Source organism: Euleptes europaea, chromosome 5 (assembly GCF_029931775.1).
Source record: "Euleptes europaea isolate rEulEur1 chromosome 5, rEulEur1.hap1, whole genome shotgun sequence".
Classification (NCBI taxonomy): domain Eukaryota; kingdom Metazoa; phylum Chordata; class Lepidosauria; order Squamata; family Sphaerodactylidae; genus Euleptes; species Euleptes europaea.
This window is the reverse complement of record NC_079316.1, coordinates 115,021,375-115,078,189: the sequence shown is the minus strand read 5'-3', so window position 1 is coordinate 115,078,189 and position 56,815 is coordinate 115,021,375. Positions and strand designations below refer to the sequence as shown.

At 51.3% G+C, this 56,815-nt stretch overlaps 1 protein-coding gene across 1 annotated transcript; it reads left to right on the top strand.

Annotated features, from left to right (window-relative positions):
- The first annotated feature begins 1,094 nt into the window (after window positions 1-1,094).
- Window positions 1,095-53,091, top strand: LOC130477510 (transmembrane protein 150A-like). The gene is made up of 7 exons (XM_056849503.1): window positions 1,095-1,149; window positions 23,213-23,260; window positions 31,955-32,026; window positions 45,795-45,862; window positions 47,179-47,306; window positions 50,189-50,366; window positions 52,847-53,091. The coding sequence occupies exons 1-7, from the start codon at window positions 1,139-1,141 to the stop codon at window positions 53,089-53,091; spliced, it is 750 nt and encodes a 249-aa protein (XP_056705481.1). The 5' UTR covers window positions 1,095-1,138.
- Window positions 53,092-56,815: the final 3,724 nt, after the last annotated feature.

Here is a 56,815-nt window from a genome sequence, read left to right as displayed (position 1 = left end):
GGGCGGGAGCCAGCGCAGTCCTTTCAGCACGGGAGTCAGGCACTCTCCCCCAGCACAAGCGCCACCGCAGCATTCTGCACCAGCTGGAGGCTCCTGAGCAGTGCCGAGGGCAGCCCCGCATACAGGGAGTTCCAGTAGTCTAGCCTACAGGTGACCGTGGATCACCTTGGCTAGATCGGGGCGGGAGAGCTGAGGAGCCGGGAACGGGCCGCCTTGACCACGGCTGCGTCCGGCGCCTCCGCAGCCCGCGTCACGCAGCCGCCTCTGGCGGGCAGGGCTCTCGCGGGGCGGCGCGGGGCGGGGCGGGGCGGGGCGGGGGGCTCTTTTTGCCTTGTCTTTTTTACCGCTACCCTCTTTTGCGCCTGCAGCCCGCCCGCCCGCCCGCCGCTGGCCGCATCGCTTGTTCTTGGGGCTGGCCCGTGTGCGGGTGTGCGTGTGAGTGCGCGCGCGCGCGCCGCGGAGGGGCGAAACGCGGAACCAGGCGTGTTTCGTGTTTTTGTTTGAAGGCCGGCTTGCCGACTCCCCTGGGGACGGAAGGGCAGCATGGAGATGGCCTGAATACATTCAAAATACTTGCAGGAAGCTGATTGTCGTCCCCCCCCCCCATACACCCACCCACCCACCCCGCCGCCCGCCCGCCCGCCCGCCCCTCTGGCAGGAGGCGGCGGGCGGCGCGATGCGTCTGGGCAGCAGCGGTCCTGTCCTGCGGGCTTCGGGGGCCGAGCGGCGGAGGGCCCAAGCGGCCGCCTGCCGGGCTTCCCGCCGGGGGGCCGGAGGCAGCGGGGCTGCAGGCCGGTGCCCAAAGGCCCGAGCAGGCGGAGGCGCTGCGAGGCCGGGCCGGCCCGGGGCCCGGGCGCTTCCCTCCGCCCGCATTCCCCAGGCCCTCGGGGGCGGGCAGAGGGGCGGCCTGGGGGCGGGGCGGGGCGGGGTGGCCAGGCGGGCGGGCGGGCAGCCGGCGGGCTCCTCCCGGGCTCCGGCAGGAGGGCCGCCGCCGCTGCCGCCGCCGCCAACACCGCGACCGCCCCGTCTGGCGGGGAGGGGGCCCGAGGGGGTCCGGGGCGGGCGGGCGCGCCGCGGGCCCAAGATGCCCGCCTGGGGGGTGCTGCCCGCCGCCTTGCCCGCCTTCAGCATCACCGGCATGTGGATCGTGTGAGTAGCGGCGGGGCCCGGCGGGCGAAGGGCCGGGGCTGCTCGCGCCCGCCCGCCCGGCCGGCCGCCCTTTCCCGGCTCCCCCCGCCAGCCCCTCTCGCCAGGCTTCCGGCTGCCCCGAAGGCGGGGGGTGGGTGGGAGGCGAAGCGCGCTGGCAAGGGGCCGGCTGCTGCCCACGGGTGCTGCCAGCCCCCCCGTGCCGGTCCGGGCGCGCGGCGGGATCGAGGCCGCCTCTGGCTGGGCGGGGGGCGGCGGCGGCTGCCGGCAGAGGAGCTGGAGGGGAGTGGCCCGCTTGGCCCTGGCCCAAGAGCCGCCCGGCCATCGCCTGGCAGCCCTGGCGGGAACCATCGGGAAACGGGGGGGGGGGTGAAGTGGGATGTCGAAAAAGCGTGGGTTTGGAGACCCCCATTCTCTCTGCCTTCAGGAGTCTCCGAGCGGCTTCCAGTCCCCTTCCCTTCCCCTCCCCTCCCCACAACAGACACCCTGTCAGGTAGGTGAGGCTGAGAGAACTCTCAGGGAGCTGTGACTGGCCCAGGTCACCCAGCGGGCTTCCTGTGGCGGAGGGGGGAAACCAACCCGGCCCACCAGAGTCGCCTCCGCCGCTCATGTGGACGAGCGGGGAACCGAACCTGGGGCTGCAGATTCGCATCCACCGCTCTTCACCAGCCACTGCACCGCGCGGGATGGGTGCTTAGGAACGCACCAGAGGGGCGGCCGGGTCTCCCGCTTGGGACCGGACTTGCCCAAAGAGGTTTGCTGAGGCAGAGGAGGCCTGCTGGGGATGGATCAGCCCCCCCCCCCCATGCCTCTGTGCCCGATGCCTGCCTTGTGCAGCACCCCCTTGACGTGCCCTTCTTCCTGCAATGGTGTTCTCCAAAGGGAACCTGTGGTCCCTCTCTCCCCCCACCTTTGTGTTTGCTTAAGACAAGCCTTCTCTCCCCCCCCCCCCCACACCCTTCTGTTGATCATTAGCTGTTGTTTATTGTCCACCGGGCCACGTGACAGCATTTGTCTCCAAGCCAGTTTGCATTAATTTGGAGGGCGCCTTTCATGAGCTGCCTGCCTGGGCAAGTTTCGGTGGAGCCCGAACACCACTCTCTGCTCCGCTTTCCCTGCCATTAGAATCATAGAGTTGGAAGGGGCCGTAGAGGCCATCTAGTCCAGCCCCCTGCTCAGTGCAGGATGAGCCAGAGCATCCCTGATAAGTCCTCATCCAGCTGCCGTTTGAAGACTGCCAGTGAGGGGGAGCTCACCACCTCCCTAGGGAGCCCATCCCACAGATGAACTACCAGCCGGTACCTTTCTGCCTGCAGCTGATACCCATTATTGCAAGTCCTATGATCCTCTGCTGCCAATAGGAGCAGATCCCTGCCCTCCTAGTGACAGCCTTTCAAATACTTCGAGAGAGCAATCATGTTCCCCCTCAACCTCCCCAGGTTTCTGCCAAACACATTCTTCCCCGATCTTGATAGGTGAAGTTAACTGCGTGCTAGTAGGCCGTCTTCCAGGAGACCCATGGTCCCAGTATCCACATCTAGACAGGAACCCTCTTGGTCTGTATTGATGGGATTTATTGTTTAAAACACCCTCCACACACCTTTCCATGTAATCCAGTCCTCCAAGGTAGCTTCTGTCTAAGACTAGAAGCAACAATTCATAAAGCTATTACTCCCCAATTATTATTATTATTTAATTTAATTTAATACACCACTCTCCCCGGCCAAAACCAAGAACCCTTCTTAGCTGGTAGAAAGAATCCTACAACAAGAAGTGGATGTTGCCGAAGGCCTGGATGTATACAAATGATTTTTAGTAAGTGCCAATTGGCCCCTGACAGTGACGAGGTGAACCTCATTTATAAGACAGGATGGAGAGTTGTCTACCATCGTTTGGAATGTCGGTGGCTTCTGGGGAAGAGCCTGGCCTCAGCAACGGTATTTGGAGGGCCGCTCTGGACTCCAGTGGGGGATCCTGCAGTGGGGACTTCATTGTTTTGTTTGTTGACCAAACAACATTTCCAAAGGAGAAACAGGACTTGGGGGTTAGTAGAAAGGCAGCGCCAGAGCAATGGCTACATCTGGCTGATGGAACACAGTGAAGATGGTTCTCTGCAATTTTATTTGCTAGCTCACTTTACAGTTCTTCTCTGATGTGGTAGGCTAAGCCACAAGTTCCTCCCTCCATAGAAGTGTCGATGGATCATTTAAGAAAAAAAGGAAGTTCACTTTGCAGGAGAAATTCGTTTCATTGCTTGCTTGTAAATTAAGATGTACATGTGGGATGAAACATATGTGATGCAGTAGCTAAAAAGGCAAATGTGATTTTGGGCTGTATCAACAGAGGCATGGTGTCCAGATCACGTGAAATGATGGTACTGCTTTATTCTGCTCTGGTTAGACCTCACCTTGAGTATTGTGTTCAGTTTTGGGCACCACAATTCAAGAAGGGTGTAGACAAGCTGGAACGTGGCCAGAGGAGGGCAACAAAGATGGTGAGGGGTCTGGAGACCAAGTCCTATGAGGAAAGGTTGCAGAAGCTGGGTATGTTTAGCCTGCAGAGGAGAAGACTGAGAGGTGATATGATAACCATCTACAAGTACTTGAAGGGCTGTCATACAGAGGATGGTGCCGAGTTGTTTTCTGTTGTCCCAGAAGGTCGGACCAGAACCAACGGGTTGAAATTAAATCAGAGGTTTTTGGCCAAACATTAGGAAGAACTTTCTGACGCAGTGGTTCCTCAGTGGAACAGGCTTCCTCGAGAGGTGGTGGGCTCTCCTTCTCTGGAGGTTTTGAAGCAGAGGCTAGATGGCCATCTGTCAGCAATGCTGATTCTGTGAACTGAGGCAGATCATGAGAAGGGAGGGCAGGAAGGATTGTGTCAGTGCTTGGCTCTCGTGGCCCCTTTCTTAAATGCCCAGGGTAATGCCAATCACCACTTTGGAGTCAGGAAGCAATTTTCCTCTAGGCCACATTGGCCAGGGATCCTGGAGGGGAATGCGGGTGGGGGGGGGGAGGTAGTTGTGAATTTCCTGCATTGTGTTGGGGGATGGACTAGATAACCCTTGAGGTACCTTCCAACGCTGTGATTCCATGATATATGGCCGTCTTTTCCAATAGGCCTCACTTTCATAGTTAACAGTACATTTTCCAGGAACTTTTACCACCGATTCCTCCCCCCCCCCCCGCACATAAGAGTTGAGTTGGAATTCCTCATACTTAAAAAAAAAAAAAAACAAGCCATAAATAGTCATCCAATCTCTGGCGCTCAGAGATGCAGCTGAAAGGATCCAGATCTGGCCCTGTTGGCGCTGGGCTCTGCCCCCTCTCCTCAGGGCTGCGGTGCCTGATCCGTCTCCTGTTTTGACTTTGCGGGAGGGCCAGGAGAATGGCCGGAGAGGCGTGAGAGCTATTCACAACCCTTGCTGGGGGTTTCAGGGGCAGGACTACTCACCCCCGGAGCTGGCCAGTGCTTTGTCCCAAAAATCTTTCAGCCCGGCCTAAACATGCGGAGGCTTCCCACAGAGCCCCAGCAGCCTTTCTCTGAGAAAAGCGCGGCCTTGTTACACAGTGCTGATCTGAAACCCTGACTCTTGGGTCCCCTCAGCGTTTGTGGGGTGGCCCCGGCGTGGCACACGAGCAAGCAGCCAGTCCTTTGAAAGTCATGCAAGCCACGCGGTAGCCATGGCTGTTGCTGGCCCCGGCCCCAACGAGCCCTCCCCCAAAGGCCAGGAGAGCCCTAGGAGGGTCCCTGCCCCCTCCCCCGCCTTCTACTGACATGGCTGGAGGGCTGGCAGGACTGTGGCCCCTTGCCTGCTAATGGCCACAGAGGGCATTCATTTCTTCCAGCTACAGGTGCTGCTGCTCCAGCTGGCCTCCTCCCCCTAGCTGGAGCTGGTTGCTCTTAGCTGCATTTTTCGGCAGCCTTTGACGGTGGGCCACGCTGCCTTGTTGAGGTAGAAGTCAGGATTAAGGGACTGGTTTGCATTGTTCCCTGTGGGATGTTGTTGAAGGCCAGCTTTCATCCGTGTGTGGGGCCTGCCTTCTGGGGTTCCCAAAGGCTCAGTCCTGTCCCCAGTGCTGTTCAGTCTCTTGGTAAAGCTGTTAGGTGAACTCATTCATGGTTCTGGGGTTAGGCTGTCATCATTCCCAGCTGACGGTACCCTGCTCTCCATCCATGTCACCTGGTGACACCGCAGAGGTCCTAAAGCGGGACCTGACTTCTGTGTTGAAATGGCTTTGGGTGAATGATCTAAAGCTGAATTCTGTCAAAGTGGACATTATGTTGGTCAGGAAGGCTGATGTCCTGACGGTGATTGTGCTTCCCATTTTTGATAGGGTCCTGCTAACGCTCGGTGACGCAGGTTAGAACCTCTGGGTTATACCGGATCCAGTTTTATTGCTGGAGAAACGAGCTAATGCAGCTGCAAATCTGGCATTCTTTCAGCACTGCTTAGCTCGTGAAATGGCTGTTCTGGCTGTGTGGATACATGCTGTGGTTACCCTGACGCTAGATTGTTGTAATGCCCTCTGTGTGGATCTGCCCTTAAAGACACCTCTGAAATTCCAAAGGGTGCAGGATGCTGCAGCCTGGCTACTGCTGGGCACAAAGTGTGTGTGGACACTCCAGTGGCTTCTGATGTGTTCCCAGGTTCAGTTTCAGGGCTCTGGTTATCACCTGCAGAGCCCTTCATGACCCTGAGGCCACCTCTCCTGTTGTGTCCCTCCGAGACAGCGTTGCTGGTCTGAGCAAGGCCTTCTTCCAAAGGTGCCACTTGCAAATGGCTGAAATTGGCCACTGCTTGTGGTGACGGTGGCCAACTTGGAAGGCTTGAAGAGGGGAGTGGACGTGTTCATGGAGGAGAGTTCTCTCCATGGCTACTAGTCGAAATGGATACAAGTCATGATGCATCCCTATTCTCTCCAGGATCAGAGGAGAATGCCTATTACATTGGGTGCCGTGGGAGGCAGGCAGGAGAATGCTGCTGCAGTTGTCTTGTCTGTGGGCTTCCTGGAGGCACCTGGTTGACCCCTGTGGGAACAGACTGCTGGACTTGATGGGCCTGGGACTGATCCAGCAGGGCTTTCCTTACGTTCTTTTTTTTTAACAAAATAAAATGTATTTAATAATTAAAAAATACATTTTAAGCAGTGAAAGAAGACAACTGAAGACCATCCTTCTCTGGTGACATAAAACAGATAAATGGAAAACTCATGAAAAAAAATAAGCAAATGCTATTGTCACATACATGTTAAAAAGAAAATCCAGTATTTGGAATTCATGGAGTACAAATAACATTTGTTCAAAGTTAAAATGTGACATGATATTTGATCTTGGAGGGACGACGACTAAGGTTGATAATACCCTAATATATAACAACCTAAACTAGAAATCGCCATAAGTCAGCTGCGACTTGAAGGCACTTTACACACACACACACAAACTAGAAATCAGTGATTTGAACAAGTCCCACCCCATTGAAACAGTAGGTCAGAATTCAGGTTAAATTTAAGTATGCCGGCTCGGCTGGTTTATTGATTGGTTTAAGTTGCTTCTGAAAAGGGGAAGATCAATTACCTTAAAAATCATGACATGGCTGCTATATAAAACAATTTAAAATATGGCAGATGGTGTACTATACCCACAGCCTGGTTTTCTGAAAGGCAGAGCAACTTAAAAGTAAAGGCCACAAATATAGCAGTTTCATTGCAGCTCCAGTGCTTCTTCCCTTGTACAAAAGGTTCTTGTTCTGGGCTCTACAGGCATCTTGCAGACTGTAGGTTTTACCATCACATGCCCAGGGAGGCAGGACTAAAACTTCATTTCCTGTTTTCCTGGGCGGGAAAACCTCCCAATCCCAGTTTCCATCCTGCCTTTGTAAAGGGAGGCAGCTTTGCCAGTCGGCTCCGTTAAAGGACGACCTTTGGAAGATTTCCTTTACCACCTTCTTCTTCTTCCTTCTACCTACGTCTCCTGTTCTATTCCCTACCCTACTTCAAAAAAAAAAAAAAAAAAAACCTCTCCCTCCCGCTCCCGCCTCTTCGCTCTGATGAGCAAGATGGCGGGCGAACGAGATGTATCGGGGGAGGAGCTCCTGTCCGAGGGAGACAACGACCGAGCCCTCGTCGCCTCGACAGGGCAGAGTCGCAAGGAAAGTTCCAACGGCCGCTCTTGCGGTTCCGCGGGACTCGGCGTGGACGGCCCCAGTGCTCCAAAAAAGGCTCGCGCCTCCTGGAAATGGCACCAAAAAGGTCACGTGCCGCAGCGAGACGGGCGAGCCTGAACAAGGAGCGGATAGATCTCTCTCGCAGAGTCCAGTATCGGATTCTGGGAGTAACGTAAGCATAATCGATCCGGAGTCCCCATTATCCCGCAGAGAAGCCTTTGACTTATTTAATGGGGTCCTAGATAGACAGTCGCAAATGCTCCAAGCCTTCAGCGACTCCATTTCGCCCTTCCTTAAAAATCTTGGGATTAACCCAAGGAGTAACCCTCTCTCCCAGAGCCATTCTGGTCAACAGAAACTAGGTAATCAGGAACCTTCTAGGGGCTCGTGGCCAACCAAAGCAGCCAAAAAGGCTTCTTACCCGAGTCAACCCAGGCTTACACAGGAGGATGATTCCTCAAATATGGCTGACTCTGAAAGTGAAAGTAGAGAGGACAGGGAGTATGAATCTGAGGAAGAAACCCCAGTCATACTAGAAGAGCAACAGCCTCGCCTTTTTGGGGCTGAGGATTTCCAGAACCTTTTAAGCAAGGCACTGGTAGCTCTAGACCTGGATGAGGATCCTGAGCCTCCCCAGAGACTAAAAAATTTAGGAAGAAGGGAACCAAAGAGTTTTTCCCCAGATCTCCATCTCAGTTCCATACCATTCCCTTTCCTGAATTCTTTGAAAACCAGGTCAGAGCTGAATTAGATAAACCCCTAGCCAACAGACAATTTCCAGCCAACATCAAAAAGATGTATACCATGGTCCCTCAAGCCATGGATCTCCTTAAAAATCCAATAATTGATGCCTCAGTCGCGGCAGTGCATTCTCCAGACCTCCCTGCGGAGGATGGGTTGGGAAATATAAGAGACCCGATGGACAGAAAAGCTGAGATTTTAACTAAGAAGGTCCATGGCTCCTCAGCATTGGCCATTCAAGCCTCAGCAACCATGTCTATTATGGCTAGAGCCTCCATAGTGTGGATTAGGAAAATAGCCCAGCTATATTCTGGCGACAACCGCAGAATCACTGATGGGCTCAACAGACTTCTAAAGGCGGCAGCCTTCATAGCAGACACGTCCCTTAACTCAATGACCTTCGCAGCTAGAGGCCTATCTTCGAACATAGCGGTCCGTAGGGCCCTATGGTTAAGGCCCTGGCAGAATGAATTTAAGACCAAATCCCTCACCCTCTCTTACCCTTTTCAAGGGGGAAAATTGTTTGGGGAAAGACTGGAAAAGATTCTTGTCGAGGACAAGGACAAAAAGAAAGTCTTACCAAAATCCTACAGGAAAGATGGGAGGAATTCTTCCTCCTTCCCCAGCTTTAGATCCTTTCACACCCTTAATCGTTTCAAACCAGATCAGCGAAGAGGTAGCTGGAACAATAACAGAGGATCCTTTCGCAGGGGAGGGGGCAGATTTTTTCATCCCCAGCAGGGACAACAGCCACAGTACAATGCCAAGGGAGACAAGTTCTCCAAAAGCACAAAACAATGACTCATTGTCATTGCCAACTCACTGATTGTGGGGGGGGGGGGAGGCTCCTAAACTTCAGTCACAAGTGGACTCCACCCTACACAGATGCATGGGTAGCCCAAGTTGTGTCCTCAGGTTACCTAATAGAATTCGTAACCACTCCCAAGGACAGGTTTCTAAAATCCCCGAGATCATTGAAACAAGAAAAACATTTGAGAACCCTGGCAGCCTTAAATCACCTGGTTTCCATTCAGGCCATAGAACCAGTCCCTCATCTAGAGTCTGGAAAAGGGACCTACTCAATTTTCTTTACAGTCCCCAAACGAAACGGGGACTGGAGGGCCATTTTAGACCTAAAACATCTGAACAGGTCAGTAAAATACAGAAAATTCAGGATGGAAATGTTGAAGTCCATCTTAGATGCCCTCCAAATAGGGGATTTCATGACATCCTTAGATTTAAAAGAGGCCTACCTTCATGTCCCCTACACAGAAAGTTCCTCAGATTTTGTTATGCCGGGAAACATTTCCAATTCAGGGCCCTCCCCTTTGACCTGGGGTCAGCGCCCCAAGTCTTTACAAAGATTCTAGTAACCCTGGTGGCCCGTCTCAGACAGGAAGGAATCAGAGTCTTTCCCTATCTGGACGACATTCTAATATGTTCCAGATCCCGAGAGGAATCGATAACACAAACACACAGGGTTGTCCATCTGCTGACAGAATATGGCTTCTTGATAAATTCAGAAAAAAGCCAACTAAATCCAACACAAAGACTGCAACACCGAGGAGTCATTCTAGACACCGACCAGAATCTGGTTTTCCTACCTCCGGACAAGATTTTCAAAATCAAATCCATAGCACAGTCACTAATCAGAGTCAACAAAGGGAGAGTTATGTTTCTTGCCAAACTCATGGGTTTTTCTTGTCTAAGTTGTGTTCCCTGGGCCAGGTTTCACTCGAGACCATTGCAGAGCCTTCTACAACCTCATTAGCACCTGATTGCCAGAAAGATAAACAAGTCTATAACCTGGAATCAAGATTTCCGGAACAGCCTTTCGTGGTGGTGCAGCGTCAAGAACCTCAGCAAAGATCTCTTCCTAGCAGAAGAACAAATTCAACTGTTCACAGACGCCAGTTTGGAAGGATGGGGAGCGATGTGCCAATCCCACATAGCTCAAGGCATGTGGTCAAAGACAAAGAAAAGACTACACATAAACGTGCTCGAGCTCAAGCCATCCTCCTGGCTCTGATTCACTTTCAGAACCTTCTTGTACACCGCCATGTGCTTGTGCGCACGGACAATGTGTCTGCCAAGGCACATCTAAACAAACAGGGGGGGGGGGCTCCAGATCATCGAAGCTTCACAGGGAAGCAGCCTTGATATTGTCCTGGGCAGAAAAGAACGTAGTTTCCATCGGCGCGGAACACATCAGGGGAGTTCTCAGTCTCCAAGCAGATTGGCTGAGCCGGCAGACCTTGGACGAGGGGGAATGGTCCCTCAAAAGATCCATTTTCCAACAGATAGCAGAGAGGTTTGGCCAGCCATCAGTGGATCTGTTTGCCTCCAAGCAGAACCATCTTCTTCCTCGCTTTTTTACAAGGTACTACCATCCGAAAGCAGAAGGGATGGATGCCCTGATGTCCCCATGGCCCAAGGGACTTCTCCTATTTGCCTTCCCACCATTCCCCATCCTACCGAAGGTGATAAGGAAGATAAGACGAGAGAGCCACGATCATCTTAGTAGCCCCCTACTGGGCAAGGAGACCATGGTTTCCCAGCCTCAAGGAGATGTCCATACAGCAAACGTGGGAGCTTCCTCCGGTCCCAGACCTGTTGATCCAGGGACCCATCACCCAGACCCACAATGGCTTCACTTAACCGCCTGGAAATTGAGTGGAACAAGCTTCTAGGTCAAGGTTACAATATCGGGATTGTTAACACCATGATCGAATCCAGAAAACCATCAACTAGAAGGATCTACGACTTCTCGTGGAAGGCCTTCGTTCTCTGGTGCAGACGTAAGAATGTCGATCCCTTGACCCCAGACGTCTCCAGGATCTTGGAATTTCTTTATGACGGTGCAGGCTGGCCTCATTGCGTCTCAGGGTGGCCACATTGCATAGGCAGGTGGCAGCCATTTCCACAGTTATCACATCAGTGGATGGTATCATACCTTCCAGACATCCACACATACAAACCTTTCTGAAGGGTGTAATTCAGACTAGACCGCCGCCCATTCACCGTTTCCCTACATGGTGACTAAACGTAGTGCTGACAGCATTAACTCGACCACCATTTGAACCCATTAGGGAAATCTCACTAAAAATGCTGAGGATGAAGGCGATTTTCCTGACAGCTGTTACCTCCGCTAGGAGGGTTTCCGAACTGGGTACACTATCTGTACGAAAAGGTTTCTGTGTCTTTCATAAGGACAAAGTTGCACTCAGGCTGGACCCTACATTCATTCCCAAAGTGAATTCTATATTCCATCGAAAACAGGAGATTCAACTCCCATCCTTCTGTCCTAACCCCAGTCATCCCAAAGAGAGGGAATGGCACAAGCTGAATTTCTGTAGGACCCTCAGAGTATACATTAGGCGTACCTCACCCCTTAGGCGCTCAGAGTCTCTGTTTATTTCCCTAAATAACCCGAACCGTGGCCTTAAAATGTCTCGGTCGGCCATACGTTACGCCATCAGACAGTGCATCGCCGAATCCTACAAGTCTAGTAAGCTTCAGGTACCAGCTGGCATCACTGTTCATTCTGTAAGGAGTGCACTTCGGTGGCATTTGATAGGCAGGCCTCCGTGGAGGAAATTTGTCGGGTGGCCACCTGGGCTTCAGTATCCACCTTTACTAGACACTATAAGATTGACTCCATGGCATCTGCTGACGCAGCCTTTGGCAGAAGGGTTCTGCCGCATGTCGTGGAGGATACATAAGCCCACCCAGACTAAACAGCTCTTGGAGATCCCACAGTCTGCAAGATGCCTGTAGAGCCCAGAACGAGAACGGAGCCTTGTTTACTTACGTGAGGTTGCCTTCTGTTCTGGGATCGAAGGCATCTTGCCCGCCCAAGAGTTAAATTGACCTCCAGACGTTAGCAGTATTTGATAAATGGTTATTTCCCTCAGTTACATTGCCAGTTATGCAGTTTCAGGCTCCTTTGTCCGCCTTCTTGCACCTAAGAAGGAGCTTCCTTAATGTTTAAAACGATTTTAATGTTTCTCATCATCAGTTCCTGTTACTAACACTTGGTTTTTTGCCTGTAGTGTTGTTGTTCCTTGTACTTACCTGTCTCCTTTAGCTCGGCAAGTCCGAAAACTGGGATTGGGAGGTTTTTCCGCCCAGGAAGACAGGAAATGAAGTTTTAGTCCTGCCTCCCTGGGCACGTGATGGTAAAACCCACAATCTGCAAGATGCCTTCGATCCCAGAACAGAAGGAGCCCTCACGTAAGTAAACAAGGCTCCGTTCCCCCACTCCCTTATACTGTGCACATGAGAATCTGGTGTGTACTGGAGCATCCTTCTTCACAAGGGGGAACAAAAAAACGCCTGTGTGCAAAGGAGGTTTGGATCACAGCTGATGTGTGTAGAATTGCAGTTACCGGTAGTTGTTTCTGTGCTCGAGAGCATTCAGGATTCTGACTTCTGAGAAACCGTGGTAATTATTTTACTAGCTGCGCAGCTGGTAATCTGTTCCTTTGGCATGCAGGCTACACCTAGGGTTAGATCATCTGGTGCATACTCGATGCCAGGCTACATATACACCACAACTTTGGATCTGATTTGTGAAGATAAGTTTTGGATTCTGTGTTTCAAGGCAGCTAACAGCATAGGCAACATTTGTTTCACTTAAAGAACTAGACCGATTCCAAGAGTGCGCACGCTCCTTCGTAGTCTCCATAGCGTTCTGTTTGGCCACCGTGTGAACGGACTGCTGGACTTGATGGGTCTGATCCAGCAGGGCCTTTTCTGATGTTCTTGTCCCCGCACCTTCTCTGTGGTGGCCCCTGCCTTGTGGAGTGACCTGCCTGAGGCAGTCAGGAGGGCCTCTGAAAGTCTGCCCTTTCACAGGATGCCCAAAAAGAAATGTCCAGGTGGGCGTTTTTACTAAAGGGAAGAATTTAAAAATACATGGTCTAAGGCCACCTCATATTGGGATAAGATGGCAAAAATGGATTTTACGATAATATTTGATGAGGTATAGAAAAATAATTTTTAATTAGTTTAAATTATAATGTTACCAGAATAATAAAACTGTTAAGACACTTCTTCGGAAGTCGGGTGAAGGGTCACTTTTTAGGTGGGTGGAGGGGAAAGGGTATTTTTGATTAATTTTATAATAATCATGAATGTACTAAATTTATTAAATATGCTATATGTATACCCTTTTATACTTTTATGTATTTTATTTGTAAAACTTTTCTGTTATATTTTTTTCTTTTCTTTTTTCTTTTTTTATTATTACATATTATTAGTATGTTATTAAAAATTTAATTATATATATATATATATATATATATATATATATATATATATATATATATATATATATATTTAAAAAAAACCTGTACAAGGGATGATTTTGGAGGGGAATCTGTAATTAGGAGCATAAAACTGAGGTAATTGTATAAGTTTTGCTTCAGAGTAGATCTTAGATAGCGTAGGTGGTACAGAATTCTGAAAAACACTTCTTAAACTTAAGTTCACAAATTCTGTTCAGTTCCCCAAACTTCCTATGGATGTTTCCATCCAGACTCGCCTGCCTGCCTGCCTGCCTGGCTCTTGGGGAAGGTGGAGACCAGGCAATCTCTCTTCCCCCAGAGAAACACAGAAGCATGGAGATTTCTCCTCAAATCTCTCTTCCAGTTCTCACTAAGATGCACACACACACACACACACCCCTCTGTGGCAGTAATCCCTAAACAACACCCCGTATCTGGAACATCTCCTTCCCAGAGCCTATTCCCTTCCAGTGACCTGAGAAAGGGTCCCTTTTTCCTCCCAGTCTCTGCCTGTCACCCCACAGGATTCGTTTTACACCAGCGGAGGCAAATCTGAACCCTCCGGTTCCCAGAGTCAAAGAGCAGCTGCTGAACACGCAGGTTACCAAAGCCCGAAATCCCCGTTCCTTCCCTCAGAACAGAGCCGGTCCCTGCCCTCCACCGCTTGGTTTGTCACACCAGGCCTTAGACAGTTCTTGTTGCCTGTGACAGAGTTGTGGGAAAGGGTTTTGTGCACGATGTCTTCTTCACATTTACAAACTGCTGAAGGAAGTCTGCCAAAGGTACAGGCTAAGGGGAGCCCGTGAGGAGCGGACGGCCCCAGGGGAGACACGGGCTGCCTGCGGGTCAGGTCCTGCAGGTTACACCAGGCTGGTCTTTAGGCAAAGTACACCCCACATTCGGGGACGTTTCATGTGGGAAAAGGAACAGAACAGGAGAGCCAGACGTAAACACAAACAACCAGCTTGCTCCTAGCTCCGTAATATACCCCAGGGAATCTGTCAGGACAGGAGTCCACAGAACAGTCAAACAGCTGCTCAGAGAAATCTTTGCGTGGGTGCTTCTGCGTGGGGCGTTTTCTCTTCTTTGGCTTCCAGACGGGAGTGATTTTTTGCCACAGCTTCCACACAACGTCATGCCGCCATCACCCACTTTCTGGGTTTTTCCTGCCCTCAGAGTGCTGCTTCCCAAACTGGAGAGGGGCCGTGGCCCAGTGGCAGAGCATCTGCTTGGCATGCAGAAGGTCCCAGGTTCAATCCGCGGTATCTCCAGTTAAAAGGACCAGGCAGAGAGATGATGTGAAAGACCCTTTTCTGCCTGAGACCTGGGAGAGCCTCTGCCGGTCTGAGTAGACAGTACTGACTTTGATGGACCATTCAGTATAAGGCAGCTTCGTGTGTTCATTTAGAGAGGGGCTGTGGCTCAGAGGTAGAGCATCTGCTTGGCATGCAGAAGGTCCCAGGTTCAATCCCCAGCATCTCCAGTTAAAGGGACTAGGCAAGTGGGTGATGTGAAAGACCTCCGCCTGAGACCCTGGAAAGCCATGGAGAAGGGCCATGGCTCAGTGGTAGAGCATCTGCTTGGCATGCAGAAGGTCCCAGGTTCAATCCCCAGCATCTCCAGTTAAAGGGACTAGGCAAGTAGGTGATGGGAAAGACCTCTGCCTGAGACCCTGGAGAGCCGCTGCCGGTCTGAGTAGATGATACTGACTTTGATGGACCAAGGGGGGTCTGATTCCGTATAAGGCAGCTTCATGTGTCCATGTGGCTTTATTTCGATCTCTTTGGGGATGAGCGCAGTCTGAGCCCCCAAGGGTAGCATCTGGAAGGAGCCGTGTGGATTTTCCTGCCCTGCAAAGGCGGCTTTCCTGCTGTTGGCCTCTTGCAGGAACCGGCGTTTTTCCTGCCGTTCCTCTGCAGGACTTTTTGAAGCTTTAAAAATATATATATTGGTAATTTCTGTAACTTAATTGAGGGCCCTAATTTGGCAGCAAGGTGGGATACAAATGTTTTAAACGAATAAAATATAACAATGTTAATAGAGTGTTTCAGCTTTATAGCACTACAGCACTATAACAGTTCTATAACAGAGAGCCAGTGTGGTGTTGCAGTTAAGAGCGGTGGTTTGGAACAGTGGACTCTGATCTGGTGAACCGGGTTTGATTCCCCCCCCCTCCGCATGAAGCCAAATGGGTGACCTTGGGTTAGTCACAGCTCTCTCCAAACTCAACCACACCTACCTCACAGGGTGTCTGTTGTGGGGAGGGAAAGGGAAGGAGATTGTAAGCCGGTTTTATTCTTCCTTAAGTGGTAGGCAAAGTTGGCATGTAAAAACCAACTCTTCTTCCTTTATTAATATTTGAAATATATAAGTGGCATTATAGTGCTCTACCCAGTGATGTTTATCTGTTTCAAATTTTAATAGCGCCGGTGGGGAGGGGGGACTGTTAGCTATTGGACAGAAAGGCTTCTGAGGAGTTCCTGAGGCTCTTTTTGTGGTGAGGGGGGATATATAAGTATTTAAAATAATTAAATAAACACACACTATTTTGTGCTCTTTGTGTTTGCTTATTCAACCAATAAAATGTCAAGTGTTTTTCTCCAGTTGCCACAAAGGTGGGTGGGAGGCTGTGTGGAAGACGGCCTGGCGGGGTGGAAGTTAGTGGGGATGAAAGACATATATATGGCTCTCCGGGATTAACTGGGTCAGGCTGGAAACCTGGGGGGGGGGCTTAAGAGCCCAGGGTGGGGGAGCGGTTGGAGTGTCGGACTAGGATCTGGAAGACTCAGGTTCAGATCTCCCCTCTGCCCTGAAGCTGTGTGGGTGACATACTCTCATCCTACCCGACCTCACAGGGTTGTTGTGAGGATAAAACAGAGGAAGGGAGAACCTGAGGTCCTTTGAAAAAAGAAGGGATAAAAATGGGGTAGTAACAACAGCTTAGGCACTGCTGAGCTAGAGCATTAAACAAATATTTATTTAATTTACTAGCTGTACCCGGCCACGCGTTGCTGTGGCCCAGTCTGGTTAAATGGAAAAGAAAGAAAAGAGAAAGCGCATGTTTCTAATATGTTTAATTTCACAATGCTTGTGGGTATACAATATTTTTTGTGGTTCCATTGTCTGTGCAGATATAGAGATTGTCTGGTTTGCCGACTCTAGAACACGCAACATATAATTGTCCATGTGAGAAGCAATCCGTGTCTAGATCTAAACTGCACAATTCTAATGATTTGGCTCTGAGCTTTGTTGATGGTGATTGCAAACGCCAATCGAATTGGGAATTGCAATCTTTTAAATTGAAATGGCATATCCGTTGGAATCATAGGAATGTGAGGAATGAGGACATCTTCACCTTTGAAAGGTCCTGTCAAGATTTCCTAGTTGCAGTTTGCCACTTCTCTGGTCTCTTGCAAGTAAACCGAGGAATAAAAACTAGCTAGCTAGCTAGGACTTGACATCAAGCATAATGTTTGTGGATTTTTGGTCCAGTCTGAGAGCATCCCAACCACATTTGCCCCCGCAACAAGATGGCAAGACCTTTGTACACAACCTCTTTTGAACCACTCCTTTTGCTTGCCTCAGATTTCTCTGTCTTCTACATAAAGTGAAGAAAAGTAATAGCACTAAGAACTGATATGAAAAGTTAAGAAGCTGATTTCTATTTGTTGCCATCTTCTGGCCTTGAAGTAGGGGTCACTGGGGATGTGGGGGGGAGGTAGTTGTGAATTTCCTGCATTGTGCAGGGGGTTGGACAATGACCCTGGTGGTACCTTCCAACTCTGTGATTTTGCAAACTGTTTTTCTGAAGTCCATGAAAGCTCATGGTGAGATGGAGTGTATTAGAACTACAGGTTCATGGCAGCTAATTTTATATGCAGGTCCAACAAATAGAGATGCCGCTGATCATATGACATTCTAGCTTGAAACTCAGCTGTGCCACACTCGAGTATTACAAGGACAGCGAACACTTACTTAAGAGCTCTTCTGATAAATAACTCTTAAAGCAGTCCTTTTCATGTGTGCACATTATGCACAGGAGATGGGAGCTTTTCTTTCTGGCAAGAAATCTGATAGCCTCCCTTTCCTTAGCTTGCCCTTTAATGCATGAATATTAGAGAGATCCTGCTGGAATATGGGCAAGGGAGGAATATGGAGGAATATGGAGGAAAAGATAATCAAGGCTTGACTTTGATAGGAAACCCAAATGTTTCCCTTTCCTTGATCTGCCTTAGCTTCTCCTAAATATGAAAGTAAATGAAAGTGCAAAACCAGTGAATGTACTTGAGAGAGTGAGCACCATTGAACTGGGAGGAAAGGACATTTATAATTTGGCTCTTAGATTCATGATCTGCATGAGGCTGACTTGAATCCAAGGAGAGACAGGGAGCTTGCCCATCTCCAGCCTTGATCCTGTGTATGATGGATGAAACAACATTGAATTCTTCCAAAATATTTCTGCAATGTAATTATATTATGGAGATGCAGGCCTGTAGCCAGGAATGTTATGGTAAAGGAAGATGAGTACACCAAAAGGGGAGGCTATTTAGTATAGCGTGTGTTGCTTTAACGGCCAACAGATGGCGCTGTTTTTTTAAAAAGCATGTTTTTACCTGTCACAGGTAAAATAAGCAGGTTTTTACCTGTCACAGGTATATAAAAACACACGCATATTCGAATGCAACGTTGTATCAAAATTTCAAAGCAATCGGTGAAGAACTTTCAGAGATTTAAGATTTTGAACGAATGAACATTTACATTTTTATTTATATAGAAGATTTATTGGCTTCGTTTACAGCTCACCTTTCTCCCCAAGAGGGACCCAAAGTGCCAGATATCGTTCTCCTCTCAACAACCCTGTGAGGTAGGCTAGGCTGAGAGTGTGTGACTGGCCCAAGGGCAACCAGCAAGTTTTCCATAGCAGAGTAAGGATTTGAACCTGGGTCTTCCAGATCCTGTCTTACCCTCTAGCCACCGCACCCCATTGCCTCCTGCGTCCCCCTCATTGTGTGCATTGAGGAGGGCAGAGGGTCGGTGGCCCCTACAGCTGCCAGCCCTTGGCCCACCCACCCAGTTTCCATGAGAGAAAAATGTACGTCCCCAGAACTGTGGCGAGCCCCCCTCCCCCCGCCATGGGCTGCCTGCTGAAATGATTCATGCCCATATGTCCCCTAAGCTGTGATGCTGAATGAGGGGGAACATCAATCTGTTTGTGTCGATATGAGAAGGCCCCCCCGCCCCCCGTTGGCAACAGTGATCACAGTGGCATCAAATTTAATTTATATGCAAGTGGGAAAGTGATTGGGAAATCTCACACATTTACCTTTGACTTTAAAAGAGGGAACTTCTCTAAAATGAGAAAACTGGTAAAGAGGAGGTTGAAAGGAACAGTTAGGAGGGTTAAATCTCTTGAAAAGGCTTGGTGGTTACTCAAGTCCACATTACTAGAGGCTCAGCTAGCTTGTATACCGCAGGTCAGGAAAGGTAGTACTAAGTCCAAGAGGTCATCACCATGGCTAACGGATAAGGTGAAGGAAGCAATTAGAGAGAAAAAGTCTTCCTTCAGAGACTGGAAGGTTTGCCCAAACAAGGCGAACAGAAGCAAACACAAACTTGCACAAAGGAAGTGCAAGCAGATAATTAGAGATGCAAAAAAAGATTTTGAGGGGCTTATTGCTAAACACATCAAAACAAACAATAAGAAATTCTTTAAGTATATTAGGAGTAGGAAACCAGCTAGGGAAGCGGTTGGACCATTGGATGACAATGGGAGTAAAGGAACTCTAAGGGAGGATAAAGCGATTGCTGAAAAACTAAATGAATTCTTCTCATCTGTCTTCAGTGTTGAAGATACAGGGCAGATTCTTTCTCCTGAACAGAGATTTTGGAAAGGGGAAAATGAGGAACTGAGGCAAATAGTGGTAACAAGGCAGGAAGTCCTAAAACATCTAGACAAACTGCAAACTAACAAATCACAGGGACCAGATGGTATTCATCCTAGAGTTCTTCAAGAAATCAAATGGGAAATTGCTGAACTTCTAACAAAGATTTGTAATACGTCCCTTCGATCAGCCTCTGTACCAGAGGACTGGAGAATGGCCAATGTAACACCCATTTATAAAAAAGGTTCCGGGGGGATCCAGGAGATTACAGGCCAGTTACCTTAACGCATTATTAGTGCGTTAAGTTAGTCTTTAACCATTGTCATAACAATGTGGTAAACTTGGGTATTATTAAATAAAGTTGTAGTTTTGTATTCTGATGCATTCTTCCAAAGAGCTCAGGGTGGCAATTACATTTCCCGCTTCCTTCGTTTTATCCTCACACCATTGCTGTGAGTTGGTTTGGATGAAGGAGTATATGACTGACCCACGCACACCTACTGAGGTTGACTGCTGAGTGGGGATTTGAACCAGTGTCTTCCAGTCCTTATCTACTTATCTACCATGCAGACTCAAACCCACACAAATCATATAAATACAATTACCATTTCATGTAAAACGATGTACACAAAATAGCCATGCTGCTGCAGTTGTGCTATGTCAGTGTATAGGAACGATTTGCACTATAGAGTATGGGTATAGATCGCAATGGGTAGCCATGTTAGTCTGTCTGTAGCAGTAGAAAAGAGCAAGAGTCCTAGTAGCACCGTAAAGACTAACTGGTGGAAAGCATTATTAGTGGAAAGATAGAATTGTCAAGCATATAGAAGGGCGAGGTCTGCTGGGCAAAACCCAACATGGCTTCTGTAAGGGTAGGTCCTGTCTCACTAACCTATTAGAGTTTTTTGAAAGCATCAGTAAGCATGTGGACAGGAATGAGCCTGTGGATATTGTGTATTTGGATTTCCAAAAAGCTTTTGACAAAGTCCCCCACCAAGGACTGCTAAGCAAACTTCATAGTCACAGGATAAGAGCACAAGTCCTCTTATGGATTGAGAGCTCGTTGAAAAATAGGAAGCAGAGAGTAGGAATCAATGGTCAGTTCTCACAATGGCAGGATGTGAGCATGGGGTGCCTCAGGGATCTGTGTTGGGACCGGAGCTTTTCAACCTGTTCATCAATGACCTGGAGTTGGGGTTAAACAATGAAGTAGCCAAATTTGCAGATGACACCAAATTATTTAGGGTGGTTAAAACAAAATCGGACTGTGAAGAGCTCCAGAAGGATCTCTGCATACTGGAAGAATGGGCATTAAAATGGCAAATGAGATTCAATGTGAGCAAGTGTAAAGTGATGCATATTGGGGCAAAAAATCCCAACTTCACATATACACTGATGGGATCTGTGCTGGCAGAGACAGACCAAGAAAGGGATCTTGGGGTGGTAGTGGATAGCTCAATGAAGATGTCAACCCAGTGTGCGGCTGCTGTAAAAAAGGCAAATGCCATGCTGACCATAATTAGACGAGGAATAGAGAATAAAACTGCTGATATCATACTGCCCTTGTACAAATCTATGGTGGGACCACACTTGGAATACTGTGTACAGTTCTGGTCACCACACCTAAAAAAGGATATTACAGAGCTTGAGAAGGTGCAGAAAAGAGCAACCAAAATGATTAGGGGACTAGAGCAACTGTCCTATGGGGAGCGATTAAGACGCTTAGGGCTGTTTGCTTGGAAAGAAGGCGGCTAAGGGGAGACATGATAGAGGTCTATAAAATTATGCTTGGTTTGGAGAGAGTGGACAGGGAGAAGTCTTTCTCCCTCTCCCATAATACTAGAACACGGGATCATCTGCTGAAGCTGGAGGGTGAGAGATTCAAAAAAGATAAAAGGAAGTATTATTTCACGCAACGCATAGTTAAATTGTGGAACTCCCTGCCCCAGGATGTGGTGATGGCTGCCAGCTTGGAGGGCTTTAAGAGGGGAGTGGACATATTCATGAAGGAGAGGGGTATTCATGGCTATTAGTTAGAATGGATACCAGTCATGCTGCATACCTATTCTCTCCAGTATCAGAGGAGCATGCCTATTATATTGGATGCGGTGGAAGACAGGCAGGATGGTGCTGCTGCAATTGTCTTGTTTGTGGGCTTCCTAGAGGCCCCTGGTTGCCCCCTGTGCGAACAGACTGCTGGACTTGATGGGCCTTGGTCTGATCCAGCAGGGCTGTTCTTATGTTCTTATCAATTTGATGGAGAGGGAAGATGCAGGTTCTGATCCAGCAGTCACGATTCAGGCATGGAGCCGGCTTGTGCCATTGTCACGCAAAGGATCCTCAGACTCTGGCCAGCTTCCCTGTTGTAACTGGCGCGTGCATGATTTCTTTAAAACATTTATTAGTTGCCTTTCTCCCTTGCAGAGCTCTAGGTGGCTTGCAATATAAATAAACATTATGAAAAATGCACCAGGTCAGCTTGGGGCTTGCAAAGAATTGTGTTGCTGCCACTCGGAACAGGCCCAGCCGCGTGGTTTGTGTGGACGCCGTGGCGGGGGGGTGGTGGTGGCCCGATGCAGTCCCCGGAGTTTCCCAGTGGAGATGGTGGTGGGTCTGAAGCCGGCACACTTGCCTGGGGAGCCCCTGGCCAGAGGGCAGCAGTCTGGCTCCTGAGAATGAAATGGAATCACAGAATTGGAAGGGACCACCAGGGTCATCTAGTCCAACCCCCTGCACAGTGCAAGAAATTCACAACTACCTCTCCCAAACACACCCATTGACCCCTACTCCATGCCCAGAAGATGGCAAAAAACAAACAAACACAACCCTCCAGGATCCCTGACCAATCTGGCCTGGAGGAAAATTGCTTCCTGCCCCCAAAGTAGAGTTCGGCATTCCCCTGGGCATGCAAGAAAGGGCCACGAGAGCTGAGCACTGTGACGCAACCCTTCCTGCCCTCCCTCTCATGAGCTGCCTGTGGTCACTGAATCAGCATTGCTGACAGATGGCCATCGAGCCTCTGCTTGAAAACCTCCAAGGAAGGAGAGCCCACCACTTCCTCTTGAGGAAGCCTGTTCCACTGACCACTGTGTCAGAAAGGTCTTCATAATGTTTAGCCAAAAACTCTTTTGATTTAATTTCAACCCGTTGGTTCTGGTCCAGCCTTCTGGGGCAACAGAAAACAACTCCGCACTCTCCTCTCTATGACAGCTGTTCAAGTACTTGAAGATGGTGATCATATCACCTCTCAGTCGTCTCCTCTCCAGGCTAATAATACCAATCTTAGTTTGTCTCCAAGCTGCGGAATGAGCTTTTTGGGCAACTTGAAGTTTCTGCATCTTGTAGACAGTTGGCGCCAGGGTCAGTCTTCAGCATTTGAGGAGAGTCAGGAGTTCTCTGAGAGTTTGTACAGATAGGCCCCTTGGTCAGTAAATCAGCAGCAGGCGGTCTCTGGAGGGGGTGGAGGAATGGAGGGTAAAGGAAGATGGGAAGTGGCATATGGGATGGGGAAAGAGGAAGTGGGGACTGAGGGGGGGGGTCGCGTGGATGGAGCGCTTTTCATACACCCTGTGCTTTTGCATTCATAGCCTTAACACCCCCGGGAGGTGCATCTCTGTTCCCCATTTGGGAACCAACAGGATGTGGTGGGAAGCCTGCAGAAATTTTATTGATGAACAGAATGTAAACTTAGAGACAGCAACTTTGAAATGTGGCATAGCAGAAGATGTGAACAGGCTTAGATGTTACTGAGCTGTGAAATGCCTCTCTACCTTCCCCCTTAACAGATGAGCAGCTGAGGTTAAGAGAATTGGTTGGCAGAAACCTACCCATGGAATCCAGGGCTAAGCAGGAATTTTATCTAGGACATCCCAGACCCAGGCTTGGTGGGTTCTGTGATGCAGAGGATGAGGAGGCAAGCGTTGGATGCAGGAGGGAGGGAGGAAAGAGGCCGAGCATGACCACTCCTGTCTCTTTTTATCCCCCTGCAGGTATGCCATGGCGCTCTCCAACAACCACATATGCCCAGTCCACAATTGGTAAGAGGCTTTTCCACAAAGCACTGGGTACATGTGCGCGCGCGCATTGGTTTTCCTGAACAGGCTGTGACTGAACCTTCTATCTTAACTCCACTGGCTGCGCCTCTCCCTCTGCGGGACGGTGGGAGAAGGATTTGGCACAATAGCACACCATCGACGCTTTCCTTCTGTGAACCCCCTTTCAAACTAGAGCTGATCTGATGCTGCTTGCCATCTAGCCCAAAAAACTCTATCCTGGTAAGAAGGAAAGCTTGAGAGGCTGCAGTTCATTCTGTTTAAAAAGTAAAAGGTAAAGGTCCCCTGTGCAAGCACCGGGTCATTCCTGACCCATGGGGTGATGTCACATCCCGATGTTTACTAGGCAGACTTTGTTTACGGGGTGGTTTGCCACTGCCTTCCCCAGACGTCTTCCCTTTACCCCCAGCCAGCTGGGTACTCATTTTACCGACCTCGGAAGGATGGAAGGCTGAGTCAACCTTGAGCCGGCTACCTGAAACCAACTTCCATCGGGATCGAACTCAGGTCGTGAGCAGAGCTTGGACTGCCGTACTGCAGCTGACCACTCTGCGCACGGGGCTCATCTCATTCCGTTTAGAGCACAGAATATTTTTTTTCTCCTTTCCCCCAGAATTATGACTTACATTAAAAGGAAAAACACACACGCACACGAGTTGATAGTCATCCTTGTGGAGAAAAACGTAGGAACGTCCGGGGGATTTCAGCTTAATGGCTCAAAAAAGACAATTCTGAGCCAGTTGCCTAATAAAAGATTGGCCGGCCTGCAGACCCAGCAATATGAAAAGAATTTCACTTTTTATTGACACTCTTTACTGGAACAAGTAACAAGAAATACTTTTGTGCTTTTTAGAACTCTCCCTCCAAAACGTGTGGCTTCTTACAAGTGTTTTTCGCTCCTCTTCCACAAGCACACCTGTGTGCCTCTCCCTAGAGTCAAACTCTACACCTCGCCAGGTGGTGTTTGCATTCTGGGAGTGGTCTTCCTTGTTCTGTGCCCATGACAAGATGAGGATGTAGCCGAGGGCTTGAAGGGAAGCGAGAGAACACCGAGAACAACTTAGCCCCAAGGACAGGAGGGGACAGAGATGGAGCAGGGCGGGCAAATATCAAGGGCCACTGGGAAATCGTGGGGAAGGAGGAAAGAGTCTGTGGGGCTGAGCACCTGTTGGCACTGAGTAATGGGCAACTAAACTGAAGCCACAGGTAGATGGGGCTGAGAGAGTTCAGAGAGAACTGTGACTGGCCCAAGGTCACCCAGCAGGCTTCGCGTGGAGGAGTGGGGGAATCGAACACGGTTCACCAGATTAGAGTCCACCGCTCATGTGGAAGAGTGGGGAAACAAACACAATTCACCAGATTAGAATCCACCACTCTTAACCACTATGCCATGTATACCCAAATCCTCGTCAGAAGTAGCAATAATTAGGAATTGGCTATAAAGCTTGGTCTGATCATTTACTGATCTATTTGAAGCGGGATTCCTTGCCCAGAGGCAAAGTGCCATAAAGGGATTGGCACAGCTGTCCGTGGGTTCTTCTGCCTAGTATGGCTGGAGCCCTCTTTGACTTGACCAAACTCTGGTTATTTGTGATGTCTGAATCCAGACAAGGCCAACAAACTGGGGTTGGTTGCCACGAAGCCAGAATGTCAAATTAGGGTTTGTACCGGGTATTTTGTACCAATTGTGGTTCACTGTCTTGTCTGAATTAGCAAACCACTGTTGAGGAGCATCATCAACATAGAAATCCAAGCATTAGTTTTTCCACAACTGTGGAAACAAAGCAAAAGGATTTCCAGCATTAAAAGTTCCCTCTACTACTTTTTACATAAAATGAAATTACTGTTAAATATTTTCCTCTTTCAAGGGAATGTACTTTAAATAGTTGAGAATAGTACTTTAAAAACACTGATTTTGTTGTTGTTGTTGTTGTAGTTTTAAAGCACATTTATATGACACATTTGACACTATATATCCCAAAGCCTACTTCAGGGTGCAAAGACCTTAATTTCTTGTTGCACAAAAATGCCAAACATGATATTTAGGGCATCTCAAGACAGCCTGTTGGTGTTGGAAACGTATGACGGGATAGTCCAAAGCTTGTTTTGGGATGCAAAGTTTACATTTGCTTATTTGTCAGAATCTGGGCAAAGCCAGCACCAAATTGTTCTGGGTGCCTTGGGTGTTGGGCTGGAGATGTACTGGGGGCTGACTACGATTGATTCTGGGGTAGCCCGAAGCGTATTTTGGGGTGCAAATGTGCATAACCTTCTGTTCCTTATTTAGGGTGGCTCATTGTTCAGTTAGGAACTGCAAGCAATGTGCCTATTTCAGCATGGAATGGAGAGTGCAGACTTCTGGTCTGAGTTTGCCCCGGTGGTTTTGGGGTGGTGGAAAGCCTGAGTGTTGGCCAGGCCCCGGCCAAGCAAGTCCATTTCATGATCTTAGTTGATTATGATGTCTTTTAGCCTCCGCCCTGTTCTGGACCCTGGAACCTTATTCAGTTGTTTGTTTTTACAAAGACGGCTGAAGTCTAACTCTGACAGCAGCCCTACCAAAGGGTTATCTGGGGCCATTGGTCCTTCTTTTTACTGGGCTTTTAGCACTACTTGTCTCTTTCAAGAGACTTGTTGTTGAGAATATAGTGCTAAGGCTGAAATGGGTTCAGCGGAGACTCTCTCTCTCTCTCTCTCTCTCTCTCTCTCTCTTTGACAATGCAGCATAGCCATCCCTTTTTAAAACGTTATTTAATTATTAGATGCTCTAGAGCAGTGGTGGCGAACCTTTTAGAGACCGAGTGCCCAAACTGCAACCAAAAACCCACTTATTTATCGCCGAGTGCCAATGTGGCAATTTAACCTGAATACCACCCCCAGAGGGGGCCCAGAGGGAGAGGCTAGGGTTGCCAAGTTCCTCTTCGCCATGAGTGGGAGGTTTTTGGGGTGGCGCCTGAGGAGGGCGGGGTTTGGGGAAGGACTTCAGTGCCATAGAGTCCAATTGCCAAAGTGGCAATTTTTTCCAGGGGAACTGATCTCTATTGGTTGGAGATCACCTGTAATAGCAGATCTCCAGCTAGTTCCTGGAGATTGGCAACCAGTTCCTTAGTGTTTTCTCTCTACATATCAAGACAAATGGAAAGGTGTTTGGAGGATAGCTTGTGGGCACTTCAAAGGTGGAATAGGACTACACACCCCTCCGCCCGCACAGACCCAGAGGGTGCCGGAGAAGCCGCTGGAGGGAAAGAAGGAAGGAAGGAAGGAAAGAAGGGAAGGGAGGGGGAAAGGGAAGGAAGGGAGGGAGAGAAAGAAAGAAAGAAAAAGAGAGAGAAAGGGAGAAAGAAATGGAGCAAGGGAGAGAAAGAAAAGGACAGAGGGAGACAGAAAAAGAAAGAGGCCATTTATGCATGGGAGGTTTTGCCTTGGATTTGCCACTCGGTGGGGCTCGGCGGCAGGCTTGTGAGAGGCGAGCAGGGTGGGGCAGAGGGCTCCTCCTTCGCACCCACCGACCAGCCATGCCCCTCCGCCCGCACAGGCCCAGAGGGCGCCGGAGAAGCCGCCGGCCATGCCGAGTGTGAGCGCTCGGCTTCTGTTCCCCGCTCTCCCACCCGCCTGGCTGGCCGCGCACGCTCCAGCGGCGGCAATGACGGCAGCTTCTGTGGGAGAGTCCGGGGGCCACAGCCAATGATGTCAGAGGTTCCCCACCCCTGGGCTACAGCCTCCCCCATCCGGGGTGGGGCAGAGCCGGAAAGGCCAGCGGCTTGGAGGAACAGTGCGTGCCGGCAGAAAGGGCTACGCGTGCCGGAAGTGGCACCCGTGCCATAGGTTCGCCAACATGGCTCTAGAGGTTTGTCATGCAGTTTAGCTCTCTTCATGCAGAGTATCTAAAAGGTGTTTTTGTCTCCCTTTTACAAAGGTCAGCACAAGTTTCCTTGCAACAAGGAGTGAAATTACTCCAGAGGAGACGCAGGGCGGCCTTGACTTCTTGGAAGCCGTGCTTATTCCCAAGCAGTTCAGCCAAGAAAGAGGCTGTATTTAGCCTGATTCTGCTATTCCAGCTGGCAGAGCGGGAAAGGAAAAATCTAAATGCGCACATACATGCTATTTCCTGTAGAATATTTTGTTCTGCTTGAAGCCACTGTGGTTTCCCAGTTGTGTTAAATGAGGCCAACAGCTCTGGACTTGGGAGGGAAGGGCGAAGGCAGGAGGCGTAAAGCAAAGGGGCGTAAGCAAATGTTTCTGAAGGAGACACTAAATGTCAGCTTCTAGGTTTCTGGGGTGGGGTGGGGGGAGTCTGCCAATGCTCTTGTTTACATTTCTGTGGCCAGCTTTTCTTTTGCTGAGCAGGGTTTCCCAGCGGCTGCTGCACCTCCCATTTTCTGCTTCCTTGGGTCCCATTTTCTTCCAGAACTACTTCTCTGCCCCCTCTCTGCCTGTCTTGGACCATATCTGGCTCCTTGTACTGGGGTCCCCTGCCTTGTAGTATTTATTTTCCCTATTGCGGTGGGAATTTAGGGAAGTATTGTTTTCCCATGTCTGTCTTTAAGATGGGTAATGCAGACCTCTATAAAGTCCCCCCCTCCCAAATTTCTGAATCGGTTCAACTCGAAACATTCCTGGCAGCGCCTGTCACTTGGCAAATGTTCAGACTTAGCTACGAAGTACTTTTCAGCCTGTGTTCATTCTGGGTCTTTAGTGTGATGCAAAACAAGTGGAAGAACTTTTTAGTATGTTTAGATTGGGGGGTGGGGGTGGTTGATGCATCTGTTCAGCCTCTGCAGACAATCAAGTGAATCCCCCAGACTGTTTCCTCCCTTCTCTCCGTATCCTGTGAAATTTTGAACCAGTATTGGTGCTCTTCAGTAAATCCATCTAAAACGCCTAGTGGGTAGAAGTCGTGGCCCTTGGTCTCTGCTTCACTGGATCATGTTTCTAAATTTCTCTTCAGCCTGAACCTAAGAGGAAATGAGAGGGCAGGGGTGCCAGGCCGGTGAGATTTTGCCATGTGGAAGGGGTCCTTTTGGCAGAAGCACTTTGCTGGGCAAGGACAAGGCGAGTTAAGACAGTGTGGAAGGTTTGATTCTCTCACCTTCCTCTGTAGGACTTTGAGAAGATGCCCCCCCCCCTGTAGGCTCTGCGGGGGTGGGAGCGGTGTTACCATTCATCTGGTTTCCTGGGTAGTAGTGGCCAAGTAGCAGAGAAGGCCGGCAATGCCCGGTGCCCGCCTGGCTTCAAAAAGATACAACAGAACTGGAAAAGGGCAACAGAGGACAACTGAGATGGGTCCCGATGAAAAAAAGGTTCCTTTCATACAGGCTGTTTAAACCTATTTTGGCTTCGGAAGGCAAACAGATTTTTTTTTTTAAAGTTTCACACCCTGAAAGAATAAAGCACAAGAACAACAAATAAAACCTGGACCAAAATGGGTTTTGGAACTCCAGGCTCAAGGGCTTCACTGACTGCCGGAGGACAGGGTTTCATTCTGAAGATGTGGGGAACTTTAAATAAAATCTGTTTGCCTTCAGAAGCCAAAGTGCGTTCAAGTGCCAGTTTAGGGGAAAAGATAACTGGGCGGGGGGTTAGGGCAGGGGGGGGATGTGGCAGACGTTTGCAAACGATGCACGTGAGGAAGAAAGCGGATAGAGAGGAACGTCTCTCGCCCTCCTGGAATATTACAACTTGGGGCCACCTGATGAAGTTGCTGAGCAATAGAGTCAGGACAGAGGAAAGGAAACACCTTCACTCAATGAGCCAGTGAGGGGAATTCTGCCGGTGGAGGCAGCAATGGGCACACAGGTAAAGGTAGCTTTAAAAGGGGGGGGGGTTTAGACCAATTCATGGAGGAGTGGCTGGTCACCGTGGAAAGTAAAGGGAACTCCCACAGTCAGGGCAGGTCGACCCCTGGCTACCAGTACTGGCAGGCAGCCTCCAAGGAGGGCCGTGGCCTCTCCGTCCTGTTGGTTGGCCGCTGTGTGAGACAGGATGATAACAGACTGGATGGGCTGCTGGCCTGATCTCACAGGGCTCTTCTCGTGCTGCCCTCCACAAGCCCACCCTCCTGAACCCCACCAGGCTCTCCCGTTGCTGGGGCGTGCCGGCAGGGGGGGAGCTGCAGTCACAGAACTGGCTGTTGGGGGGTTGCCTGTCTCTCGGCAGCTGCCTGCTGTCTCCCCCTTCCCTCGCCCCCCCACCCTCGTCTTGCTTCCAGAGTTTTCTTCATTGGCCATCTACCCAAAGTCATCTTGTAACTTCTAGGAATAGCTGCATCCCGTGGCCAAAACAGTGCATGAGTCATGGCTGCTGAAAAAAACCCTCTGCCCTCCTTGGCGCCACGCGCATGCAACTCCGCTGGGGTGGGGTGAGAGAGTGAAAGCAAGAGAGGTCAGACTCTGTTTTTGTTTAGAAATAGACCCACACACACACCTCCCCCCCCGCCCCCAAATTATGGTTCATTATTCCGGGAAAGGAGAAGAAGCTCACACATCACACTGTGCCTTCCTGGACCATGTACAAGCGAGAGTTTTAATTGCATCTGAAAGTGTGTGTGTGTGTGTGTGTGTGTGTGTGTTGTGGTAGCTGTGGGTATCACACCACTCTTTTCTTGCTGAGTTTGCAGGCTGACCGAGAGTTCAAGCACTTTTCCAACTGTCAGTGAACCTGGTTTGCTTAAAGCTGCTTTCATCTTGGACAGCTAATTACAACTTTTACAGAAAAGTTAGATTGATTGATCTTTAATAGAGGATAAGAGCTGAGTCTGGCCTTCTGATCCTGCTATATCAGATGTAACATATGCACATTCTGATTGACTTATTTGCACTTATGTTGATTGTCTCATATTTAGCTATGAACCGATCAGATAATAACCACATGATTATGATAGAACAGATTTAGATATACAATCATAGATTCATAGAGTTGGGACCACCAAGATCATCTAGTCCAACCCCCACACACCCAGTGACCCCCCTACTCCATGCCCAGAAGATGGAAAGAAAACCCCTCTAGGATCCCTGGCCAATCTGGCCCTGAGGAAAATTGCTTCCTGACCCCCAAGTGGTGATCAGCATTCCCCTGGGCATACAAGAAAGATTGATATTTTTCTATAAATACGCACTCCTGTGGCAAGCAAATCAGATTTCTCTGGATGGAAGTCTCAGAAGAAGACTAGGTGAGATAACTTGGGCTTTTTGATGATCCTAAAAGCCGTGAGACAAATCTGAAAGCTGATTTGCTTTTAAAACCATTGCTTGCTGTAATAAGATTAAGCAATGCTAGGAACTTTGATAATTTTGGCATTTATCTTCACAGTTAATTGCAGGGTTAACTTCTTCATGCCTGTCATTTTTTCTCCCTTGTTCAATAAAAAAAAGTATTATCTCAATAAAAGATAAACCACCCCGTAAACAAAGTCTGCCTAGTAAACGTCGGGATGTGACGTCACCCTATGGGTCAATGATGCTTTTGCACAGGGGACCATTACCTTTGCCTCTAATAGATAAATGAGTGGTAGCAAACCTCAGCTCTGCTGCTGTCGGAGTTTCAGAAGTGGGGCTCAGTCCACATGCTCAGAAACACCGGAAAACCTCCCAGCTGGAGGTTGGGACAATCTCCTCTGGGCTGGCCCTCGGAGTTGGGATGCTTGGAGACCATCTTTGTTCACATTTAGACAGATGCCATGGAGTGTGGCTGAGTCTATTATGGGCTGCATTTCTTCTGGCCACATGAATACCTGAAGCTCCCTTATACTGAATCAGACCATTAAGGTCAGAGCATCTACTCAAACTGGCAGCAGTTCTCCAGGGTCCCATGAGAGAGGTCTTTCGGATCCCCTACCTCCTGATCTTTTTAGCTGAATTGAACCTGGGACCTTCTGCATGCCAAACAGATGTTCTGCCACTGAGCCACAGCCCCTCCCCCATGGCCAGTAAGGGCAGCTCCACATTCATGACAGTCCTTTGGATCCCGCAGCAAAGACATCTTTGCCGTGTATTTATTTATTTGGACCATTTCTATCTTGCCTTATCTCTTCAGACTCCAGACGTGTTACAGTTTAACTTCTAGGAACATCTGTCTGGGAACCTTGATTATGTGATCCTTATGGTCTGCCATGATTTGTATCAACTCTCCCATCATCTTCGTTCATCAAACCAAGACATGTTTCAGTTTCCATCTACCCATGCAGTAGGACCACCTGCTGTTAGAAGTGGAGGGGTGTGTGTCTTTATAGCTATTCCTCTTGTTGTTTCTGAAGGGCTGTAAAACTATTGCCTCTGCCCCCACTTCCCACAGTCTGATCCTTGGGATCTCTTCTAAGAGAGCTTGCGTTTTGGTTTGATTTGCCAGTGGCTGATACATGTTTTACTGGCTATTTTGTTATATGTTTATCTTGTTGTCTTGCTTTCGTAGGTTTTTTTCAGTTTATTCATTGCTTCATTTCTCCCCAGTGGGGAACCAAAGCAGATTATCCAGCCGGCTTCCGTGGCAAAGTGGGGGGGAGCTGCAAATGCAGCATGTACAGATGTTAACAAAATGGATTATTTATATTCTGTAATGGTTTAATTTTATTTTGCAATTTGGAAAGTTTTCAAGTCTTTTACAAAATAGATTTCAAAGCTGGTTGTTTGGTCCCCATGTGCAAAGCGGGATGTGACGCATTTCTTCCCATCTCGCTCTCCTGGACAGGATTTACAATCAGTCGTGTGAGCTGGAGAGCCCCCTGTCCTGCTGCACTCTGGATCACGTCCCTCTGGTCAGGTAAGGAATTCTCGTGCTTGCTTTAGTGGGGAGGATTGCGTACGATGCTTTTCCAGCTGTACGTTTGCTCCTTGGCCCAGATGAGGCATCTTTAGGCTGCAGTCCTGGGAACACTTATCCCTCCACTGAATAAAATGGGACTTACTTCCTAGCAGACCTGCTTAGGATTGCTTCCGACATTGTGTACCACTTTTTAGTACCAAACTGAACCTCATGATGAAGGTTCAGGCACAGCTTCTCCTATGATCCACGTTCCCGCATGTTTCGTCACAGAACAGAAGGGAGGCCTTGGGGAAGGCCAGATGGTGGCGACCGCACTGATCTCACAAAAAGTGGACTTGCAGCATCGTCCTACACATGTCTGCTGTGATGTGAGTTCAGGATAGCAACCATAAGAGGAGAATTTTGCCTACCAAGGCCTTCCCTCTGCAGCTGCCACCAGAGAAGAGAGTAAAGGCCTGATCCTTATTGTCCTTCGGAATAGTAACCCCCCCCCCCCAGGCACCGATCTCTTACCCGTAGGTGGTTTCTGGTGGATGGATGTTTGGGTTGAGGGGTGGTGGTAGCTCAGAGGAAGGGAGAGCACCTGCTGTGCAGAGGGAAGTACCTGGATTCAATCCCTGACATCTCCCGTCAGAAAGTATCTGAATTAACTGGGGGGTGGTTAAGAGTGGTGGTTTGGAGCGGTGGAGTCTGATCTGGAGAACCAGGTTCAATTCCCCACTCCTCCTGGTGAACTGAATTTGTTTCCCCGCTCCTACGCACGAAGCCAGCTGGGTGACCTTGGACAAGTTACAGCTCTGTTAAAGTTCTCTCAGCCCCACCTACCTCACAGGGGAGGGGAGGGGAAGATGATTGTAAGCAGTGGTAGAGAAAGTCGGCATATAAAAAAACCAACTCTTCTTCTTCTTCTTCTATCACTTCAGCTCTTAATTAAGTAATATTTATATGCCAATAAAGGCTTGTGTTGTTGTGTTAATTAAGTTATGACAAAACCAAAGGATTTGTTTTTGCTATTTCTTTTCCTTGGCACCTTCTGCCTCTGTAATATTTACTGTGCTGGATTTGAAGGACCTGATCGCTGCTGCAGGTTGGAACTAATGCACAGACACGCTTACTTGGACTTTGCTGCGGAAACCAGCCTCCTGTGACCTGGAGGAAATCTCACGATCAGGGCAGAACCTGGCTGCAGAAGCCACTACAGCTGCAAACTAAAATTAAAAGATGCACGTGGACATAGTTTATCTTGATTTCAGTGAGGCCTTTGATAAGGTTCCACATAATATTCTTGTTGACAAGTTGGTAAAATGTGGTTCAGATGCTATTACTGTTAGGTGGATCTGTCACTGGTTGACAGATCGCACCCAAAGAGTGCTTGTTATCGATTCCTCATCCTCTTGGAGAGGAGTGACTAGTGGAGTGCCTCAGGTGTGAGGGTCTCTGTCTTTGTGTCTCTGCTTTCCATCACCTGCTGTGTTATCAGTGAACTCGTAAAAGCAGTTCACACCTTCTGGTCTCAGGCGCCAGGCCTGATGGCCCATGTATCTTCCCCCCCCCCCCGCTGTTCTTCCTGCCAGTACTCCCTCAGGCCGATGCGGCCTTGGAAGTGTGATAGCCGCACCAGACTTCCTGGGATCCGTCTGATGTTTTGTATTATGCCAAGCTTGTAACTTCCCATAACAATAAGTGTGAACCCCAGTGCCCCAGTGCCCTGGAGTCAATATATTCTGTAAACCCGTATAGCCCCTCACTTGCAACTTTCTACCTGTGCCTGTCTCATCTCCTGAAGGCTTCAATAAATTGATTGTTTCTGTATCAACGTCTGAGCAACTGATTTGGAGAAGCAAACTCAGAGAGGGGGATCTCTCACATTAAGTTGCAAGTCTTTGCCTCCCGGACTGCAGCTGTACCGCTTTGGACAGAATGTCAGCCGACGAGGACACCACCCCTAACCCCGATGCCCCCAAGGAACCGGACGAGCCGGAGAAGCCGGACCCTAAAGAGGAGGGAGCCAAGCCAAAGAAACCGAAGGGTCGCGCCCCCGACCAAGATCGGGACGGACGTCCCCGGGGGCTTACTTATTGGCTGGACTCTCCCAAGGGCTGGTCGCTCTCGCGGACCGCGGCGAAGGATCGCCGGTTGGCCTTCCCCAGCACGGGACTCGAAGGAGACCCGGCCCGCAAAGAGGCCCTCATGGAGGAAGAACGAAAGCAATGGCAGGAAGACCGCCGGGCTATGCAGGAGCAGATGGAGATCATGCAACGCGTAATGGGTGAGATGGCCACGACCCTAGATGCGCTGAAATTGCAACCTCCAGCCGGTGCTCCCCCAGACGGGGCCCCGGTAGTTCCGCCCGCAACCCCTGCCCCCCCGGCCCGTCGGGACCTGAAAGTCACGTATGACGGGTCGGGAGACCAGTTGACCTTTTTTATGGTCCAAGTAGACATTTTTATGCGGGAACAAGGCCGAACCTTCGTTTCTGAGGAGTCCCGGGTGCAGTACGTGGCTTCCTTACTGCAAGGGGAGGCGGCTGCCTGGATGGTGTTGCAGTATGAACTCCGCTCGCCGGTGCTGCGAACCCTGGACGAGTTCATGGTAGCACTCCGAAACCGTTTTGAGGACCCGACTCTAGGTGAGCGGGCTAAAGCCTCCCTGATGCAACTGCGCCAAGGGACTAAGTCGGTGGCGCAGTATGCAAGTGAGTTCCAGTCACTGGCTAGCCGAATTCTGGACTGGAGTGAGGCTACCTTGGTACAATGTTTCAGGGAGGGTCTCAACCCAGATCTCCAACATTGGGCCTTCATGCAAGGGAACCCCCCGGATGTGGAAGGTTGGGTTCGCCATGCTGCGGACATCGAGAATCGCAAACAACTCCTGAACTTGTCCAAGCAACGGATTGGGCGAGACCCCAGGCCCCGGGGTGACCGTGGCCGGGAACTCCGGCAAGGGGGTGGCGGGGTCCTCTCGGCCGCGGAACGCCGCAAGCGGTTCGAAGCCGGCGTCTGCCTGATCTGCGGGGGAAAGGGTCACTTTGCATCGCAATGCCCCTCTCGCTCAGGCCGTCCGACCCCTCCCCGCCAAACCCAGGCCGAGCCGACGAAACCGGCCGCCGACAGCCAGCCTCGCCGCAGAAGTGGACCACTGGGCCGGCGCTCCGGCGCACCCTCCGCTCTCCACGCGCGCCCCCAGGATGGGGCATCCGACTCTACGGTCCCATCGGGGTCCCGGATTACAAATACCGTCTTTGATTCGGACGGCTCCCCGGAAGCCACCACCCCGTCCCCCTCTTCCAGCGAGGAGGAAGAGTGGGAACAGCCGGCAAAAAACGCCGTCGGTCTGCTGTAGAGGGGGCTCCGCAGCAGACCGTCCCCATCGTTGTGCAAGGAGCTCCACCGATGGTAAGCGCCCAAGAGGACAATGTATTTGTGCGTGTTCATCTGTCCCTACCCAAAGGGGGTCCCCCATTAGAGGTCCCCGCGTTGGTCGACTCGGGGTGTGCCCGCACCATGATAAATGAGGAAACTGCCAAGAAGTTGGGTGTTCGGCGCAAGCGGCTTCCGGGACCCCTCCGTTTTTCCCAAATGGACGGGAGTGACTTTAAACGGGGCCCTGTGACCCACAGAACTGCAGCCGTGATTATGTCCGTGGGGGAACATTGGGAACGGTTGTATTTCACCATCGCCCCTATTGTAACCCCTGTGGTGTTAGGGATGAACTGGTTAAGGGGGCACAATCCCTCCATTGATTGGGTTAAACGGGTGCTTTCCTTCCCCGAAAACCCCTGTGGGTTGCATGACAAGGAACGGGTACTCGGAACTCCAGCCGCCGCACTGGTAGGGTCCCCCGCCCCAATCTCTCCTCAATTACCCTCTGAGTACTCGCAATTTACTGATGTTTTTGATGTTAGAGAGTGCGACGAACTGCCTCCCCACAGAGAAACGGACTGTGCCATCGAGATTGTAGGGGAAGGCAAACTGTCTAAGGGAAAGGTTTACCCCATGAGCCCTAGTGAAAAGACAGTGTTGCGAGACTATCTGGATGTCAATCTGGCGAGGGGCTTCATACGCCCCTCCAAGGCTCCTTATTCAGCCCCAGCTTTCTTTGTAAAGAAGAAGACGGGAGATTTAAGACTGTGTATTGACTTTCGCAGACTGAACGCAGTCACCCAGTCTAATGCTTACCCCCTCCCTCTTATTCCTGACCTTCTAGCACAATTAAAGGAGGGCCGAATCTTCACCAAACTGGACTTGGTAGAAGCCTACCACCGCATTCGCATCAAAGAAGGAGACGAACCCAAAACGGCCTTTTCCAGTTGTTTTGGGATGTTTGAGTACCTGGTCATGCCGTTCGGACTTTCGGGGGCTCCGAGTGTCTTTATGCAATTAATTAATGAGGTTTTGCATGATTTGCTGTTTCGGGGGGTGGTGGTATTTCTCGATGACATCCTCATTTATTCTGAAACCATGGAAGACCATGTGCGCTTAGTGCGAGAGGTGCTCCAGCGGCTGCGGGAGCACAAACTGTATGCTAAGGTGTCCAAATGTGAATTCCACCAACCCTCCATTACATTTCTGGGGTATGTGATCTCCCACCAGGGGTTGGAAATGGACCCCGCCAAGGTCCAGGCAGTGCAGGACTGGGAACCCCCCACTACCCGCCGCCAACTTCAGCAGTTTTTGGGGTTTGCCAATTTTTACCGGAACTTCATTCCTAACTTTGCCCAAGTTGCGCTTCCCCTCACTGCCCTGTTGCGTACCAAGGACAAGGGGGCTAGCGCCGCGCTTCCCTCAGCCCGTTTGCAATGGTCCCCCCAGTGCCAGCGAGCTTTTGAACGTTTGAAGCTACTTTTTTCATCCGAACCCGTTTTGGCTCACCCAGATTGCACCAAGCCTTTTGTGGTGCAAGTGGATGCCTCGGATGTAGCCATGGGCGGGGCCCTATTGCAGAGGGATGAGGGGGGACGGTTGAGACCATGCGCCTACTTCTCCAAGAAGTTTTCCCAGTCTGAAATCAACTGGGCTATTTGGGAGAAGGAGGCAGCAGCGGTCAAACATGCCCGTACCATATGGCGACACTTCTTGGAAGGGGCCGAACTGCCATTCGAGGTGTGTACCGATCACAAGAATCTTGAGGCCCTCAAGGGGGCTAGAAAACTCAATGCCAAACAGGTTCGGTGGGCCCAATTTTTCGCTAAGTTCCGGTTCACTCTCAGACATGTCCCTGGCAAAGAAAATGCCCTAGCCGACGCTTTGTCACGACTTCCCCAGTATCGCAACGATTTCGATCGCCCAGTCGACTCCCTGTTCACTCCCGAGCAGCGAGGGGAAGTTCCTAGCTTAGCCGTCACCACCCGGTCCCAAGCCCGACCACCGGAGACCCCCCCTACACTCAAAGGCATTCCGGAAGCCTTCCAACAGCGACTCCGGGACGCCTCCTTGCAGGAGGAGGAGCATCATCTCCTCCCCACTGGCCTGGAACGTACCAACACTTGGTGGGTGCAAGGGGGGAAACTGTACGTCCCCTCCTCTCTTCGCAAGGAAGTATTGGGACTTGTACATGGTGCCAGGCTAGCGGGTCATTTTGGTTTCATAAAAACGCTTCACCTGGTTCGAAGACAATTCTGGTGGCCCGGTATGAGATCTGATGTAGAGTTGTATGTGCGCAGCTGCCCCACCTGCGCCACAGCCAAGAAACGGATGGGAAAACCCCCAGGGCTTCTCAAACCGCTTGAGAGCCCCTCCCGTCCCTGGGAAGTCATCGCCATGGATTTTATCACCGACCTACCTCCGAGTCGGGGAAAAACGGTTCTTTGGGTTATCACAGACCTCTTTTCCAAACAGGTTCACTTCGTTCCATGTGCAGGCCTTCCTTCAGCCCAGGGCTTAGCTAAACTGTTCATCACACACGTCCTCAGGCTACACTCGATCCCGAGGAAGGTCCTCTCCGACCGGGGGGTCCAGTTTGTTGCCAAATTCTGGCGGGCCTTCCTAAAGTTAATGGGAGTGGAAGAGCAGGGCCTTTCTTCCGCCTATCACCCCCAAACGGATGGTCAAACGGAACGAGTAAATGCGGTGGTAGAATGTTATTTGCGTTGCTATGTAAATTTCCACCAGGACGACTGGGTCGACCTGCTGCCATTTGCCGAATATGCGTATAACAATGCGTCTCATTCCTCTACCGGCTTTAGTCCCTTCCAAGTTATATACGGGACGGATTTCGGCCCTTTCGGTTCTGCCCCCGTCTCGCCAGAGCTCCAGTCTACCCCTGACCTTCAGGAGTGGATTCAGGTGGTTAAATCCACCTGGCCATGGTTGCTCAAAAATCTGGAAAGGGCAAAAAGCAAGTACAAGGAACAAGCAGACAAACACCGGTCTCCGGGATGGGAACTCAAGGTGGGGGAGCAAGTCTATCTGTCCACCAAAAACCTCCGCTCTCTTCGCCCCTGCAAAAAACTGAGCGACCGTTATGTGGGACCTTTCCCCATTACCAGAGTAATCAACGAGGTTACTGTGGAACTGGACCTCCCGAAAACTCTGAAAGGAGTCCATCCAGTCTTTCATATAAGCCTCCTCAAACCCTATGTGGCAGCCCCCCAGTTCCACCCCCCTCCCGCACACGAGATTCCTACCGTAGTAGGAGGGGACACCCATTTGGAAATATCCAAGGTTTTAGACTCCAAATGGAAGAAAGGGAAACTGTTTTACTTTGTTCGCTGGAAAAACCTTGGCTCCGCTCATGACGAATGGGTGGCCGCACCCCACATGGCGGCTCCTCGCTTAGTCCGGGAATTCCACCTCGCTTATCCCGATAAGCCTCGTCCTCTCGGGGACCCCGGGGGGGGGCCTTAAGGGGGGCAGAATGTGAGGGTCTCTGTCTTTGTGTCTCTGCTTTCCATCACCTGCTGTGTTATCAGTGAACTCGTAAAAGCAGTTCACACCTTCTGGTCTCAGGCGCCAGGCCTGATGGCCCATGTATCTTCCCCCCCCCCGCTGTTCTTCCTGCCAGTACTCCCTCAGGCCGATGCGGCCTTGGAAGTGTGATAGCCGCACCAGACTTCCTGGGATCCGTCTGATGTTTTGTATTATGCCAAGCTTGTAACTTCCCATAACAATAAGTGTGAACCCCAGTGCCCCAGTGCCCTGGAGTCAATATATTCTGTAAACCCGTATAGCCCCTCACTTGCAACTTTCTACCTGTGCCTGTCTCATCTCCTGAAGGCTTCAATAAATTGATTGTTTCTGTATCAACGTCTGAGCAACTGATTTGGAGAAGCAAACTCAGAGAGGGGGATCTCTCACATCAGGGATGTATCCTGGGACCTGTGTTGTTCAACATCTTTATACATTATTTGGATAAAGGACTAGAGGGGATTCTTATTAAATTTGCAGATGATACTAAATTGGGAGGGGTAGAAAATACAGCAGAAGACAGAGCCAGGATACAGGATGATCTTGACAGGCTGGAAAACTGGGCTAAAACGAATAAAATGAATTTCAACTGAGATAAATGTAAAGTTCTGCATTTAGGTAGGAGAAATCAAGTGCATAATTATAGGATGGGGGAGACTTTTCTTAGCAGAAGTGTGTGCAAAAAGGATCTTGGGGTCTTAGTAGACCAAACACTGAACATGAGTCAGCAGTGTGATGCAGTAGCTAAAAAGGCAAATGCGATTCTGGGCTGTATCAACAGAAGTATATTGTCCAGATCACGTGATGTGATGGTATCTCTTTGCTCTGGTTAGACCTCATCTAGAGCAGGGTTTCTTAAACTTTTTCCACTCACGATCCCTTTTTGCCCGAGAAATTTTTACGCAACCCCGGGTATATAGATATATAAAATAGGTAAACAAATCAAGGAGCCCTGTGGTGCAGTGTGGTAAGCTGCAGTACTGCAGTCCAAGCTCTGCTCACGACCTGAGTTCAATCCCGACGGGAGTTGGTTTCAGGTAGCCGGCTCAAGGTTGACTCAGCCTTCCATCCTTCTGAGGTCGGTGAAATGAGTACCCAGCTTGCTGGGGGTAAAGGGAAGATGACTGGGGAAGGCACTGGCAAACCACCCCATAAACAAAGTCTGCCTAGTAAGTCTACTCTCTGTGAATGGATGTGACATCACCCCATGGGTCAGGAATGACCTGGTGCTTGCATAGGGGACCTTTATCTTATTTTTAAATACAAATCAAACATTTACTGATAATAAATCATAAAGAAATTTCATTGTTGCCAAATTTTTCGTGACCCCCACATTCATTTACGCAACTCTATATGGGGTCACAACCCACTGTTTAAGAAGCTTTGATCTAGAGTATTATGTTCAGTGTGGAGCACCACAATTCAAGAAGGTTGTTGTCAGATAGGGTTCCTGACAACACTGGCTAAACAATATGATCCTTCCGTGCACTCCCCCCCCTCCTGTTTTGCACACGACCCACATGGCCCGGGACTTTTGCATTCGCTCGAAAATTTATTGGAAGCCCTGCACCGCCGGTTTGAGGACCCTCACCGGGCAGAGAGGGCCAAAATAGCCACGCGCAGACTGAGGCAGGGGTCCCGGTCTGTACTAGAGTATGCCCAGGACAGACGGCGGATAGAGCGGTCCCGACCGACCCCCGAGTTCCGGACAGAAGGAGAGCAGAAGGGACCCCCACCCAACGCGGCACGGCGGCTCTCAGCGCAGACCTGGAGCCTGCTCCATGCATACATCGTTGTTGTTCCGGATGTTCCTCGCCGTCAAAAAACGAGAAAAGCTTTCTGTGATTGAGCCAGCACAGGAGGCGACCTTATAAGTGAACAAGCCGGTTCTGACCTGGGTGAATGGCCAGGGGGAGACTTTGTTGGTGCCAGTAGTGTTGAAGAATCCCCAGGGAGGGGATCCTATTGCGGTCGTAGGCATTTTGGACTCTGGCTGCTCCAGAACTTTAATAGACCAGGGGGTGTTTGACCGTTTGCAGTTGGGGGCAGTGGAGTTGGATCGGCCCTTACACTTCCGCCAGATGGATGGGAGTGACCTCTAGGGGAATCCCATTCATTTGCGCTCTGAACCAGTTTTGTTGGGGGTGGGGGATCACTGGGAGCTGATCAGTCTCACCATTGCCCCTGGGATCTCCTACCCAGTGGTTCTAGGAAGTAACTGGCTGGCAGGTCATAACCCCAGCATTGACTGGACGCAGTGCCAGGTGGTGTTTGAGTCTCCACAATGCAAGTGGCATTGCCGGGAGGACATGCCCGATGGGGGGGGGGGATAGCGGCCGCGACAGCAACCCCAGTGACATTACCCCCGGAGTACCAAGACTTTATGGAAATTTTTGAAGGGACAGATTGTGACTTGCTACCCCCTCACCGCACCATGGACTGTGCCATTGAGCTCACCGCGGACGTGAAGCCCTCCAAGGCCCGAGTATATCCCATGAGCCCCCTAGAAAAGACGGTGTTGCAGGAGTTTCTGGATAAAAATCTGGCCAGGGGGTTCATCCGTCCGTCCAAGGCTGCATTCTCCTCACCTTGCTTCTTTGTTAAGAAGAAGGGAACGTCAGACCTCCGGTTGTGCGTGGACTATAGGGGGCTCAATGCAGTGACTGAACGGAATGCCTACCCCATCCCCCTCATCCCTGACCTCCTCAGTCAGTTACAGGAGGGCAGGATCTTTTCGAAACTGGGCCTGGCAGAAGCCTATTACCGGGTCCGGATTAAGGAGGGGGATGAGGCGAAGACGGCCTTTTCCTGTTGTTTTGGTCTGCTTGAGTTTTGCGTGATGCCTTTCGGGTTGTCTGGAGCTCCGTCCTGCTTCGTGCAACTTATTAATGAGATTTTACATGACCTGTTGTTTCGGGGGGTTATCGTGTATCTAGATGACATTTTAATCTATTCTCGGGATCCGGAAGAACACCGGAGGTTGGTGCGGGAGGTTTTGCACCGACTGCGGGAGCACCACCTATACGCCAAGCTGTCCAAGTGTGCCTTTAACCAGGACAAACTTGCCTTCCTTGGGTTTGTGGTGTCTTCTAATGGGTTAATCATGGATCCCGAGAAGGTCCAGGCGGTCCATGACTGGGAACCCCCCCGAACCCGTAAACAGGTTCAGCAATTTCTGGGCTTCGCGAATTTCTATCGGGGCTTCATCCTGGATTTTGCTGAGATAGCCCTCCTAATCACAGACCTCCTTAAGACCAAGGGGAGGGGCCAAGCGACCCTGGCCGCCAACTATCAGGTAGCGTGGGATGATCGCTGCCAGGCAGCGTTCAACTTGCTAAAAAGCCGGCTCACGTCCATGCCTATCTTAGCTCACCCCGACTGTTCCCAGCCTTTCGTCCTGCAAGTGGACGCTTCCGAGAAGGCAATGGGGGGAGCACTTCTGCAGAAGGACGCTCAGGGGAGACTCAGACCCTGCGCTTACTTCTCCAAGAAGTTCTCTGGGCCTGAGCTAAACTGGCCGATTGGTGAGAAGGAGGCCATGGCATTCAAACATGCCCTCACGGTTTGGCGCCAGTTCTTGGAGGGGGCACCGGTGCCGTTCGAGGTTTGGACGGACCACCGGAACCTCGAGGCTATTTGGGGGCAGAGGAGACTCTCGACCAAGCAGCTGAGGTGGGCAGATTTCTTTTCTAAATTCCGCTTCACCATCAAGCACATCCCTGGGAAGGAGAATTGTCTGGCGGACGGTCTCTCCCGTATGCCACAGTACGACTGCAGAGTCGAGCGGCCAATGGGATCCCTTTTTTCCCCGGAGCACCTGGGCTTGAACCGGGAGGGGGCAAGCGCAGGGGTTCTCACCCAGGCTCAGGCTCGAGCAGCGCCCCCCCTCTGCCGACCCCAGCCCTTCCACGAAGGGAGGGTACCGAATCCACCCGTTCCCAGGGGGTCCGAACCCGGGCCCAGACCCCGGCAGCCGCTGCTCCGCCTCCCCCCGAGCTCCCGCCTGGAGAGGCGGCCGAAAACCCTCGCTCGCAGGCACCCCCTAGCGACCTGCCCCCGGCCACCCAGACTAGGTGGGGGGAGGCCCTTTTGGAGGAACAAGGGGGGAAGCCCTTTGGAAAGGAGGAAGCCGGGGTTCCGGAGGGAAAAACTTACGTCCCCCTAAAACTGCGCCGAGAGGCTCTGGAATGGAGCCACAGCTCCAGGGCAGGGGGACACTTTGGTTTTGTAAAGACCCTGCACCTGGTCAGACGACGCTTTTAGTGGCCCGGGATGCGACAGGACATCGACAGTTTTGTAAGGTCCTGCCCAATGTGCGCTACCAATAAACGCCTTATGGGGAAACCGCCCGGTCTACTAAAACCCTTGGAAACTCCGGAGGCTCCCTGGTGGGTGATTGGGATGGACTTCGTAACCAATCTCCCCCCTAGCCAAGGCAAAACCGTACTGTGGGTAATCACGAACCTGTTTTCCAAGCAGCTCCACCTCATCCCATGTGAAGGTTTGCCCTCAGCCCACAAGCTGGCCTGCCTGTTTGTTCAACAGATCTTCTGTCTACATGGGTTTCCCCGGAAGATCGTCAGCGACAGAGGCTCGGTGTTCCTGTCTAAATTCTGGCAGGCGTTTCTGGGGATTGTTCGGGTACAACAAGGTTTATCGTCTGCCTATCACCCTCAGACGGATGGGCAGATGGAGAGAGTGAATGCTGTGGTAGAATGTTACTTACGCTGCTTCACCAATTATCACCAGGATAATTGGGTCGATCTGTTGCCCCGAGCGGAGTACACCTATAACAACTCTGTACACTCCGCTACGGGACAGAGTCCCTTTAAGACGGTATATGGTATTGAATTCGATCCTTTGGGAGCAGTTCCCCTCCCGCCGGGAGGCGACCTGCCGGAGGTGTCGGCCTGGTCTAATACCGTCAGAAATACTTGGCCGGGACTGGTTAAACAGTTGGACCAGGCTAAGGAACGATACAAGGCGCAGGCTGATAAGCACAGAGCACCTCAGTGGGATCTTGTGGTCGGGGAGAAAGTGTACCTCTCCACCAAGAACTTAAAATCACTGCACCCTTGTAAGAAACTTTGCCAGAAATACGTGGGTCCGTTTACCATCTCCCGGGTTATCAACGAGGTCACAGCCGAGCTGGACCTGCCCAAGACTTTGCAAGGGGTACACCCCGTATTTCACGTCAGCCTTCTGAAACCCTTTTCTCCCGCCCCTGACTGGCACCCGGAATCTCCCGAGGCAACTCCTATCATGGTACAGGGGGAACAACATTTTGAAATTTCCAAGGTCCTGGACTCCAGGCTGCGGAGGGGCCAGTTGGAGTACCTGGTACACTGGAAACATTTGAATTCGAGCCATGATGAGTGGGTTGCGGCTGGACACGTAAACGCTCCCTCTTTAATCGCCAGGTTCCACCAGAATTGCCCCGACAAGCCCGGGGACCCGGGGAGGGGGTCTTTGGAGAGGCGGAATGTCAGATAGGGTTCATGACAACACTGGCTAAACAATATGATCCTTCCGTGCACTCCCCCCCCTCCCTCCTGTTTTGCACACAACCCACTATCTCTGGTCAAAGATCTACAATTGTATGGAGACCCGCCCGTGTAAATCTTTCATCTGATACCGGGTCTCGCTCACAATGCCAGGAACTCCACCAGCCCCACCTCTGATTGCCCTTAAGTACCCGGTACTTGATCTACTGAAGTCGTTACCGGGAGAAAGAAATCTTATTGTTTCCTTTGTTGCTGTAACTCAACCCCATCCATTGTATCCGTTCTATAAATGTACTAATTCCCAATGATCTGCATTGTAACCTTCTTCGTCTTACTGAAACCACTGACTTCCAGAATAAATCTCTGAATCACTGCTCTGTCTGGGTTCAAGTTCTATTGCCTGCAACAGTTGTAGACAAACTGGAATGTGTCCAGAGGAGGTCAAAGAAGATGGTGAGGGGTCTGGAGACCAAGTCCTGTGAGGAAAGGTCGCAGGAGCTGGGTATGTTTAGCCTGCAGAGGAGAAGACTGAGAGGGGATATGAGAAATATCTTCAAGCACTTGAAGGGCTGTCATATAGAGGAAGGTGCCGAGTTGTTTTCTGTTGCCCCGGAAGATCTGACCAGAACCAACAGGTTGAAATTAAATCAAAGGAGTTTCCGTCTGGACATTAGGAAGAATTTTCTAACAGTCAGAGCTGTTCCTCAGTGGAACAGGCTTCCTCGGGAGGTCGTTGGCTCTCCTTCTGTGGAGGTTTTTAAGCAGAGGCTAGATGGTCATCTGGCAGCAATGCTGATTCTGTGAACTTAGGCAGATCATGAGAGGGAGGGCAGGAAGGGTTGCGTCAGTGTTTGGCTCTTGTGGCCCTTTCTTAACATGCCCAGAGAAATGCCCATCGCCACTTTGGGGTCAGGAAGCAATCTTCCTCCAGGCCAGATTGGCCAGGGATCCTGGAGGGTTGTTTTTTGGGGTTTTTTTGCCATCTTCTGGGCATGGAATAGGGGTCACTGGGTGTGTGTGTGTGTGGGGGGGGAGATAGTTGTGAATTTCCTGCATTGTTCAGGAGGCTGGACTAGAGGACCCTGGTGGCCCCTTCCAACTCTGTGATCCTGTGATTCCGTGATCTGGTGAATGCAGGTGGCAGAGGGGAAATTTGGACTGGGGGGACTTCCCGATTTGTAGCTATTGCTGAGGGCCACTGCGCTACACCAGCATCCAGCACAGGGTGGGTAGGAGAAGGCTACCGGGCCTGGGAGGGAGGTGGGGCTTCCCAGGGGGAGGGTGTTGACCTGCCATGCTGAACTGGCCAAGTCCTCCGGCGCATTTCCTGACTCTCCCTCTCCGTTCTCCCCACAGCAAGTGTGGCACTTTCCCCCCCGAGAGCTGCTTCTTCAGCCTGATCTGCAGCCTGGGCTCCTTCATGGGTGAGCTCTGGGCCCTGGGCGAAGGTGGGGGTGGGCCGCAGCTTGGCTCAGGGTCCTCGGCACGGCCCGGTGTCCTGGAGGAGGGTGGAGAAGGCGGGGAGAGGTGGCTGGCATGAGGAGGCTGCACCACTTTTGGAGGGTGCAGGATGGATTCAGGCATAGGCCCAAGGTTTCGCAGGTGTAGGCTATTTGGGGAGAGCCAGCGTGGTGTAGTGGTTAAGGTGTCAGACTAGGATCAGGGAAACCCAGGTTCGAATCCCCACTTGCCCCATGGAAGCTTGTTGGGTGACCTCGGGCCAGTCACACACTCTCAGCTCTGACCCTGGCCAGTATTTGGATGGGAGACCTCCAAGGACTACCAGGGGCATGACGCAGAGGCAGGCAAGGGCAAACCACCTCCGAGCCGAACTCTTGCCTTGAAAACCCTACGGGGGTTGCCCGTAAGTCAGATGTGACTTGAGAGCAACAACAACAACAAAACTTATTTGGGATGATGGGCTTCATAGTTGTTGTAAATCTCCTAAAGCTTCTGACTTGGGAGGGGTCCAAGAAAAAAAAAATCAAACCAGGATTTTTATGTGCCTTTTTTTGACATAGAGAAAAGTGGTGTTGGAAAAATAAAATGGAGGGGTGGGGAGAGAAATGGTAAAGACGATCAAAGCCTGTGGAGGAGGAACATGCAGCTCCTCTCTGTGCCCTGAACTTTGGAGCCTGTCTGCCCTGATCCAGGATGCGCATGCTTTGAAACTTTAAAAGTGCCACCTTGGGGCTAGACATTTGCTGCTTCCTTCTTTTTTAAAACAAGAACTGCAGCTGCTGGGCGGGGTGGGGGGCTGAAGGCTGAACGCTGCAGGTGTGAATCTGGGGGCTTCTTCCTGCTGGGAGCCGTCACGGGGTCCAGCCATGCTAGTCCTCTTCAGGTTGCCAACTCCAGGTTGGGAAATTCCTGGAAGTTTGGGGGTGGAGCCTGGGGAGGACAGGGTTTGGTGAGGGGAGGGACCTCTGCAGGGTACAATCCCATAGAGCCCTAACCCTCCAAAGTTGCTATTTTTTCCAGGGGACCTGATCTCTGTCGTCTGGCAATCAGTTGTGATGCTGGGAAATCTCCAGGTGCCACCTGGAAGTTGGCAACCCTAGGTCCTCTCCTGCAAGGCCTTGCCTGGCTCTCCTTCCCTAGGGCACAGAGCAGAGAGCGCCCAGAGCCTAAAACCTTGACCTACATCCCAGCCCTACATCCCCTGCTCCTGTCGTGGGTGTCGTGTGCAGCGTTTCTTTCCGCTGGTGCTTGAAGCTCACTCTGGTGTCCTTCTCTCCAGTGATGCTGGTGGGCCTGCTGAGGTACGCTCACATCCTGGAGCATTGCGGCTCTTCCCTCCTCAACACCTTGGGGCTGGCTGCAGGCTGGATCTGCGCCGCCGGACTCATTATGGTTGGCAGCTTCCAGGTAAGAGAGTGTCGCCTTCAGACAGGAGAGGAACAAGCCTGGGTCTGAAGCAAACTGAGCACGACCCTCTTGTCAAAGAGGATCTGCTTTTCTGGTTCCCAAGAGGGCTTCGTCCCTTGTTTAGCTCCTTCTTACGTGGGAAGTGCAGAGGTTTTAATCCAACATATTGAAGTCATGGTTCTGTGGCATGAACACATCTTAAAGACAAACTGCAATCTGCGGGCGATGTCCATTTAGTTTCAGTAGTGAAGAACAACACGACCAGTTCCCCACTGCCCAGTTGGCCGGGGCTCTTTTGTGGGAGGCTTTCCACACTGGGGTGGAGGGAGAAAAGAAATAGTTTGACCACAATGTTGTCCTTGTCCGGGAGCAGGCACACACACACACACACACACACACACACACCGCGTTGCCAGAGCTGTCCCTGGGCTGACCCTGGAGTCATGGGATGCCCACTGGGGGACCCCCCCCCCACTGTGCCAGCAACCGTGAAGCCCAATTGGGCAGCAGCGGCAGCAGGGAGAAATGCGGTAACAGCAGCAACACAACATGGGCCTTCAAGAAGCTCCCCCCCACACACACACACTCAACCACAACCACCAGCTGCCAAGCCAGCAAGGGCGAGGCATGCTGCAGCAGCGGATGGCCGTTTCAGCCCTGCGGGGGAATGGGAGGGGGGAAAGAGGAATACCCAAGAGACCCTGGAGACCTGCTGCCAGTCTGAGTAGACAACCCTGACCTTGATGGACCAAGGGGGTCTGAGGCAGTATGAGGCAGCTTCATCCTCAAATGTATGAATCAAAAAACAAAGAACTAAAGCAACCCCCTCCCCGAAATCCTTCTCCCACAAAGATACAGTTATGCAATAAAAAATAAATACTGATCAGAGCCAAAGTGATCAACTCCCCCCCCCCCCAGCAGTGAGAGAGCGCTCCGAAGCACTTTTATGTGCAGATGTGAAAACAGCGGGGTAGGGGGAGCAAAGCTCATGCCAAATGAATGGCGCCTTTATGAAACAGGTTCCCCGCTTTCTGCCCTCTCCATTTCTCCTAGGGGCTGGGTTATCCTAGCAACTAGGGGCTGGGTTATCTCTTTATTGAGGGTGATCCAAGAAACCTTGGTTTCTTCCTACCAAGGGCTCTGCCCTCCGTCCATTGATGGGGCAGGCATGAAGCATGCGCCTGGCACGGAGCTCAGTTGCTCTCCTAGTGATCCTGGATTGTTTAAGAGAATGCTGTCTCTCTTTTTTGGGGGGGCAGGATGGGGGTTCGAGAGGGCTGCCCCTTCTCCCTACCACATTCCTGGCCTCTTTCAGTTGCCGGGGGAGGCAGCTTTACTCTGCAGTCGTGAGAAAGTGCTGGAGGGCCAGGGCAGGGGAGCTCCCTGCCCTCCCGGGACCCCCCCCCACCCCGGCTGCCTGCTGCTCCCACAGGGTACAAAGGGAGGGTGTGTGTGTGTGTGGGGGGGTTTGCTTTCCGTTCGTTGAGCAGCCAACGGCTGGGGGGTGTTTGCAGTGTCTGAGTGAGGGAGATGGGGGGGGGAAACAATGCAGGGCAGAAATGTGTTTGGGCAGCTGCTGCCACTCTCTTCTCATGTCTGGCTCTCTCCTCCAGTGGGGGGGGAGACGTTTGTTCAAGGGTAGCCTCAGATCAGCCCCCCCCCCCATTCCCTGGAAAGGCTGCCCTTCACGTCTCGCTAGTGACGTCAGTCCCAGGGTTGGTGATCAGCGTTCCCTTGCCGGGGGGAGGCAGTTGCCTGCCCCCACCCCGTCAGCTCTGAGGCTGTGGCTTCTGGAACGGAGTGACCTCCTCTGGCTTGATTTTATTCCAGCCGTTTATGAATAAAGACCATCTTTGTTCAAACAAAATCTGTGCATTCCCCCCCACCCCATCTTAGTTGTTTGCGGACGGATATTTTATCCACACCCTTGGTCAACCAGCACCTTCCAAGCCACCTTCGACAGCTGCCCACAGCAGTTTGTTCCCAGTACCAGGCAACTGATCATCTGGCTGCCACCACCAAATTTCTCACAATGCAACCACATTTCTTTTCCATTTGGCCCGGCGTCACTGGCCGCCTGGGCTCCTGCCCCAGCATGAAATGAGAACGAGCTAGTTGGTCCACTTACCTTTATTTAAAGATTTCTACCTCACTCATATCACTATATCACTAATAGCAAATATGGGCCTAAACTATGGAAATTTGAGTTCTACCACTTGTGAACATTTTACAATTTTGGATTTCAAGTATTACACAAGTAGTTTAAATCTGAACATGGGTATCTTCAGTTTTGAAAGCCCAGCTGATATTGGGTTCGGGTAGTTATTGAGCAGGCAGTACTCTTCAGATGGCTCGGGTGCTCCCCCCCTCCCCCCCCCCACACACTGGGCACGTGATGCGCGGCACCACAAGGCCGTCCAATATGTATAATTATTCCCCTTCAATACAAGAGGAAGATGGCTCAAATTGCACGGGTGTGTGTGTGTATGGAGTGGGGAAGGGGGCTGCCTGACATGGTATGTGCCAAGGGGAAGGTGTGCCCCCTCCCCTCTGCCATCACACACAGAGGAGGTGTGGCCTGTTAAAGGTAAGGACAGACCTACATTTTCTGAATTTCACAGTCCCCAGTTTGTAAATTCAGAATATCCAGTCCAAATTCTCAGGATTTATCCACGAGGCTTCCTTGCCTGTCAGACCGGATTCTTGATAACGTTGCTGAATTAAACTTGATCCGAGGATTGTAAAGCCAGAGGGTGAAGGCGTGCATGGAAAAGGATTCCAGACAGCCACAGACTGGGGCCGGAGAGCCAGAAACCCCCCCCTCCTCCGGCTTGCGGCTGGGCATTCCTGAGCTGGTTCTGCTTCCCTCTCCCTCCGCTTAGGTGGACCAGGCCAAAGTGCTGCATTACATCGGGGCCGGCGTGGCTTTCCCCACCAGCATGCTCTTCTTGTTCCTTCAGTCGGTTCTGACGTACCGCACAGCAAAGTCCAGGGGTCATTACTGGACGGGACACCTGCGCAGCCTCCTCGCGGCCCTCGCCTTCGTTACCCTCGTCTTCAGTATCCTTTCTGCAGCAGTGTGATTTTTTGGGGTGTGTGTGTGTCCCTGGCTGTTTCCTGCACCCCATTTAATCCGGCACGTTGAGGAAACTGCGGGGTGGCTGCAGGTGGGGTGTCCATGTGGACTCTGGTCTTTTAAAGGGCTTTAAAAAAACTTAACCTGCCAAGATGTGTTGGCCGTTACAAATCAGACCTCCTGATACAGTAACGCTCGGTCTCAGGACAGGAACCTGCAGATTTGATCAGGGGAGCAGTGCTGGGGGCAGGGAGGTGTTAACCCTTTCCCCGGGGCTGTTTCCCTGTCTAAACCCTCCCCCTTCCTCCACCAGCCGCTGCTCAACCCAGGGCGAGGAAACCAGGGTAGCGAGTGGATGGTAGAAGAAGAGGCGGTGAAGGAACAAGTGCCATAATACCTGCAGTGCGCGGGGGGGGGGGGATGTTCTTGGCACGTGGAGCGCAGGGTGTGTGTGCGCACAGGAAGGGTGAATTCCTCCCCCCAGGATCCTCCTGCGACCTTTCCTCACCGTGCCCATGTTGCTGCCCTCGGTTTTGAACTGGAAAGTTCGGTCAGAGTGGAGGGTAACGATTAACACCGTTTAGCGACCCTGAAGGGTGTATCGGCAGTGGGGTTAACGGAAGGGGGTGGGTGCGCGGTGTAATGATGACCTTTGCCAAATTGCCCTCCCATTGGTCGAGCGGCTGGGTGGACAGGCCTGAGGGCACATCCTGCCCTGTCCATTTGCTATGGTAGTTACTCGGTTTTTCTGGTTCAGCACCGAAACTATCCAGGAATAAATAACTTGTGTGTGCGCGCGGGGGGGGGGGGGTCATCGCAGAGAGTCTATGTATGTGTGAGGCAGGGTTTGTGTGAACTTTGCTTGGTGTTTTGGATAGGTAAAAAATTAACATTGTTATCTGTCTCTGAGGTGTGGGGTGCCTGACAGATCCCACATGAAAAACGGAGAGCTCTGCATAGGATTAGGATCTGGCGTTTCAGTTTTCAGTCTTCTTCTTTCCAGGTTTATCTGGGTTCATGGCATATTCCACCTTCCACCCAGACATCTGTGGTTATCGAAGTGTGTTGTGAGCGGGGAAACAGGGGTCGGAGGCAGGGTGGTGGATTTGGATCGTCCAGTCCCTTTGTGGGCATCGTGAGGCGGATCGGTTTCCTCCCACCCTGGTGATACCAGGTGGACATCAGCTGCGATGTCGTATCTCCGTGTGTTGGCCAAGGGAATGCACAAGGAGTAGTTGTGGGAAATCTCTTAAGGCAGCGTGGACGGGTAAAGGGGTTCCAAAAGGCAAAACGTTTAACACCAGAGAACGGCGCTGACATTTGTAGCCGCTCTTGTTAGCTGACAGTCAGCTGCCCTTCCATTCTGTATGATGGAATCTGGAAACCCCCAAGGAGCCAGAAGCCAGGCCAGTAAAGTGGAGAGGGGACCATCTCTGTCCTCCTCTCTTTGGGTGGACTGACTGATGGGAGAATTTTTAAATTCCCCCTTCTGGGTTCATATAATTGGAATTTCCCTGCCTGCTTTACTCACCAAAAGCGGAGGCCAGAGAATGTGATAGGAAAGACAGACTTTTCACACACACTTTTCCTCAAACACCACATTAAACATGTACCAGTAAAACATGCAGTTTATTGTACTTACAAGAGAATATAAAGCAAAGAAGAAAACGACACTGATTAGAAAAATATATAAGACAGAACTTAACAAACCCACACACAATTGACAAACCAACAACAATTATCAGAGCGCTCTGAGGTCGTTCAAAAGAAAAGACAGGAAAAGGCCACCACCAGTTGGGGAGCCTAGTCTCTCCTTGAGAAGGACGACGACTGGACAACTGGACTAGCCTTTTATAGGTTTAATCGTGAGAAAGAGGGTCTCAAACGGCCCCCTCCTCCCAAATTCTCCAGGAGATGAGTTTTCACAAATCATGGCTATAAGTTGTTTGGAAATATCCTGTTCCATAATAAGTTTCCCATGTCCAGGTCTCTGATAAATCTTGTTCCGTCCGTCAACCAGTGTACGGAAAACAATTCCCCCCCCACCCCGTACGTAAGCAGACAATTTGTTGCCTGCTCAAACGACCTTGTTATCACAAACATAGTTTAGAGCATCTGATGTGTTTGGGGTGATTAACTCCAAGTAATGCAATCTCCTATGCTCTTTAAGGTCAGGATCCTAATTGGAGCTGGGGTCAGCTAAAAGTCAGGTCTTCATATGGCTTCTACGCTACAGATTAATAAGCTACAGATTAATAAAATTGGTTCTTAAGCCAAACCAATGTTTAATATCAAAATTCTCGCCACACTGACCAAGTGGATCTATGCCAGGGGCACTTCACAAGCGATGCTAGCAGAATCCCATTATTATTATTATTATTATTCCACGGTATTATTAAATTGCTTGCTAGGCCTCCAGCGGGAACGTTTCCACAGTTGTCTGCCTTGACTCTTGTGCCCCCATGTGGTGTATTTTTCAACCAGGAGAGCTTTGTACTTCAACACCTGGCTGCTCTCTGCGAATGGATGTTTATAATCAACGTCCTCGTCTTCTACGGCACCTTCACTGCTGAATTCGGGGCCATCTCCACAGACACCTTCCTGGTTCTTCTGAAAGACAGGCGGACTTCTAAAAGCTACAGCGCGGACAGCAGCGCACCCAGCATGTGCCACGTCCCCAGCCATTTGGAGAACCTGGCCATGATTTGAGAAGCGGGCTCCCCACCCCCACAAGAACACGGATGCGCTGGGGATGTTCAACACGACCAAAAAGAAACAAAAGTCACATCTTTATCTTGAACATGCTTACAGTTCGCCACACGTATTTATTTGGTATATGTGCCGTGCTAACCGAGACCTGGCCTTTCTTCTACACTAAAGACTTGCCTACCTATGCCTTGATGCTGCTCGTGGCCTTCACCTAGAGAGATTTCCTTCCCTCCCTTCTTCAGAGACTCTCCAGCCATCCAACACTTCCACATAGGAGGGGCAGACCAAATTATCCACTGTGTTTGGATGAGGATAAGAGAGATTGTGACCTTGGAGATCTGCATTGGTAACATGCATTTTGTGATCTTTGGTGTTCCCAGTTAGGCGATCTAAAATACCCAGGCTGAGAGAAGATCCCTGCCTAGGACCCAGGAGAGCTGGATCTGAGGGTCCATGGCAGACCTGGGCTTTTGCCATGACCAAGAGTAAAGCTCTTGCATTCTCCCAGGACTTTCAGACACAGAAAGCCACCAAGTGGGAGCTGCCCCTACAAAAAGAAATCGCCTTTTCCTCCAAGGAGAGGACTCGCTGTCAAGAGTGGCCCTCATTTCTTAGGGACCAAGAGCGCTTTCTACGTAACTTTTACCTGTCGCCACTTTGGGCCGGTTCTGTTTACTCAAGTGTTGCATCCCCTCCTGTGTAAACCTGCAGAAAGCAGTGTTATTGTATGCAAGAAACTTTCTTTATTCATTCAGGTTGGAAAAGTAAGGTACCTCTAACATGTTTCCCTAAAGAAAACTGAAGGGGTTAAACATGAGCAGCACGTAAGTCGAGCCCTAGAACTGAGAAAAGGTAAACTATCGCCTGAGGTTGTTGCAGTTAAGCTCACCGTATTTCATTTGTTTGTACCGCGTGACTTACTCCTGCAGAGTATCTGTTTCCATACCCCAGTAGGCACCTCCTTAACGGAAGGGTCCGCAGATGGGTAACAGCCCCTGTGATGGCAATGTGGAGTTTGGGCTCCGGCTTGGCATCTGGTGCCTTCAGCCTTGAGTTTTGATGTCGAAGCCCTGGCTGTAGCAGAGGCTTCCTTTTTATGCTGTATGAAACCCGTCTGGCTGCGTCTCAAAAGTCTTGCTGAAGCCCCGGGACTTCCGGCATCACATCCCTGCAGCTCTTCAGTTCTAGGGCTCGTTCCAAAAGCTCAGCGGACCCTTTGCGGTCCCAGCTTGATGTAGGAGATGCCTTGGGGGGTTGGGTTGGGGGGGGGGCCCTCCGTCTTCTGTGCGGCTGGTCAGAGGTGCCATACTTCTCCCGTCCCAGGTGCTGGCAGCAGTCGCTGCCTTCAAAGACCACGTCAGTCAGGGTGTTGATCGTCCTCCTGGTTTCCTTTTTTTCACCTCCAAAGAACTTAAAGCACTTTCAAAACTGTTCAGAAATTCAGGACGCCCACGGGTAAATCTCTCTTGGTTTTTTATTCCCGGAATAGAGGTAGGGAAGGTTGCAGGCCGAGGAGGTACAAGGAGTGCCTTTCCCCAGCAGCCGAGGAAGCCCGTCCTTCTCGTGGAGCAACGCGAGGTCTTCACTCAGCTCACGCTTGTTTCCATACTTGAAGTGCCTTTTAGGAAGCTTGGCAGGAATTTGCCGAGATTGTTTCTGAAGTCTGTGCCTTTCGTTCTCGCTTTCACTATTTGTGCGCCTTCTGTGGGGAGATCCCAAGGTATTTTCTCTGCCTGCATTCGAAAGATACCCAATGGGGGGAAACTGTGCAGGAGCAGCCAAAGGTGCGTGGGGCCTCTGAGACACCCGGGAGTCAGACTTCCCAGGAGTTGGTCTGGCGGAATGGGAGTCGGTCCCGCCGTCCTGGGGGGCCAGCGGTGTTGCGGCAACAGTGTGATGTTGCTGCTCAAGCCACTGTGGGGGTGGCCCTTCCCCCATCATGTGAGTGTGTGTGTGTGTGAGGGGTGGGGAGACAGCGGCATCCCCTCGCCGCTCCAGCCACGGAAGAACCACACCTGCCTTGTTGGCAGTGGCCAAGGCAAGCGTGTGTGAGCACAGTTCCCTCTGTACACGCAGGCACTCGGTCTTTAGAAGGAGCAGAGGGGTGCGTAGAGATCCCAGCAGCCGTTGTCAGTACTGTGTACTATTTTAAGACCAAAGTCCTTCATGTGTGGAGTGGTTCCAGGGGGTGGGGGCTTTCCAGATGGAGCCCCTCCCTGTCCGTTTGACATTCATGCCAGTCTTCCCACGTCACAGGCCCTGACACGTGGGCAACCACGTCCTGCCAAGGGCTCATGATTTCAGGCTGCCCCCCCCCCCGCCCTAGCGGAGGTGGAGAGTGGCCTGTGTCAAGAAGGGGCAAAATCAGTACTTTGTGTGTGTGTGTGGGGGGGGGGGGGCGTGTGTGCGGTGTTGCCGCAGAAAGTTGCCTGGATCCCCTGTCAGGACTGAGCAGCTGCTGCACAGTTATTATTTTTAATCCTAGATCATCTGAAAAGATCCCGGGGTGATCCTTTACAGAAGCCTGAGGCAGGTGCGAGCCTCCCCCCCCCTCCCTCCTCCCCACCCCCCCCCCTTGTCTGTCGCTTGACGTCTTCAGGTGTGCTGGTCTTGCCGCGAGGTCGGCCCCGGCCACGCTTCGGAGGGGAGCCATCTGGAATCTGGCAGACCTCCCGGTTAAAAGGCAGATGCGCTAATGGAGACGTCTTTGTGTTGTGTTTTGCGCCTCTGCCGGATGCCCTGGGGGGGCCCCCCCCGGCCCGTCTCCAGAGAAGGGGGCCAAATCCCGGGTATCGCCCCATTAAATCCCGTCCCTCCCCCCCCCCCCGGGGAGAAGACCCTGGCTCCTTTCCCTGGGGGAGGGAGTTTCCTGCGCGGCCCCGGCCGGGCCCGGAGGGTCGTTCGGTTGTCGGTGCCGTCGGAAGCCGGACCCTGCGCGTGTGCAGAGCGCCTTGCCCTGAGCGGCCGTCCCCAGCGCTGTGCGGGCGTGCAGCCAGCCGCCCCCCGCCCCAGCCTTCCGGGCGCGCCACGGTTGGGGCGGGGCCTGCGGGGACACACACACACACACACCGGTGGGGGGGGCAGCGCCTCCCTCCCTCCCTCCCTGCCCCCACCCCTGCTGAGATCACAGTTCGGCCCCCCCCCCACCTCAACCCCGGAGCAGGGCCCCGGCGAGGAGGGGGGCCCGCGGGAGGCTTCTTGCACTGCATACAGGGAGACGCGGGGGGGGGGGGCGCGTGCGTGTGTGGCTGACCTCGGGGGGGGGGACCCCTCCTTGGAGGCGCGCCTGCCGGGCCGGCCTGCTGGCCGGGGCATTGGGGGGGCGGCGGGTGTGTGTGTGTGTGGGGGGGGGGGGGCTTTGATCGCCAGGCCTCCTTGGAGGGGGGGGGTTTCTGGGTATTATTATCTCTGGCTTGGGGTGGGGGGCGGGGGGGGGGTGTTTGAGCCAGCCTTGTGTCCAGCCCGGGGATAACCAGGGCGGCCCCAACCCTGGGATCTCCTCCCCCCCTCTGCCTCCCCCCCCGATTCGCGGCAGAAACCGGGGGGAGCTTCCCCTCCCTCTCCGTCCCTCCTTCCGGGAGTGCTGGCTGCCCCCCCGCCCCCCCGTAGCGCTCGAAAGCCCCCACCCCCACTCAGGGTGGGGGGTTTCCCAACTCAGACGCTTCACAGTGACGTCATGGGGAGGGGGAAATCCCCCCTGCCGGCGTGTTGGAAAGAGGGGGGG

Coding starts and splice junctions, on each gene's coding strand:
- LOC130477510 (XM_056849503.1), top strand. Junction 23,261..31,954: donor ATATGCCCAGTCCACAATTG/GTAAGAGGCTTT, acceptor TCTCCTGGACAG/GATTTACAATCAGTCGTGTG. Junction 50,367..52,846: donor CTTCGTTACCCTCGTCTTCA/GTATCCTTTCTG, acceptor TTGTGCCCCCAT/GTGGTGTATTTTTCAACCAG.